Here is a 72089-nt window from a genome sequence, read left to right on the forward strand (position 1 = left end):
CCTGGCGCGTCACAGCCCGGGTGGCGGTGCTGGGTCTGGGAAGGCGTGGACGGTCTCCCGGTGACTTCACGCCCCGCCACCGGAGTCTTGGCGAAGTTTGTGCGCGCAGGGGGTGGGGCAGGGAAGGGGCGGCCCTGGAGGTGACGCTGGAGGGCGGGCGGGCAGGCTGGCTGGCTGGCTGGCGCGGTGGCCTCTCCTGTGCGCGTCCCGGTCCCCGCGTAGGCGCCCCCCGCGATGGGCTCCCCCGAGGGCGCGCAGCAGCAGCAGCAGCAGGCGGCCCCCGACGACGCGTCCTGGCTGCGCTCGCTCTTCCTGGCCTGCGACGTGAACGGCTCCGGCCGCCTGGAGCGCGACGACTTTGGCTCGCTGTGCGCCGAGCTGAGGCTCCGTCCGGCCGAGGCGGAGGCGATCTTCCAGCGCCTGGACGCCGACCGCGACGGCGCCATCACCTTCCAGGAGTTCGCCCGCGCCTTCCGCGGGGCCACGCGGAGGAGGCGGCGGCGGCGGCAGCAGCAGCAGCAGCGAGAGGAGCCGTCGGAGGAGATGGACGAGGACGAGCTACACTTGGACGATGCCCTCGACGCCTTGGCCGGGGCGGCGGCGGCCGGAGCCCCTGCCGCGAGGCCGAGCCAGGCTTGGCGGGAGTTCGAGCTCCGGCTCGGGCAGGAGGCAGGCTACATCCCCAGGTGAGCGCTCCTCCTGTTCAGTTTCACCCCAGTCATAGGAGGCGAGAGTGCCCCTGAGCATGCACAGAGAACATGTACAGAGTACGGTTGTCATCCTTTGTGGTCATGTAAATGCAGCGCCGTTTCCTTGCATGGCGACGCAGTGATGGGGGAAAGCTGCACCCGTTGAATTTCTACCTGCCAAGGGACAGGGGACCTATTAGGAGCAAGAGGGCAACCCTAGCCCCAGAGGGTGTTCACCTTGTCCCTGCCCAGTGCCTTGAAACAGGTGGCAGGGCTTCTAGGGCTTGGTTTCCAAGCAGGCTTGGGCTCTCAGGGGCCCAATGATCAGAAGACACTCCAGATGTGGGTTTTTGTCCCCCATAAATAAGGTCACCAGAGACAAATTGGGACAGAGCACCTTTACCTTTAACCGGTCTATAGAAGAGGGGATTTGGGCAGGTGCATTTCAACATGGAGGGGTCTAAAAACTGCACCTGCCAAAGTTCCCTCTGGTGCACAGTGGTTAAAAGTAGAGACACTCTGTCCCACTTTGTATCCAAAGTTTACCCTACCTAACACAGCACCCACCATGCTTCCAGAGGGGTTGCTGGCCTAGTCTGTTCTGGTACAAACAGCAAAGCATTGCATAGCACATTAAGGACTAACCAGTTTATTTTTAAAAAAAAGTTTTTGTGGGCTGCAGTCACCATCTGGTTAGTCTTTAACCAGACAAGACCAGAATGCTGTTTTCTATGCCACTTTTTCAGAGCACCAGCCTTTCCTCTGACCGTGTGTGTGGCATCTGTCACCCTTTCCAGGGCCTCGGGTCCATTCCTGTAGTGACATAGTGCTAGAGCTCTCCAGCTAGGCTGCAGTTGGGATTTCCAGGAAAGCAGCAATAACGGCAGTGGCATGGTAGAGATGCCATTGTTTTGGCCTTGTTGGTGTGGTTTTGAAATCTCGGATGCCCCACACTTGCAAGGTGCCACGTTGCTTCTTACCTTTTGGTTCTAGGAACAAACAGGGCCTCCCTTCTCAGATTTCAGATCTTCCTTTATTACTTTAAAAGAGTAGTACTTCAAAAGAGGGCAATGGATTTGTTTTGAAACATCCCAGCTCTGTCAAAATGTACGGCACAGATTCCAGCACTCCTGGGGTTGGAGCAGGATTAGTGCAGGCTTCCTGTGTGCCACATCTTTTGAGTTATTATCCAATCCTGTCCCATGACGCTGAAGCAATGGCCAAAACACAGCCAGATATCGTACCTGCATTTGTGACTTTATCACTTCAGAGAACAGTTTACTGTAAATGTAGCTGCTTGATTGATCTATGCACATGTGATACAATATAGGCTGGCAATAACTTTCAGTGGTAAGTGTCAAAAACACTGAAGGTTTCTGTTCAACCCATTCTTCTTTTCATCCATCAAGGGCTGCAATCCTATCCACACTTACCTAGGAGTAAACCCCATTGACTATAATGGGACTTATTTCTGAGTAGGCTTGCCTGGGCTTGGGCTCCAGGATAGGCAAGTCAGTTCCCATTCAATTTCATATGTTAGAGGCACAAAAACAGATCATCTTTCAGGATGTTGTCTTAGGATCAATACATGTGATCATATAAGGTGGTGAATTGTCAAGTGTCAAGCATATCACATTGGTCTGTTTGCTTTTGTGGGCATTGTCCAGGTGATGGTAAATGCTTGTGAGAGCTAAGAAGGCTCTCCCTGCCATTATCTGATCTGCGATAGCCATTTCATGCTGCCAAGCTATGATGTGGAAGATGCACTTATCAAATGGCAAACAGCTCAGCAAGCATGCACTCCTAAGGGGTTGGATGGGGAGGCATCATGTGAAGATGCTTGCCAAGTTGTTTTTGACTGCTGTAATTTGAAATTTGTACTGTTTGGTTTCACACATGTGGCTAATATTGTGGTTACTGAGCAATTTTGTTGTGGCTGGCATACAGAGGACATAATTATATGCATACTTCCCTCAGAGTATTCCCTGAGGTGCTTGTTTCCAGTGAGTGAAATAGGATTACAGTCAGTTCTGGTATCCATGGATCTAGCATCCACGGATTTGATTTGTCAGTGGATACTGGGGTCCATGTTTAAATGCCTTTTTTTTTTTTTTAAAAAGTGTGAAAATCAGGACTTCTACTGTTGCATGGTAAAACTGCACAATTTCCAAGCTTCCAGTGCTATTTTTAGGGATGATAGTCACCCTTCCAGGTTATGCAGAGGTTCCTTGCCCCTCCTAGGCTTGCCCCAGAATGCATTGCGATTCATCAGGAGACATATATAATTTAGATTCTTTTTCCTCTTCAACAGTTGGTTAGCAAATCAGAAACTCCTACTTAGTTCAGATTCTTAACGAAGTATCTTTTTCTTAACTATTTGATTCATTTAGTTTATGTAGAATAATTGAGATGATCAACAGGTGATTTTGGTGCCTAGTATTTTTTGGAGACTGTTCTTGGGTTTGCTCAGAATCTTCACAAAATTGGGACAATAAAATTGCTTGAATTTTCTCAATTTTTTTTTAAATTTAATGAAAATTTTAAAAGAACCCTACTGGAATGATGGTGGTAGATTCAGCCCAAAGCCAAGCTTAGCAGCATCATTTTATGTCCATAAATAGATGTAGCAGTCTCGACACTATGCAATTTATTGATTTTTTCAAATCTGAAGAAAGTTTTATAAGAATCTGATTAGTTTTATTCTTGTACACAGTGAAACTGTGTTTTGAGGATTATTTTTATACCTGTTGAACCAAAAAAGTTAATAAAATTAACTTGCCTTTTAAGTTTGGAAGTGAATTGCGCTTCTTATATCCTATTTTCTGATGCTGCCAATTTTTGGGAAACTGCTGCCCCTTTGCAATGTGTTATGACGGTACTCACAACTCTGAGGCCATTTAGGTGCTTGTGCTTTAGGACTGCTAGGAAGGTGGTGGATTGAAACATGTGCTGACTGAGTTCGCATTGATCTTTCAGTAACCAGAGGGCTTATCTCAGTGCCATGGATACCGTGTTTGTCTTAGTACTTTGGATGAAGTCCAGCTACTTTGTGTTAATAGGGTGGTAGAGGAAATTGCAATATCTCCATTTGCTGTGAGTGTAAAGACATGTAGCTTGATTCTATTGAATGTCAATTCTCATGCATTGCATCAGATTGGTCAAACTGACTCTTTTTAGTGCATAACTAGCTACTTGATACCAGCTGATTCAGATTGGCAAGTGTCTGCAGACTTCTAATTGTGGAACCTCCTCTGGTAAAAGCAAGTACAGGAATAAAGCACTACTTTATTCTGAAGTTATTCAGTAGTGCAACTGCTATTTTGTTTATCTTGAGCCCAGACGTTTGCACACCTGTTTATCAAGAACATCTATGTGCTAAAATGATTATTTAACATATTTATTTTAGAAATATCTAAGTTAGCCTTCAGATCAACAGGGAGGTGGGTGAACCCATTGATATTCCCTATCTGGATTTTCAGAAGGTGTTTGACACAGTCCCTCATCAAAAACTCCTGAGAACTCCATAGTCGGGGAATAAGAGGGCAGGTTCTCTTATGGATTAGGAGTGGTCCAAAGAGCAGGAAATAGAGAGTGGGTGTAATGGGCAATTTTTACATGAAAAGTGGTGTGCCCCAAGGATTGGTGTTGGGACTGATGCATTTCAATTTGTATTTTGTTCATAAATGATATGGAGTCGGGGATAAGCAGCAAGATGGTCAAGTTTGTAGATGACACTAAACTTTTCTGGGTAGTGAAGTCCAGAATGAGTTGTGAAGAGCTTCAGAGGGATCTCTCTAAACTGGGGGAAGAGGCAGCAAAATGGCAGATGTGCTTCAATATAAGTGTAAAGTGATGCACATTGAGGCAAGAAATCCAAATTTCACTTATATGCTAACGGGTTCTGAGCTGTCTGTGACAGATCAGGAAGGAGATCTTGGGGTAGTGAGTGTCAGCTTGATAAAAGTGTTGACCCAATGTGTGGCAGCTGTGAAGAAGGCCAGTTCCATGCTCAGGATATCCATGCTCAGGATAATTTAGAAAGGGATTGAAAATAAAATGGCCAATATTATAGAACCATTGTACAAATGGGTGGTTTTGGAGAATTGTGTCCAGTTCTGGTCACCACATCTCAAAAAGGATATAGTGGAGCTTGAAAAGGTGAAGAAGAAAAAATGATAGTGGGCTTTTCTTTCCTTACAAGGAAAGGCTGCAGTGTTTGAGTCTGTCAGTCTAGAAAGAAGGTGCCTGCGGTAGCCATGATTCAGACATATGATATTATGCATGGGATGGATAGAGTAGATAAAGGGAAGTTCTTTTCCCTCTTGTATAACACCAGAACCAGGGGACATCCACTAAAATTCACAGGCAGGAGAATTCGAATGGACAGAAAAGGAAATATTTCTTTACCCAGTGAGTAATCAAACTGTGGAACTCCTTGATGTTTTGATGGCACCTGGCTTGGATTCCTTTAAAAAGGGATAGATTTATGGAGGAAAAAGTCCATCAAAAGTTAGAAGCCATGATGACATTTTTAAAAAATATGTTTTAGAGGTAGCCTAACTCTGAATCATAGAAGCAAGGGAATGCAAGGGTTGTCTTGTGTGTTCCTAGAAGCATCTGGTGAGCCACTTGTGAGATGCCATGGGATACAGGAAGCTGAACTAGATGGGTACTCCTGCTTGGTCTGATCCAGCAAGTCTCTTATTGGATGCCACCCTGATAAGAACATGAGAAAACATTATATAAAACAACAATTAAAACAAGGCACAGAGCAAAACCAAGACAGCAGTCAAGATTCAGCAGAGTAGATGAAAACAGAGGTGAAACCAATTTACACTGTGTGCTGGAATGCCTGGGAAAATACACATCTTTGTTTGGTGTCTGGATGATAGTGCCATGACTGAGAAGCCCCTGCTCCTGGCTACCAGTCAACTAATTTTAGGCAGCGGGAGAACCAGAGGAAGGATCCAATGTTGACTATGGTGTCTGGGTAGACTCGTGTGGTGGGAGATAAACCTTTATGTATGTACTCAGGTCCCAAGCCATGTAGCATCAGCCCTTTGACTTGCACCTGGAAAGTGACAGGAAGCCAGTGTAGCTCTTTAAGAACGGACAAGATAACATTTCATATAACTGTTCCCATTTAGTACAAAAAAGCATTGGTAAGAATTTTGCAAAGACGGGGCCATGTACAAAACTTGGTTGTAGTCTAACATAGAGGTTGTGTGGATATCTGGAGTGATTAAATGGATATATTTTACCAACTTCTTCAATGTCTGCACATGCTGGGGCAGGGATTTACATTAAGACTGGTTAGTCTGCAAGCAAATGGCCTGTTGCAAATCTGAGTGGGGCAGGTCGGTTTTCCTCAGGCAAATGGTGTGTTTGAAGAGGAAGTGGTTAACTAGATAACACTTTAGATAACCTCCTTTGCAGATGCCTTTCTGATGTTGAAAAGAAAATGTTGTCATAGCATATTTCAGTTTGAACGAAAAAGCAAAACCTTGGTCAATGACATAAAGTTCACAGGAACAACTTATTCATGGTTAAAGCAAATGGCCACAATATTTGGTAGCAACATGACACAGCCAGCTTTCCCCTGAACATTGAAATATTTATTGTAATTCCCAGGGAAGTCATTTTAATAACTTGAGAGGTGGCATAGCAATAAAAACTTTGAATTGTTGCCAAACAATTTGAAAGTGAGCAGTGAGACACATAATAAAATGTATGAAGAGCAGAGTAAAAACCCATTGAAACTGGTGCCGAAACCAAGTACAACTCAGGAATTGTCCCACGTGACGTGAAATGCAGGGCGGAGGCACTGTTGCCAAACCCCCATTCCTTCATTGGCACCTCTGGTATCTTGTGAGACAGTATCCTGGTAGAGAATTTTGCTGTGTAGCTCTGCCTTTCTGTGCAGTTACGAACAGGTTCACTGCACTTAGGCCGTGGGATGCCCAGTCCTCCAATTTTGTGCAAATTGACGCAGATATCTCTAATTGATTGGTGTAGGCCTAGGGTTCCCAACCCATGGTCCGTGGACCACTGGTGGTCCACGATGTCTCTGGTGGGAAAAAAGAAAAAAAAACCCTTCCAGGCAGAAAAAAAGCCTCTGCAGCGTCAGCAACCAATCAGAGCAGCTCAGAGCCGATCAGAGCATAGCCTCTCCGTCTCCTGCTTCCCCCCTCCACCTCCCTTCCCTCCTTGTCTGTGAGTACACAGACAAGCAAAAAAGTGAAGCGCAGGTGCCTTGTAAGGTGTGAGCGCGTTTGTGCAGCCTCATGGCTCAGCTGCATGCAGAGATGTGCCCTGCCGCCCACTGCCTCCATTCCTTGACTCTGTGCCTTCAGGTGAGCCCTGGCAGCCTGGTTTCTCAGGAGTCAGAGCAGGACTCCAGCCAGCCTGGGAAGTCCCTTTTGCGGGCGGGCGGGCGGGCGGGTGGGCCTGAGGAGGAGGAGTGGGGTGGGAGGAGAAGGGGGGCCGGAGGAGGGGAAGGAATAGGAGTAATGAGGAGGAGGAGGAGCAGGCTCCCAAAGGCATCACTGGCTGGCTGGCTGGCTGGCTGGCTGGGGGGGGGGGTTCCCTGGGAGTGGGTTTCTCTGGATGTGATTTCCCTGGGAGTGCAGGGTTAGGGTTAGGGTTAGACTCCAGCTGGCCAGGGAACACAGAGGGAGGGAGTTGGAGGCAGTGTGGCAGCAGGAGAGGGGAGAAACAATATGCTCAACCCCCATCCCTGGTACCCCTTCCCCAGTTGGCAGGATTGGGCCCTCTTCTAACGCCCAGGGGTGGAGCAAGGGATCCAGGCAACCAGGTTTTGGCACCCCTTTTGGAGAGGGAAACAGGCAGCACCTCTGCTGTCTTACTGCAAGCTGCCCACCTGGGGAGAAGCAATTTCAGAAGTTGCAGAACAGGCACCACCGTAGCCACGTACAGCAGGTGTAACCCCTGACTTTTCCTCCTCAGAGAGCAGCAGCAGCTTTGTCCATGGGGAGTCCACCCCACACTTGGCCAGTTCCCCTATCTCCTCAGATTGCAATCCTATGCATGCTGACCTTGGAGTAAGCCCCATTGACTATAATGGGACTTACTTCTGAGTAGACATGCCTAGAATGGGGCTGTTGATCACACTGTGGCTAAGATGGACTTCTCCAGTAATTTCTCCAATCCCCTTTTAAAGGCATCTAGTCTAGACACCATCATCACATCTTGGGGCAAGGAGTTCAACACACTAACGGCAGAGTAGGCAGCTGTTGTTTTGTGGCTGCAGCCTACCTATAGGCTTGCTCACACTCTCTTAGCTCCAACCAAAGTAGTCCACAGCTAGAGCATGACAGCAGTTAGAACAGGAAGTGAAGAGAGGCTTTCCCCCCCTAAAGACCTTGCAGTGCACACCAAAAGGACTTTTCTTCCAGCTGTTCTGAGATGTTGCTCTGAGCTGGTGCTTCTCCTTCAGGACCGACCTGCCTAAATTGTGTTGAACACTTTCCTAAGGACTCTGGACTCACAAGTGGGGGGAGCAGGGCCAGGTTCTGTGTAACAAAAGGAACTGTGGAGGGATGTGTGCGCTTTCTGTTGGCTCATTTAACTACCTTGCATGACTTGTCTATAATCCCCTTGTGCTTCCCCTCTCCCTTTTTGAGGTGTTTTTCCACACTTAAAAGAGGCAAGGGCTGCGCGTAATGTGGTCTGGTGTGGGGGAAAAGAGACTGGATTGATTTGGGTGGGTATGAAAAGCTCTGAGTTGGGGGGGGGAATTATTTTGTGTTCCATGTATTCCATGTAAACCAAAGACTTTCACAGCTAGTGAAGCAAATGCAAGCACAACCATCATATTAATTATTAAATAATCTTCTTATGTATTACAAATTTAATTGTATTTTTTGTGTGCGAGGGTGAGGGGGTTGCATGTGGTCCCCACCTTCTCCGAATTTGCCTTAGTGGTCCCTGAGCTCCTAAAGGTTGGGAACCACTGGTGTAGGCACACTGCTGTTTGCTCCTGATTGAATGTGCCATTGGCTGTCCAAGGCACTGTCACTTTCAAACTCCTCTGTTTTCCCCATGTAGGCTGCTGACTTGTGTGTTTTTAATTTCAACCTCATGCAGCCTCCTCGCATAAGTATTCAGGTGAGCGCCCCTGCTGTCATCCTTAATTTAAACAGAATCCATCCCCTCCTTGCGACTCCTGGCACCCCTCTAGGGGATTGCGCTGCTCTGCTTGCCTGTAGTTTGATTTCTCGCGGCGTGCGCCTGACTAGCGCTGCATAAATGTAGGCCACCGGAGCCTGCTGAATCTCGCTCTTGACAGTTGTAATTGGGCCAGTGAGGAGCAATGAAACCATATTGCGGTTTTGGGATCAAATCAGCTGAGCAAACTCCCACAATTACTGCCATATGTTTATGACAGCAGCAGCTCTTCCAAGTGGAGCACAGCAGGCAGAGGCTAAAAAGCAAGGCGGAGGGAAGTGGCGCTCTCAGCTCCCTTTCTTTCAGGTGTCTTGTTTGTTTAATCTCTGAAGCTGAAAACTCTTAAAGAACAGCAACGGTGACGTACTTGAGAGTCGAACAAAAGGCAGCCCTGTCAGGCTGCAGTGCAAAGCCCTCTGCTAGGCTCCGAAGGATAATGTTACAGGAGAGAGATGTGATTATTACAGCCCATCCTATCCAACTTTCCAGCACTGATGGCAGCTCTGAGGTTAGGTGCAGGCTGGGAGTCACCTCAGGATAAGGGGATATTTTTACCCCTACTTTATGTGAAGCCGTAGCCTGCCCTGTGGGGCTACTCGGATCTGTGCCAGGTATTTAGCTGGTGCAAAGCCAAGCAACCCATGAAAGACTGCTCGGGCCAGGGACAGGGGTTAGGATGCAGTCTGCACTGCAGCCTTCCAGGCCTGATCATCCTCCCGCTCTGCCCTCCTCCATCCTCACCTCCAGAATGCCACCCTCTCCCATCCTCTGTGCCACCTGGCACCTCACACACCTATGGCTGCCCCCACAGGGCTCTAAGCCATAACTGGCAGACCAGCACATGCTGTTGTATCAGCATGGCCGGCTCATGAGTTGATGCAAACATGCCTTATGGTACGTTTGTGATACTCTGGAGGCAGTGCAGGGGGCCTCTACTGGCACAACGCACAGTTTGGATCAGACTGTAATCAGACTGTCATCTCTTACTCACCAGAAACAAACCCCTCTAATTTTGATGCAGTTCCATTCTATTTCACTGCAATAATGAGTTTACCAAAATCCTTCCTCCAAAGTAATTTAGTATTTGATATTAAGTATTTTGCAATATTGGAGATGTTGACAGTTTTGCTTTTTCTCTGGAGAATTCCTTAAGCTTAACTTAAAATTAGTTTTTTTTGGGGGGGGGGAGGCTTACTGTAAAAGCTGCATATGAGTGCTTTCCCCCTCCCATTTCAACTACCTCCTCGGCATAAAATGAACATCAATGAATAAAATCTGCAACGTATTTGCTATCTGTTTTTTTCCCCCCCAGGCAAGAACAGGTCAGCGTTCTGTATCAGAACATCAATATAGTGGAACCTCGACTAATTCAACCTTATGAACAGGTCATTAAGAACTTTATTCGAGAGATCAAGCTTCAGAGTACAGAGATGGAAAACCTAGCCATAGCCGTAAAGAGGTGAAGTTGATTGTTTTGTACTTTGCAGTTAAACAATTGCCAGTTTTGTCTGCAGTACATGGTGTTACTTGGAGTCACATGATGATATTAATGGGGAAATGAATTCCTGTGCATGCCTTCAAATCTGTCCCAGGTTGGATCAGAATTCTAGCTAACAAATGCCAACACCGACAGCCTATTGACTGGCAGTCTCGGTGCAGGTACAAGCCAGTCTTCTTAGCTTCCTTGTTCTGTCCTAAGTGAAATGAAGGAAATGCTTATAACTGGAGGGCAGATCAGTGCACAGATGTCATGTTTCCATGCTGTGGTAATTTTTCCTTGACTGTTGCCCTCATTTTCGGCATGTCATCATTGCTATTTTACTTCCCTTCAAAGGTGCCTGATTGCATCTAAAGTTGCAACTTAAGAAATTGCAGACCAGAATTAATTAGGTGACATGTATAGGCTGTTTAGTAAGGGTGGCTCAAAATGATCAGGGCAGTATGACATCTGGTCTCTTTTGATCAATGGAATGTACTGTACTTGGCAAGCTTAGTGCCAGTTTCAGTGCTTGGGTACATCCGGAATTCCCCTTTCTGAAGTCACCCCTTGTTCCCGGGCCTCTGTAGTCTTCTGTAGTCACATACCACAGAAAATGGGGGAGAGGTGAAATCTTGACTGGATGAAGGCACACGGTAATGGTGGTAGTAGCACTGTTTGTATATTGCTAGCGGAGTCGTTGCTGTGATAAAACCGGGAAGAGTCATGTGGCACCTTCAGGCAGACAAATATATTGCAGCATAAGATGTTTATGAAATTGTAATCATGGAGGTCTTTTCCTTTTCACTCCAGGGGGACAGCTCTGACTTAAAAGAGTTGCATAGCAATGTACCTGGGCCCAGGGAGGGGAGTATATAGCAGGCAGGTGTCCTTTATTCAGTTGAGGGACTAATACAACACAACACTCTTGAACCTCGATAGTTCGTTCACCCTTGCACTAATTCCCTCTGTGCTTTGCCTCTTTGGACCTGATCTAAGTAGATGCTCTGTGTCCCTGCTCGAGTAATGGTCCATGTAGATAGCAGAGGGACCAGTTTACTTGCTGCTGCAGGAACAGGCCAGGACCCCTTGCCACCAGGTTAAGCCAGTGGAGAGGGACTTAGGGGTCAGCTGGGTGATCTGCCCCTTACCCTGGAGTGGGTGGTGGCATCCTCCTGGGCCCCATAGGGAGAGCTGGCCTATGGAGTTCTCTTGGTAGTGGTAATCCTTATTCTCTGTTCTATCTGCTGCTGTCTATCCCCTCTCCCAGGCTCACCAGCTTAGTCCCTGATAACCTCCTTATCCCCTTCTTCCAGGTGTCTAGAACCAGCCCACCTTCCTCATGGTCGACCTGCCTGTCACCTCCACTCACCTCCCTAGCCACCTGTTTCTCTATCTTCTCCCCTTCTTGTTCTCCTCCACTCATTTTTGGTTTCACTCTCTCCCTCTCCGTCTTTTGTGTTCCTCCAATCTCTGTCTCTCTATCCCCTCACTGCATTTTCCTCTCCCTGCTTGCCCATTTCCTGCACAAAACAGGTGGTTGAACTAGATGGCCTATGAGACCCTCTCCCACTCCTTGATTCTACTGAGTTTGTTGACTTCAGCTGTCCATCCTGGAAAATCGTCTTTAGGGTGGAACACATGATGCACTTTTTCCCAGTTGTCTGAAGTTTAAGAGTGTTTAATGTGAGCATATTGACATCTACATTTCAGAGCTCAGGATAAAGCAGCCATCCAGCTCAGTGAACTGGACGAGGAGATGGAGCAGCGAATACAGGCCGCAGAGCAGAAAATCAAGAAGGAGGTGAGCAGTTAATGCTTACAGCAGTTAATATTTATGGTGGCATTTCTCCTTTTAACAGAATTAGTGACAGAGCTCTAACTTTCACATGTAAGGCCTGAGGTGTAGGATGTGTCTCTGCCTTCTTTCACCTCCTGTGTGTCACTGATGTGAAAGGTATGAAGGTCAAAGTTTTCTACATCTGTTTTTGGGTGGAGAGTGTTAATAAGGAAGCCAAACTCAAGGTGTGGATGGCCAAGAGGCCCATTAAGTAGCTTATTGCTCCCTGGTATTAAAATAGTGTGGCAGGAGGATAGCAGTTAGGTGCTAAAGCAAAGTGTTGCTTATTTTGGAGCATGAACCCTCCCTGGCATCCTGTAAGCAGGAACACAAACTTGTGTCTCATTGAGATCTTTCACCTGTTTTAGGGCTATGCCACTTCAGAGTGCATGTATAAAGTCCCAGGTTCAGGCCCTGGCACCTTCTGGTTGAGAGAATAAGGAAGGAGATGACTGGAATGAGTCCCCTGTCTGAAACTGTGGAGAGCTGCAACTGCTCAAAATAGCTCATACTGAGCTGGTTTGGGTCAATGGTCACAGAAACAGATGCAGACAGTAGGCCCTTCTGAACCACAGGCTCAGCATCCATAGATGCTGCCCACGGTTGTAGGGCCTCGGAGGACATCCCTGATGTGACCAGAAGTCCATGGATAATCGTCCATGGCATGAAGCAGAAATGACTTCCCGGTCACATCTGGAAGGCCTTCTGAAGAGAACAGGAGGCTGCTCGCAACCTCTGGAAGGCTGGGTGCAGCCCCTAGTTAAGTTGTTGTGGCACAGCACCACTCCTTGTAGCTTCAGTTATCCATGGATCTCTGTATCTGTGGGGGGTCCTGGAACTGATCCCCTGCAGATACCAAGGTCCCACTGTATGTTGCTATTGCAAACTATTTTTGAAATTTTATTTAGCTTTGAAAACATTCTGCTCTGTCAGGAGGCTGTGGGGGGGGGGGAGGGCTACACTTTCAAAAGAAAAAACTCAAAGCCATGTAGAACCTGACCTGCTTTCAATAAAAAGGCCCGAGTATTGGTTAAAGACTTTTTTCAGCACCATCCTGTGCATGCTTACAGGGCAGTAAGTTTCACTGAGCAAAATTGGGCTTATTTCTGTCGACATGTGCATAGGATTGCACTGTTTGAATGTCCTACCTATGAACGTATAGGTATTTAAAAAATGCCAGTTGAATATCTCATCAGATAAGCATCTGCTCAATATCATTCAATTCTTTGAATATCAAGGGTGGCCCGTAATGTCTTTCCCTTATCATTCTCTTAAATTAGGCTTATCTTGCTCCATTTTCCAGATACAGCTGCACATATTTTCAGAAAGCATAACACCCTAAATGTAAATGCAAGGCCACTGTGATGTTTACTTTGTGGGATAGTTCTGTGCTGTAAAACTTTAATGGCAACCAGGCGCACTGTTTTCACTGACACAAGCTTGACTTGTGACACAGTGAGTTTGTCCTTTCTGTGCACCTCAGTGCTGTGGGATCTTCCTGCTTTTGACTTTTTCCTAGGCTGCAACAATTGCATAACGTACACAGTAGCGATCCTATACAGCTGCCATGTGTGCACACCCACAAATGCTTCTTAAGATGAGCCAGAAAGATCTTTAAGGCTATATGGGAAGTGCTTCTGATACATAATGGCATCAGGTAGACTGGTTAAGGTGTTGGACGTGGACGCAGGTTCAAATTGCCACTTGGTCGTGATGCTTCCTTGATCACCTTGGCCCAGTTGCTATCTCTCAACCTCATCTACCTTACAGGGTGGTTGTAAGGATAAAACGAAGGGGCGGAGCCATGTATATTGCCTTGAGCTCTGTGGAGGAAAAGCAGTACGTAAAGGAGATGCAAACTATTTACTCGTTTAACAAAAACTGTGGAATGTTGTAGGAGAAGCGGAAAGCAGAAGAGGCCCTGAATGATCTCAAGCACCAGTACGAAGCTGAAGTTGGTGAGCTCCAGGTGACCATTAAAAAAATTAAAATGGTAGGTAGCACTTGCCATCCATCCAGGTATTAGTGAATAATATTTTAGTACCTAATCCTCTGATTCAGTCATGTCTCTCTGAAAGTAATTAACAGCACAATCCTATGGACGTCTACTGGGATGTAAGCCCTACTGAGTTAGTTCAGTGCGACTTACTCCCGTGACTTATAGAATTGCAGCCAAAGAGTATTTTGTACTTCAGAGTATGATGTTTAAGCTTCATCTTATTAGAAGACTATGGATCACAAGACTAATGTCTGTGAGATGATGGTGGGAAAAGGGAGTTCTGCAGCATTGCAAATTAAGTACTCCAGTTATGGTTACATTTTCAGAAAGGAGGGACCCATTGATCTCTTATTCATAAGTACAGCAGACATTGGGCTAGTATTTTAGATGTTAAGTCTCTTTTGGTTAATCCCTTCCTACAAAGCAACAACTGTGAAGCTAAGGAAAAAAGTCCTTCTGAGAGTTAAATAGAGAGCTGTTTTCTGCTTTGTATGATTCAAATCAATACATAAAAGTTATTAATTTTTAAATCTACTCAAGGAAGCTTGTAAATAGCTACATGCTTGACATCACTGTAATGAGTTAGAATCCCTTCTGCCTGATCTGTCAAGGAAACATTTTGTAAATTGAATAGTAGTTGGTTCCTTGTCTTCCAGGTTGTTGGCACACCACAAATGACAATGTATGAGCAGGCAGATGAGCTAGTTAAACAGTTTGTGGCCTACTGATTTTTATAGACTATTTTCTAGCCTTCATGGAGGGACTTTATTAAACAAACTGATCCACTGTACTTTCATGTGTGTCTTGCTTCTTTTCCACTGATCTCCATGCAAACAAATTGGTAAATCAAAGGTTCACTCTTGTAGCCATTTTTTTTAACTGTTTCAGCTTGAAGAGCAATCTCGACACATTCATCACAAAGAAGATTTGGCTGCATTAAAGAACAGGATACATGAACTGACCTTGGTATGAGCATTTTTTAACTTTCCAAAGGGCCCAACCCTATCCAACTTTCCAGCAGCAATTCAACTACAGTGCAGCCTTGAGATAATGGAACAAATGTTCCCTTACCTTAAGGAGGCTTCCATGATTGTCCCCCCACAGCAGAATGCAGCACACCCCATTGGTACAGCTGCATCGACACTGGAAAGTTGCATGGGAACGGTAATTCTTGTAACCCATAGTTGAAAATGGGTATATAAAGAGTCTTCACAATAATAATTCAGTAGGTCCATTTCAATAAAACTGGTATCCCTGTTGCCTCTCAGATTTAGGTGCTTTGCTGGGTGATGGCATTTTGTTTGAAAATTCTCAAGGTTGTGGTGCAAGAGTTACTAGAATTTGGGAGAAAGAATAAATTACACTAAGTTCTGGCTGAGTATATCATGTGTTTATATATGTTTAGGTCTTATTTGCACATATTAGCAATATGGACAGCCTGACATTAAATTGAATTTGCAGATCATAGGGTTGTCCCCAAAGTTAAGTTAGGTGAGCCTAAGAAAAGTATACATAGGTATACACTGTCCCTAATGTAAACAGAACATTTTCTATTATAGGAAGATTCAAAATATAACACAACAGATCTTGCAAAGCAAGGCAATATTGCTAATTTATCGTTAGCTGTTATAAAATAGCATTTTTAAAATTTTCTATGTCTTTTGAATGAACAGTGCTTAGCTTTTTGTGTTTTCAAAAGTGGTTCTGATGAATAATTTAAATCTTTTTGGTTTTATATCTAGGAAAACCAGAAACTCAAGAAAGATCTTATGGAAGCACAGACAAATATAGCTTTCCTTCAGAGTGAATTAGATGCTTTGAAGAGTGATATTGCGGATCATAGTTTGAATTCAGAGAGGTAAGAGTCTTCGATATCTGTGGAAAATGGGGTGTCTTTTTTGTTTTGCTGATTTGTGTGTATTGTTGTCTGAGATGAAAAAAAATTATGTTAATTTTGCTTTGTAGAGACCTGGAAATGATCAGGGAATACACTGAAGACAGAGACAATCTGGAAAGGCAGATAGAAATATTACAGTAAGCTGCTAATTCACTTTTTATGTACAGAATACTTTCATTACTGGAGTACCTTTGGTAAAGTGAGGGAGTGGATATTTTTGTCTCATTGGGTCCTAAAGCCAGCTGTAATGTGAGCATAATGGCCAGATGGTTACAGACAATATTACTGAAGACCATTTTCATCTGTCTAGATCTGATGATGGAGTAGTCTTTTCTGTCTACCCAGAAGAAGATAGGTCCTGATTGATTGCACTGTAGGATCGAGTGGTGGTCAAATAACCTTTGTTCGCATAATTCCCATGTATACTATTTGGTATGCAAGCTTGCATTTCTCAGCCAGGGAAATGACTGCACTGTTCAGAAGTCAGTAACAAAAGTGTCAACATCTTGAATAAATATCAAGAAAGCAAACAAAAGCCAAGCTTAATACCTGGCTCCACTACTCTTTTGAAAAGGTTTTAAATCTGACTTTGGCATAAAATGGACTCCAACCTTGTTGCAGTTTAAAGAAACTCAGAGAATGAGATGTGTTGGATAATGACTTCAATTAAATATAAAAATTGTTTATTGATTAGCCTGTATCCTGTAGGAGTACAGTTATGCAAGCTCTAGGGTCTGATGTAAATTCCTATTGAGTTGTCATAGACATCCAATACTTGACTTGAAGATATTATCCTTCAACTCAAAACTTGCTAGAGTTTTGAATAAAAAATATTGAATGGTTAACCAGTTGTCATAATAACTGCTGTGTCAGTGTGAAGTCGCTTTTGTGTAGTTTAAATGAGACTTCCTCATGTTGAGGTCATCTAGACTCCAACATCTTGAATGTGCTTCATTTCCTTTTCCTCTTTATTTACTTTAATTAGAATGTGACCTCATTGCCCTTTTTAATGAAACTTTCACCTTGAAAAAGAACAAAAGTGGAGGGCGACTTGGAAACCGTAGAACAATTAATTTCTCATTATAGAACAGGGGTGTACAAAGTTTTTGGCAGGAGGGCCTCATCGTCTCTCTGACACTGTGTTGGGGGCTGGGGAAAAATGAATTGATTTACATTTAAATTTGAATAAATTTACATAAGTTTACATAAATGAATATATTAAAGATGAACTTATATGAATGAATGAAGGTCTTGCAATAGCTCAAGGCCTATAAAAGGCCTTGTACAAAGCAAGGCTGGCCTTTCCTTTGCTGCTGCTACTGCATCATGGACATAAAACAACAAGCAGTGGAGGGAGCCCTCATCCCACAGCTCACGCAAGAGGTCAAACAGTCGCCCTCACACTGAGAGCAGTTGCATTGGGCCAGTGTGGGCTCCAACAAATATCCGGAGGGCCGGAGGCTCATTGGAGACTGGGGGCTCCCTGAGGGCCACATTGAGAGGCCTCAAGGGCCGCAAGTGGCCCCAGGGCCGGGGTTTGGGCACCCCTGTTACAGAAGGAATACATGAGGTATGAAGTGGCGCATGTTGGTAATGGGTGCAAACATGTCCATTTTTTAATACCACCATTGGCATAAATGTGAAAGATTAAATGGGATGGGGCATTGCCAAACTTGTTCCTGATAGATACAGATGATCTATCTGGAGTTTATTAAAGGTGCAGAAACCTGTTACATTCCTTTCTTTCCACTGCAATTCATAATGCTGGTTTATTAAAACTGCAGTTCCTGACCCAGTATGCATAGGAATAATTTGATTTTCCTGACTTGTTTTGTAGGTCAGCAAACAGGAAACTTCATGACAGCAACGATGGCTTAAGAAGCGCGTTAGAGAATAGCTGGAGCATATACAACAGAGCGCTGGTAGGCACTCACATTGCCTAAGCGATAGGTTGAAATAATTACTTAGTATCTAAATATTTGCTCTCAGTTGTGGTAATGTAAGCCAGAAAAACTGACATTGAAATATTTAATCCTTCTAGCCTTATAACAGAGAAACTAAGAGCAGGTTTTGGTCATTGTATATCATGAAAATACTGGCACTTTTTTCTGTGTATAGGTTCTTCTTCCTTATTCTTATTCATTATTCTTCATTTACATAAGTTACAAATGGAAAACATTTGTCTGGAAATCATGTGTCTGACAGGACAATAAACTGTGGTACATCAACATTTCTGAAAAGTGGTATCTGACCACCACAGCAGATTTCATGATGATCACAGGTAGTGCAGCCCTAACTCTTGTTTTATGTACAGTATTTAAACTTGATGAAGGAATATTTGGAATCAGACCTATGGTTTGTATCCTACGTTTGGTTAGTCATAAGTAAATCCCATTGAAATCAATGGGTCCTACAGTGCAATCCTATGCATGCTTTGTTAGAAATAAGTTCCATTAAATTCAGTGGGGCTTTCTCCCAGGGACTGGTGTATAGGGTTGCAGCCTGAATCACGACTGACTCAATTTAGGATGAAACACACTGGTGTTTAATTTTAAAAAATATATTGTAAATCAGCTTGTTCTCTAGGAGACTAAAAAACTTTCTTATCTATATTTTAGCGTCCTATGAACTCTTCACCAGGGAACACACTCTCCAGGTGCAGCCCCAAATGCAGTGGTGGCCTGTCTCCCCAAAATCCACGCTACGACAGGTAGGCCTGATCTTGCTGTCCCTTAAATTGTAAGCTTTGAAAAATCAGAGTTTTAACTTAGACCAGCCATTTTCAACCACTGTGCTGTGGCACACTGGTGTGCCGCAAGTGGTCCACAGGTGTGCCACAGGAATTAGGGGGAAGGTCATTTATTAATAGGGCCAACGGGAGATGAGCCCCAACTGGCAGCATGGTGTACCTTGTCAATTGTCAGAAATCCGGTGGTGTGCCTTGACCATTTTAGTGCCTTGTCAGTGTGCCGTGAGATGAAAAAGGTTGAAAATCACTGGCTTAGACTGTGATTAGATGTTGTTTTACTCAGAGGTAAGCTCATTGTGTTCAGTAAGTAAGACTTAGGCTGTAATCCAGAGGTTCCCAAACTGGGATGTCACAATGCCCCAGCCAGGGAAGCCCTGTCTCTGCCCCCTCAAGGGGCGGGGCTATGGCAAAGGCAGTGCTGTGATCACAAGGATTGCACCACTGCCAGGGACAAAAGGGGGGTTTGTACTTACCAGGAGTAGTGTTGGCCTGGGGGGTGCAGGGAGCCTGCAGACTCCGCCACACGGCTGTCCACGCCTCAGAATGTCTAAAAATAGTGATTGCTCACTTCTGATTTCATGATCGCAAACCGGAAGTGGGTTGTATTCACTATTTTTAGACATCCTGAGGCTTGGGGAGCCCTGCGGAGGTGTCCACAGGCTCCCCTCACCCCCCCACCTAGAGGCTGCTGCTGTCTGTAGTAAGTACAGGCTTGCCCCTTTTGTCCCTGACAAGCGCACGATCCTAGCGATCATGTTACTTCCTTTGCCCCTCTTCCCCTCCCCCCAAAGACTTACAGTGGTTTCTAAACTCCTGGGGAGTTTGGGAACCATTGCTGTAATACTGTTTTACTCACTAGAAATAAACACCTCTAGCTATGATCTGAGCACACAAACATTTAAATTGGGTAAGCTAAAATTAGTGGGATTTATGCCAAATGATTGTACAGGTGTGTGCCACTTCACGACGGGGCTACGTTCTCCAATCCCTGTTGTTATGCGATTAGGTTGTTAAGTGAACATATATCCCTATCTAATGCCTTTGTTGTGTAAACAGGCATTTCCTGCCAGAAACTGGCTGCACAGGCTACTGGAGATAGACTGCCTCTTCTTTGCATTAAGAGCCTCTTTGTTGTGTAAACAGACACTCTGCTGCAGATTATGAGAGACCTGACTGCCTCATTAAGAGCCTCTTTGTTGTGCTTTGACCACCATTGTATATATGGTCCATCATTAAGCAGAAGGTTGTTCATTAAGCAGAAGCGGCGGACGCCTGTACTTGGATACTTTCTTTCTTTCTTTCTTTCTTTCTTTCTTTCTTTCTTTCTTTCTTTCTTTCTTTCTTTCTTTCTTTCTTTCTTTCTTTCTTTCTTTCTTTCTTTCTTTCTTTCTTTCTTTCTTTCTTTCTTTCTTTCTTTCTTTCTTTCTTTCTTTCTTTCTTTCTTTCTTTCTTTCTGTTATGTACAGGGTATAAATTTGCATCACTAATTTTTTATTAAGGGATTAATATTCCATGAAGGTCCAGATACATTGATTGCCTTGCTATCCCCTGCTGCTTCCTGCTAGAGGAGTTTATGATCCTCTGTCAAAGAGACATTCTTTTGGTTGTTCCAAACAACTATTTTTTATTTTGTCCCAGGGACGAACAGGTAGCATTAAACAAACACTTCTGTTGTGCTAACTGTTCTTAAATGGGAGACTTAAGTTGCTATCTTCCTGAAATTTCTGGAAGCTTGGATTAGCCATAGCCTGAATTTGCAATACTGCTAAAATGTACCTAATTTTAGAAGGAAAGCTTCAAAGAATATTAGTTTTTCATGAACCTTGGAAGAAGATTCTTATGATGTTTCTGTTCTTGAATGTTTCTTTGGCCACAACACCTCTGTGTCATTCTATTAGGGGCAGAATTCATGTTGTTTTTTTTTGGTTATATCAGTGGAAAACTGAGAATTAATTAAATCTCTAATGGTTTACTTTTTTATGCTCTGTTTTAATGTTTCAATAGCTGAGGACCTTGGGGAATGTGGAAATAATCACTTAAATTAGGTGATTATTAACTCTGTGCATTAGGCCTTGAATCCATGTGGCCTGTTTATCATAATAAATTAGGATCAGCAGACTTATATGTGCTTAATACATTCCCTTGAATTTTAGGTAACAAAACTCATTTCATCCATTTCGTTTTCTTAATGGTGAAGAAAAATAATCTCAAGTATATTGGAACTCTTTTTATATATTTCCCAATGCCACTGTTTCTCAACCAGTGTATGGGTACCACCAGTGCTACTTGAGGTGGCTTCTGGTAGTACTTGTGGGACCTCTGCCGCCCAGCAGCTTGGCTCAGTGCCCAGAGCTCCAAAGCATGCTTTTATGTGCTCTAAACAGCCCTCCTGTCCACACTGAGCCTCTTACTGGTGTTTGTCACATCTCTTCTGGCCTCTTAATCCAGAAGTAACTGGTGATGATGTCACTTCTGGTGGTACTTCCGGTAGGAGGACCTTGTGAAGTGGTACAGCTGTGGATAAACATTGAGAAATTCTGCCCTATGTAAGAAAGAAGTAGCCACTCTTTTTAGAACTGCTTCTGGTACAATTCTGAGTAGTGCTTCTGAATGGCAATTGACAGAGAATTACCAAGAATTCCCCCACTGTGTCTGTGGGTCATAGAGACTTGTCCTTCCTATGCCTCTCTGTCCTTTCTGCTGTCTGCAGGTTGGGGCAAATGGAAGAGAGCTTTTAAGCAGGAATGCAATCTGAGAGACTTTAGGATGGTAGAGGGAAAATAAACATGTCTTGAGAAATGTTAAGTGTATGACTTTTAAGAAGAAGAGAGAGTATTAGGAGTTAAGGAAAAAGCTACAGGTGGAGCTGATCTGGGGAGTCCTGGTGGCAGCCAAGGTTGGACAGACTAGGCACTTCAGTGTTCTGATCAGCCATTGCAGATTCTCCCCTCCCCCAGGGACTTGCCAGTGGAGAGTGGGAAGAGCTGCTAGCCACTGTTGGCAAGCTTGGGAGGGGTCCCGGTGCGAAACTGTGTCCTGGTACCTCCAGCCACCTGGCACTTCTGGGAAGGAAGGAAGAGTGGTAGACAATGTGCCTTTTGACTGTCAGGCAGTGATGTGGATTAGAAAAGTTCCACAACCTTCTATAGAATTGTATTTCTCTGTTTGTTCCTATCAGATCATTGCATTCTTCCTATGTGGATGAAGACTATGATTCTTTGGCACTTTGTGATCCTATGCAGAGGATAAGCTGTGACGCTGACAGCCTGCCTGAAAGCTGCTTTGACAGTGGTTTGTCTACCTTGAGAGACTCAAACGAGTATGATTCAGAAGTGGAATCCAAGCATCAAAGGATTTCTCAAAGGCCACAGGGGCCTCAGGAAATCTTTCTGGGCGATGCTTCTGATACAGATGTAAGCTCCTAACTTATTGCATTTTTAAGAAGTGTTCCAAGGCAAAATTACTTCTTGCTGCTTGCAGACTGAAATGGAGCTTTTCATGTAAATCAAAGACGGTCAAGTGCTTGTATCTGACCTAGACCTCAAAAATCAGGGAAGCAAATGTAGTGCGTGTAGGAAATGGCATGGTTTAAAGGGATTGTGTGTGACTGGTACTATTTTTAAAACACATTTAATGCATGCACCCACAGGCTAAAACAATTGTGTGCAGGGATCCTGTGTAGTGGCCAGTGTCACAACTATATAGTTCAGTGAGGAAAGAACAAGAGAGGTGAGTGTGAGAGGTGCATCAAAAGAATTTGTTGTAGTGATTTAAAGCAGGAAGAATTCAAAGTTTGGAGCCTAGCTGAACTTGCTGACTCACAGCTGTATCTAGACTGTATCTAGACAATTGTATCTATCTCTACCATACACACATGACTCAGTCTTGCATGCAAGCTGTTTTTAGGAAGAGAAAGGAAGAGTAGGGTTCATAGAGGAAGAGAAGGAAAGTTGGAGAGGTTTGTGGAGTACATGGTACTCCATTAACAGTACAAAATCTGTGTTCTAGCAGGATTCAGAGATAGCAAGCTCCATTTAAATTTTGGAGCTGTGAAAACTGTATGTAATTTGGAAGAATAAACAATTAAAACAAGGCACGGAGCAAAACCAAGACAGCAGTCTTGATTTTGAAGAGTAAACAAGTTGATGAGCATTTCATTAAATGGGGGAGGGAGTGATTACCTACTTTTATCAGAAGTGTAGCCTTCCTGGTCTGTGGATCTGAGACCTGTTTCCATCAGTCCAGAAAATAACCACATTACTGGTCTGGCTCATGCTCTCTGACAGGCGCTCAGTACCAAGTACACATGTATAGATGGGTGTGTCTTGCGTGCCTTGAAATAAAGGAAAGCAAAATACTGACCATGTAACATGCGTGAGCATGCTTCTGCTTCCACTATTCATGGGTTTTTGGAAGAAAAAAACAACACCTTAATCTGAAATGAATCTCCTCTTCCCTCCCCCCGCAAGAACAAAACTGACTTGAACTCATTTTGGAAAGTGGTAACACTTGGTGGTTTGTGCAGGTCCCAGACATTGGAGATGAAGAGGTGTATAGTCCTGATGAGGACAGTACAGTGTCAGACTGGAAACTTTCCCAGCCAGTCAGTCGAAGCAGTTCTGGAGCTTCAACAAGGAAATGTATCCCTGTCATCTCTCAACAGGTAATCAGTGTCGAATAGCAGTTCTCAATCTGTGGGTCACAATCTACCAGTGGGTTGCAACCCAATTTTTGGTGGATTGTGCAATAGTGCTAACCTGAAGCTGTGAGGTGTCCTTGGGGCACCTCATGGCCAACATAGTGGGTTGCTTGTTGTCTCTATCTGGGAGCAAGGCATTCTGGGGCAAGACATGGCTGCATTGTCCAATGAAGTGGATTGTGGCGGTAAAAGACTGAGAAGCACTGGTGTAGAATATTTCAGTACTGAAGGCCATATTGGTAGGCTCCAAAGAGCTACTTTAGATATGCTCCCGAAGGCCTTGGGTGTGCTTAGTGGCATTGTTGACTTTTTCTATGGTCGGCTCCCCTCTGTTTCAAAAAAAGAGTTTGCCATGTGGCATGAGGGACAGCTCTTTGGAAAAATGCTAGTCAGAAGCCCTTTAGTCATGTGGAAATTACCCTGTGGTATTTGGATCCAGACTAGAGTCTGCTACAGAGCTGAGCAGTCCTAAGCCCATTGAAATCATTCGGAAGGCAGTGCTAACACAAGATGTCATACCTTGTGCGCCATTCTCACAAAAGTTGGTGGCTATCTAATTATAATAGTTGGATGTCTTGCACCTGCTTTGCTCTGTAATGTATAGACCCAGAGATACCAGCAACGTATGCATAAAGTTGCATCCTTTTGCAGCTAGAAACATGCTTAGTAATGATATTGCTGAGTCACCAGCAAAACATAGTATGCTTTGCTAATAATGTCTTTGGTGTTTATTTCATTATGTCTAGTCAGACTCCATGGACTGCAACTCCAGATACCCAAGCTCAGACAAGGCTTACAAGATAGTTCTTGCTGGGGATGCAGCTGTTGGAAAATCTAGTTTCCTTATGAGGCTTTGCAAAAATGAATTTCGAGGAAACACTAGTGCAACTCTAGGTATGTTTGTTTTTTTAACCCCTTTCTGGGGCATTGGCAGATTACAAAATATTTCATAAAGAACTTTTCTACTCTAGTACAAACTCTGGAGTGTACTATGTACAGATTGTATCAGTTACAGTATAATGAACTGTGTGAACTGCATCTACACACTTTAAAACATAAGCAGCAAAAGGCCCGATTATATCTATACGTCCAATTGCATAGGGCAGTGCTAATCAAAGGGTCAGCTGTTGCAGTACATAGGCTTACCTGGTCTTTCCTAACATAAGAACAGTCCCAGTCGATCAGGCCATAGGCCCATCTAGTCCAGCTTCTTGTATCTCACAGCAGCCCACCAAATGCCCCAGGAGCACACCAGATAACAAGAGACCTGTATCCTGGTGTCCTCCCTGGCATCTGGCATTCTGACATAGCCCGTTTCTAAAATCTTGCTTCCTCTTTTCAGCTTTTCAGAGCCTTTCCAAGGCTTGGCGTGTGTCCATTTTGCATGCCAGCCTCTGGAGACTCTGAGAAGCCGGAAGAAGGAAGCACTAGGAAACATGCCACAGACTAGCAGCTGATGACTTGTGGACAGGCAATTGGTTCGTGGACCACACTTTGAGAAGCACTGGCTAAGGGCATACAGTTCCCTGAAAGTCAAGTGTGAAACAGCACTATAGGATGCATTGTTGCTCTAACAGGCAAGAAAAAAGTGCTGATTGGCCTAGAATGCACTGCTCCCATTGGCTAGAATGGTTGTCAATCACACCAGGATAAAGAGTTCTATAACAAATCAGCACAAAAGGAAACTGCTGTGGTAGGAATGACTATAGCTATCTGCTGTTTCATGGATCAGCTCAAAGCGAGCATGTGAGACTATCCAGTTATAACTTTGCAACAATCTGGTAAAATAAGTTAGGCCGAGAAATATTGACTTGCCCCCAGGGCTACCCACTGAGCAAGGTCTTCAAGCTAGCCCTTCCATGTCCAGGTTGGAAGGGGAAGTCACAACTTACCTAGTCTGATGTCATGGGTGTGTGTTTTTATGGAGAAATCTGTATTCTATGCATGTGATTAAAAAAAAAATTATCTGTGCAAAGATAAAATGCTTTTACAATCTATTAATGGAGTGTCTTGTTTGAGCCGCCATTGGGATATTAAATTCCAGCTAACCCAGAAATGTATGTATGGATGGGGCAGTTAATTTTAACTTTGCTGAAAGCCCTGTTGAATTATTCACTTGTAAGTGTATTTCATGCCACCTGAAAATGTGAGTGCCTTTGGTACAGTTGTTTCTCTTTCAAGGGGTTGACTTTCAAATGAAGAGGCTTATTGTTGATGGGGAACCTACAGTGCTGCAGCTGTGGGACACTGCTGGACAAGAAAGGTTAGCATGATCCTACTGCTTTTATCTTGAAACTTTTATCACCTGCAAGTTACTGTAGTGCAAATAACTATTTTCTTTTTTAAAACAATCCCAGCTGACCTAAATATGAATTGGATCCTTGCTGAAGCAATAGAAACCATCTTTGGATAACAAGCACTTTGCATGGTTGTGTTGGATTGCAAAGCACTTTGTGCAATGCAAGTACCTTGTTTGAATGTACTCCTTCTTGGAGCAGACTGTTTAAAGCTGCATAGCCTATTCCAGTGGTACCCAATCTGTGCACCATGACAGTCGAGGGCATCACAGTGAATTCGGAGCCGTGCTGCGGGATGTTCCTGGCGGCCTCTTCTTCCTAGCTCTCCTGGGTGCTGCCATCTTGGATCATGTGAGATCTCAGACGATCCAAGATGGCAACACCCAGGGGAGCTAGGAAGAAGAGGCTACTATGAAAGATGGGCACCGTGACCAGAGTAAATTTGGGTACCACTGGCCTATTCCATTTGCAGAATTCTGAATTCTTACCACAAAATGCCAGAACCCCTCTGATTCCACTCCTTCGTCTGCTCAAAGAAGAACAGATTCTGCTAGAGAAGCAAGGCATTCAACCTATGCAACAAGATACTACTTCCCAGTGAAGCTAGTTGCTGTGGCAAAAGGTGGAGGTCTGACAGTAAGGATATTCTCTTAGCAGGGTACGTGGAGCTGGGCAAGATCAAATGCTAGAAGGAAGGATCTCCAACTGCCACTTGCATTGGCTGCCAGTGGAAGGGAGACTATTCACTTAGTCTGGGAGCTACTAGGACCTGATTGCTGAGACAGAACTTTTAAATGTTATATGAATGAAATGGACCTCTAGAGATGACTCCTTGCAACATAATTTAGCACATGTCACAGATGCTGCTGTGCCATGAAATCTCCTGCAGTGTTCTTATGGAGTCTTCTGCAGGTGTGAGAGGACTTGATTAAATGTGCTGTTTCAACTAGGGTGAATCAACCCCTGGGTCTATTCCAGAGTGAATATTTTAAATCTATTAGGAAGAATATGACTTGAATCTGGCTAAATCTTCTTGAGGTCTGCTAGTGCTAAAATATATTGAATGTGATTTTGTCCTGGGTAAGATGACTCACCGTACCAGAATTTTTAGACAAAGGGAAGCAATAAATAAGCTCCGATTTACACAGATGAAAACCTCAATTTTGACAGGCAGATGGTTAAAATTGCCCCAGCAGGATTGAGTTGGCAGCGGTGCAGTGAATCTTGTGAAAGATGAGCATAGTTATCTATGAAAATCTGACTTTTAATATCATGAATTATTTAACAGTATGGTTGGGCAGGTTTGACATTTTTATTATGTAAGCATTTTTCTGTTAGTGTGGAATTTGGGTAGGATAAAAAAGTAAAGCTGTAAGATCAATACATTCCATTATCCTCAAGTGCTTCTCCCATTTTCACAAGGGGGGGTAGTTTTTCTGATCTCCCCTTCCCTTTGCAGTCCCTTGCACCCCCAAATATCTGATCCTAAGGTTTGAGGGACCCTTGGGAACTGATTGGGGTGGGGGTGCAGAGAGAAGTGGAGATCACATTTTCCCCTTTGTGGAAAAAGGGGGGAAGGGTATACAATCTATATATTTATTGGATTGTATCCATAAAGGATATAATATATGTATTGTATTGTAAAGGATACAATGCATATATTTTTAAAAGTCTAAGAAGATAACTTGGTATATTACAGGGAAGATTGTTCTTTTGCATAGAATATACTGTATATTGAACATCGCTGGTGGCATGTCATGGAAAAGGGAAAGAAGTCCTTCAGGTATTCCCACATATAAATTTGTGAAGATGTATTTGTAACCGATCTTCTGTTTGCTCAACAAAATTTTATACTAATCTGGGAGTTGCTGTAAGTGGGCTATGTGCAAATACCTCTCTCCACTGCAAACTCTCTATATGATTCTAGGATAATTCTGGCTTGTGACATGGGTGATTTAAATCACTTGTAATATGGGTGGTTTAAATCCAGAATTAGTCCTGGTGTACATACTTACACACGCACACATACCACTTTGCCATTTCTAATTGAAATGAAGTCACAGAGATTTGTTTTTGCACTAGGACAGTGGCAACATGGTGGTTGTTCCATTTGTATTTGAAGAGTGGATTTTAACAGACTTTTATTTTTTCTTAAAAGATTCCGCAGCATTGCCAAGTCATATTTCAGAAGAGCAGATGGGGTGCTGTTACTGTATGATGTCACCTGTGAGAAAAGTTTTCTTAATGTACGGGAATGGGTGGATATGATTGAGGTAAGAATTTTAACTATATAAACCTTATAAAACGAGCAATGTATTTTTGTACATGGTGTGCACCCCAGTGTACACAAAGTTGTCTTCCTATGTCGGAGAGCTCTGTCCTTCATTTGTGCCTTCCTAGCTTTGTGTGCTGAAGCAGCAGCAGTGGAGGTACTGCCCCATTGTAGAAGGGGACAGAAGGGATTTGGTACCTGGATCACGGAAGGGAGTGGAGAGAGTGAGATAATCCATCACCCTGAGCTACCATTAATCATGGGAGAAGGAAGTTCTTTGGAGTAAATGGAACTATACTTTGACTTGACCAGTGCCATACTAGCACTAATTTTCATTAACACAGGAAAAACACAATTTTGGCTTTGAATAGGATTTACAAAGTCCTTTTGGGGGGTTGGGTAAACACCCTTTCTTTTTAGATCCTTACAGATGGGCAACATGATGCAGTTTTACTGTGTTCTATAACTTGATAAACTATAACTTCGAATTGATCTTTCTTTAACTTTGTCATAAGTTAGGGCAGTCCCAGGAAAATTTGCAAGTGAAATTTTTTGATAATGAAAATCAGCAAATTTTTAACGTTCACCTCTCGTTTTAACATCCAATAACATCGTTTTAACATCTGTTGTGGTGGTGATCCAAAAGCAGTGTGTCTGTGTATCCAATGCAGGATGCAACACATGAAAATATTCCAATCATGATGGTGGGAAACAAAGCAGATCTTCGTCAGGTGGTTTCCAAGCAAGGGCAGAAATGTGTGCCAATAAGCTATGGAGAAAAGCTGGCCATGGTAAGAGCAGCAGTGCCTATTGTTCACAAATGAAAAAAGACTTGATAACATGGAGAAGATTCGCAGGATTGCATTAAAATTGTAGTGTCCTATAGGGACTGAATTTCAATGATTTGAGCTGGGAGGAACTGTAGCTTAGTTGGTAGAGCACTTGCTTTTCATGTAGAAGGTCCTAAGTGCAATCCTTGGTATCTACAAGGATGGCTGGGATAGATCCCTGCCTGGAGATCCACTGCCACTTGTTGTAGACAAGATTGAGCTAGATGAACCAATGGACTGCCTGTGTATAGGGCAGCTTTATCTGACATGAAAGATCCAGATTATAATTCAAATTCATTTTAAAATCATTGTGTGGAATTGCCACTGGATGGCACTTAATGGTAATAGGTTTAAAAATTTGCTGCATACTGTAATTCCTTGTCGGCAGCCATTAAGACACAGGTTTAGTGACACATGGGAAAAATATGTAGCTTAGCATGTTCCCTGTAAATTAGATGAGACTGTTGCGAGGGAGCAGTCAATGAGATCACAGCTTGCTAGGCCTTCACCTGCTACTTTGTCTGCTGGTCCATGTCACAATCTAAAAGCGCTGGTGCTTTCCTAGCCGACTTGAACCCCATACACCTGAAGGATCACCCTCTCCCACATGAACCTGCCCTTACAACTAAGATCACTTTTTCCAGGTGTGCCTACCTTTTGGCCTCAGGTGGTTAGCAGCCTGTGGGGATACTTTTGGGGCTGTGACGTGTCCCACCTTTGGAATGCTGCTTACTTGGTGCCAACTCTTGGGAGCAGATGAAGACACCATCCTTATTTTCCCACGCTTTTAAAATGCTGCCTGAATTGGTTCTTACCCTGCTACTGTGATTTTTGTTTTATACCATCCTTCTGTCCCTACTGTGCTGTTGTCACATGTCTTTCACTTTGCATGGTTCCTTTATTCTGCTACCTGCCCTGAAAGCAGTGGTGCCAACAGAGTAGGGTATCAGTCTCAGATAAATTATCAATTGTGTTGCATCTTCAGTTTTGATATCTTCCACAAATGCACCTATAAGCCTTGCTTGTTTTTCCTCCTAGACTTACAGTGCGCTCTTCTGTGAAACAAGTGCTAAAGATGGGTCGAATATTGTGGAGGCAGTTCTTCATCTTGCTCGGTATGTATCTTTTCTTAACCCCTTGTAAACTGCTTCACTAAAGTTGGGGTTGGCACTTTAAGTCTTGGAAGGATTTCTACCCATAAGGCACTTCTGTGTGCCTTATGGATTTCTACCCATAAGGCACTTAACATGAAACCCACATGTAGATTGCTATTGATTGCAAGCCCTGTGCCATTTGTGGTACCTATGGACAGTGAGTGTGTGGCAGGGGTAGTAATACTGTATTCACTGGCCAGTACAGATGTGCATTCAGTGCTATTCTGCAGAGGACAGCATGGAACACATGGATACTTCTGCCATGTGGTGAAACCTTGGGGGTTCAGGATTCCACACAGCACGTGAAAAACTCTCCCTGCATTTGGTGCTGTCCTCTGCTGACAAGCCCTGAATGCATGGAGGCCCAAGGGGTATGGCCAATAAAGGCAGGGACGTGGCTGCCTGACCTGCTGTTGTTTGCCTCCCCACCTGTTAACTGTATACTGTATAGGGTTTCAGACTTTTCGTTTTCTGAGTTTTTGCTCCATGTATGCACACCAGTGACATGTAGTGAAGTGAATAGATGGTGAGGCACTTACTGTGGCATGCTGTAGCAGGTGTAGTCTCCCCCTCTATAGTAACATGCACATGCCTATTACTATATACAGGAAGAGACTAGAGCTGTGGCAGAGGAGAGCTCGACCTCCCCTGTGATCATGTGATTCAGAAACAGGCTTGGAATGCATGCACAATGTGATTCCCTGTGATTGTGCACATGCTGCACCCAGTTTCTTAGTGGTTGCATGATCACAGAGGAGGCTGAACCCTTGTCTGCCACAGGTCCAGTCTCTCCCTTTATGGAGGCTAGAGCTGCGGTGGCGAGAGCTCAGCCTCCCTTATGACTGTGCATCCCCTCAGAAAGTGCATGGAGCATACACGTAATCACAGAAGAGGCTATTTTCCTTGAAGTATGACAGGTGGGGCTCTTCCTTCCCTGATTGCACATCCCTGATGCAAGTAATGTGTCAAGAATGACATGTGCTCCAGCTACTACTCTGGCAATATACTGTATGACTCTTAAGTATTCAGTAACCCAGTGGTTTTCCACTGGTTTAGCGCCTCGACCTAGTTTTTAGAATGACAGTCTATTGGGGCCCACTGGAAGTAATGTCATTAACCTGGAAGTAACATCATCAAGCAGGAAAATTTTTTTACACTCCCCATACAATAAAATCAAATCTAATTAAGTAAGTTTACAATAAGTAGTAAGTTTACCCTCCTAACCCTCCCAAGCAGTTGCTGATAAATTTTTTAAAAATTTCCCCAACACCCTAAAGGATGCAATCCTAGCTACACTTACCCGGGAGTAAGCCCCATTGACTATCATTGTTAAAAACATATACATATTAGCCTGTAAGAAGAACAGAACTGCAACATTTCCCAAAATGCAATCACATAACATATTACAATCAAGTCTAATATAGTTACAATAAAATAATTGAATGAATGGAGACCCACCTGAAATAGGCTCATGACCCACCTAGTGGGTCCCAATCCACAGTTTGAGAAACACTGCAGTGATCCTTTAATAATTTTGAAACTGTAACAAATGCTGCCGCTGGGTGTTCAGTACTCAAACCTGCATGAATTATTAGTCTCTGTGTTGCTTTAAATAGATGGAACTTCAGATGTAACCTATACAATGTCTGGAATGATGGCGGTATTTATGGTAAAAGTCCCAGTAGTGCTGTGTTGCTCTTTTGTATTCAGATGCACTAGATGAAATAATAACAAATAAATGTCAGATTCCTGAAAAGAGCCAAAATTGTTTGTTCACTCAGAGCATTGGGGTCTCTCCTTCCAGTGGCAACAGGTGCAGCAGAGGTGTAAACCAACCATTTGTTGGAAATATCAATTCAAAGCTAATTGTTGCCTTGTGATATGATTTCATTTCCAGGAATTTTTGAGAGCTCTGTGCATTGGAGATTTCTACGTAACAGTACAGTACAATTAGATAACCTGAATAGTGGGTGGAAAAATAGGCTTTTTAGTTTTAACTGTAGGGTGCCAAAATAATTTATTTGAGAGAGAAACCATTTTCTCTGTATTACATTCAGATTCTAATAGTTTTGTTCATCTCTGGAAGGGTAACCTGTTTTCTGGGGGACATATCCTTAATATATTTCAGAGCAACGGTGGACCATGCATGAACATAGCCACAAAGCTCTGGAGATGAAATTGCTTTAGCCGGGCAGATTTCCTGACAATTTCCAAAGGAAGAGAATGATTTCTTTGCTAAATTAACATTTCAATAGGCCTCATCCTTTTGAACCTTTGAATGATGACACTCCACACTTTCAGTCTGCTACCATTGCTCTTGACAGATCACACCTCATTCTGTGACCGGTGCAATTAGTTCTGGGACTCAGTGCAGTGAGCCATTCATAGAGGAAGTGGAATTTGAATACTCTGGTTGCTACTCATAGGCAGGCATTTGGAAAATAAATCTGAAATTGAAAATGCCATGCACCTGCTATAAAGTTACAACTGTCATTTTAACACTGTGATAAATGTAAAATGTAATATCTTCATAACTGTTTGATACTTGGATGAACATTTCTAGATACAGTATAATAAATAGCTTTGGAGTACAATTTATATCCATTAAGATCAATTGGAGTTTTGGTACAGAGTTCAACAGAAGCTGGATTATACTTTTGTCCACAACATACCACATGTTTTCACATATGACCCCTCCTTTTTCTGGACATTATCTAGAGATGCACATGACACAGAAAAGGCATCTCCACAAATATTCTATATCATCATTGGTATTTCCAAGTATCTGGGCACACATCTGATTCCCATTACCATCTGTCCACAATAACACATATTGTTATTGTTATTAACAGTATTTATATACCGCTTTTCAACTAAAAGTTCACAAAGCGGTTTACAGAGAAAAATCAAATAACTAAATGGCTCCCTGTCCCAAAAGGGCTCACAATCTAAAAATAGATGCAAAAGAACACCAGCAGACAGCCACTAGAACAGACACTGCTGGGGTGAGGTGGGCCAGTTACTCTCTCCCCCTGCTAAAAAAGGAGCACCACTTGAAAAAGGGCCTCTTACCCAATTAGCAGGGGTTTTTGTTATATTGTTCCTAGTCCTTGATTGGGAAACATCCTTATGTGATTTTCAAGCTTAGCTGCCTATTATATCAACAACACTAGCCTATCAAGTTCACCCCTTCACAGAAATTGGCTTGTGTGCACAAATCTTCCTTGCTGGAATATGGTGTTGTGATTAATTTGGACTAACCCTTTGTAAAGTCTCTTTTTGATCAGGATCCTTCCCTTCCCTTTGACTGTTGGAAGTTGTTTAAAAAAAATCTATTTGCCTTTTATCATCTCACTTAATTGCATCTGTGAACTTTTTTTCTGTTTGGGGATGGACTTGTTTCCAACCTTTATACAATCTCTGAAACATCATGGTTTCAACTTAGGGTTTACCCACCTTTCTCACTGTCCTGCAATACATGGAATGTATGGGAAATGTGCAAAAACATGTACTGGGACAGCAGGGGAAAAACTCCAATTTAAATGCAGCAAGAAGCATTTATGCTGATCATCTTGAAACAGGCATGTTACTGTTTGTATTCATTGAGCGTGCAGGATGTAATCCACTAAGAACTTATTTTGTATACTACCCACTCATTTTAATATAGTTTATGCAGAAAAAATGTTTCCAACAGGTTGCAACCAGAACAAAAAAACAAGTGGTGCAGAGATACGAACAAATGCAGGAGCTTACTATGCAAAATTCTGGAGTGATAACTTATACTCATCTATGATGCTGCTGCTGCTATTTTGTGGTTTGTTTGCCATGTGGCTAGTGATGGTAGACAATGCATAACTAAGACAGGAAGTCAGTCCAGGATTCATAACATAAAAAAGCTTAACCGATAGCTATGGTAGGCTGTGTGACTCTCCCTTGAAAGTGATATGTTTAATCATGGCTCGTTCTCGTTTTGCAGAGAAGTGCGAAAAAGAAGCAATAATCGAGATGATGATGGGTCAGTAACTAACCTGGCCGGGACAACAGTAAAGAAGTCAACGCCCATGAAAAGTTGTTGCAATGGTTAGCAATTGAGACCTTTAGGCCCCTAAAGAAACAGACTTCTGTTGCACTTTTTAAAAACAAGGGAACATGAAGCATTCAGGCATCAGTTGTGCAGGAGGCCTAGAGGCAGGGAGCCATTACTGCTCATCCACCAGGTTCAGGAGGGTATTCAGTAGCTGCAAACTCCTTGGAACAACATTGAGCCAAACCAAGTGAGAAAATATAAGATCCTCCACCCAGTGGCAGAATCAGCCACTCCTGCACGTTTGTTCTTGAAGGAAGGACCTCTCCACCTCAAACCAGCTGTGCCTTTTTAAGCCAACCTGCCTGATAGTGCATACTTTTGACTTAATATGTAAATAGTAAGCTATCTAACATGGAAAAGTCCACTTCCCACTCTCAGGCTTGTGTTCTCTTTGTGGAATTTCATCACCAACTGGAGATCCACACAATTTTCATTGAAAGAGTTGTGAAATTCTGAACTATTCCATTCTGAACGTGTCCTCCGTTGACATCTTGAGAAACAATTGACTTGTGAGGAACTGAATCAGAATTGGAAAGGATAACCAGGCCATTTGCATCTATCTGGAAATGTTCACTCTTGTGCTGGGCCTGAGTGTAAACCAAAGGACTAGAAAGAGTGCAAGATCTCAGCAGAAGAACTAACGGGAAACAAAATTTTTAAAAAGAAGGTTGATCCTGACCCTCAGTACTAACAATTCACACAAGGAAACTTTATTAGCCTTTTGTTTTGTTCTGATGGTGCAAGGGCAACCTGCCATATGATCCCTCAAGACCTGCTTAGAGAGAGGGATCCCAAGATCCCCTTCCTCCCCTGCTGCCTCTGTGACCCTCTTATAGGGTGTCTGCCTTTCACTTTGAAAACCCTTGGTATTGTAGCATTAGTTTATCACAAATGTGGGTCCTGTCCAACAGCATTTTATGACAGAGACTTGCAGTCATATATATTACAAGATTAAAGTTCCGGTGGTATGTAGGTACTCTGATCTGTGCAGTGTGCACTTTAGTGTTGTGTTGCAGTCTTTTGTACTACTTGATACTGAAGGAAGAAATTCAAGGTGTTAATTTCCCAAGAAGCTGTTGGAGATCAGTAGGTACAAAAGTCTGTCAGTCATATTGAGCTCTTGGGCTCTTTTTAAGATAGGTTTTAAATGTTTTATTGCATTTATAGATATTTTCCCCATTAAAATGAATTTATAAAACTACACTATTTTTATAGATTTTATTTTGTTTTTCTATGGTCAGCTCAGTTTTGAAATGGGAGGGCAGTGTTCTTGTTGAAAAACATTTGGTAGTTGTCCATCTTTGTGCATATTGTCTATTCAACTTAGAGCAGCCTAAAGAAATACAGTAGTATAAAATTCTGCAGGACTCTGAAAGACCTTCTGCATTATAGGACTGTCCAGGCTGTGAGTGGAGGTGCACTGTTCCAGAGTGAGGGATTCTCTTTTGAGCCTCCTCTTAGGCTTTCTTGAAATTGTTAACTGTTTGTTGATGATGGCCTTGGGACCAAAATGTGTACTGATGTTACAATCCATGTAAGGCTGTAAAACAGTATACTTCAATGGGATAATGGCTGGGTAATAAACGTGTCAGCTAATATAAAGCAGGGGACACTACTCTCATGACACTGTCAACTTAATTCTAAAGGTGTTGTAAAGCAAATACACCAGCAACAAATCTTTGAAGTTGGGGTGAATGGAAAATGCAAACATTTGCAGTTGAGATGACACAATTGCAAATTTAAGACAGCACCACGGTATTTTCTCTATTTTTATATATGCAATGCAAACTTCAGTGCCAGACTTGTCATTTCATGACTTTGTTTCCTTATTTTTGAGATGTTTTCTTAAAGCACCAATAGCTGAAATCTTAAGGTGTTCATGACTCTAGGATGTAGATCTTGGATGCAAACATTAAAATGTTAGTTTTTTTTTAAGGTACATTGAAGTAAAAAACGTAGACTTTTATGAACCACATAACTAAGTTTTTGAATATTGGATGCTGGCAGCATTGTTGATATATATGGACAGGCTTTGTTTTTAAACTGCCATGCATCAACTTGAATCAGGCCTAATTTAAGTCTGGAGTTCTTCAGATACTGATTTGCAATGTTTTCATAGTACCAAAGCACCTCCCTTCATTTCAGTGGAAGAAGCAGCTCTGTGCATGCCATGAGATCTGATGCATATAGCTATTCCTGTCTACTAAAGTGAATGGGGAAGCCTGTTTACAACTGAGCTCCATTTCCACCCTAGAGCACATATAGAGCTCTAGATCAGGACAGTGATCTGCGTAGGCCCTTGAATGTGTTTATGCCAGTTGCGTGATTTTTGGAGCTTAGTCAATTTGTTAAAAAAAAAAAATGAAGAAAACATTGTTGCTTTGCTAAGTACTTAATTTGTAGTCTTAACTGCAAAAAGTAGTTTTTATTTATCTAGTGACCATGTTGGCTTACATAGGTATATTTATTTTCAAAGAAATATCTTGATATGTGTTTATTTCTGGTAAATTCTGTACATAAGATTATTTTTATGCATTCAACACAGAACTGTTATTTTTGTCCTTGTCTGTCCTTTTCCTTTTAAGAATGTTAGCACATACCTGGTTTTGTCTTGAGGCAAAAGATCTTTGTGCTTTTTCGTTTTACAGATTTGATCCATTAAGTGCTTCGGTAGCCAGCTGTTTAACACATGCTGCTTATTTGTGTGCCAGATATATTGCACTAATATTACTGAGAATTAAAATGGTGTATAATATATGAATTAGCATTGTATTTATTAAAAAAAATCATTTCGGATAACTTTCTATTGTGGATTGTTATATAGATCAAACAATATGCAACAGTGATAATATGTCTTCTAGTTTTACACTTATTTATATAATGTGATCAATATACATGGTGCTCTAATAGAGTGAAAAGACATATCTCTTCCCCCATCACTTCATCTAGATATTGACCCAAGCAAGACAGAGGAGAGGAAGGGGCATAGAGGCAGAGATAAATAGGGGAATCCTCAGTCCTTGCTTCAGTAACCTTAGTTACAGTAGACATGGGAACTACAGTGTGGTGCCAAAGGGAGGAAGGAAGTGAGTGAAGAAATGTCCTGCAGATGTTCTGGGAGATGGTCCAGAGTGCTGCGCGGATGCAGTGCTTGGGCTTTTTGCCCCACTGCCGCCCCTCCTGGCTTGTCACTGACAGGAAGCCAGTGATAGGATTTAAGGAAGGATGTCTCTAAGGGGAGCGAGGCAGGGTGCTTTTACTTACTGTGGGAAGAAGCAAGGAGCAGGAGGTGCAGGGAGCCCCTTGCAGCCCTCCATAGGGCTTCCTGAGTGTTAGAATATTGAGAAACAGTGCGCGCAAACCACTTCTGGTTTGCAGAAATTGCATCACTGCCCTCACCCCAGTGACAGATCCTCGTTTCACTGCCTCTGGAGATCATGTCGCTGCCCTCACCCCTGCCCTGCAAAGACTTACTTAGGGAGTAATGCTCCCTAAAAGTTTGAGAACCACTGCCTTAGTGGCAAAGTGCTTGAATAATGAACTAATGAAAGACCAGTGAGAAAAGAGGTTGTGATAATTAAGGTAAGAGAGAACCAGAATGAAAGGTTTTGATAAGGGGCAAAAAGGAATGGTCAGATACTTAGTTTGAACAAGGAATAGGATTGGGTCTGGATCCTGGGACCATACTAGTAGAGAAAAAATATAGATGAAACAAGTGCACACAGATACAAATCAAGGAAATTGAAGGTGAGGAACTGATAACAGCCTGCAAAATTGATGGTCAGAAAAAACTTTTTAAAATTTATGGTGGTAAAATTTATTTTTTCAAAAAATGATTCCAAAAACACAATTTTGTGAGGCAGGCTTACACTTCTTCAAGAGGAAGCTGCTTGAACCATTCACTAATGAGGCTATGCTGTAGCTCTAAAGCTTGACATGATAGGACAAAATGGATGTCTTTTTTGGAATCAGCACCCCAAATATACCTAGGCATAGGGCTATCTTTTAAGATGTGTGTTGGCCTGTGTAATTTTAGAAGAAATGGAATGGGAAGAAATGTATTGATTGAAACACATCACAAGCTGCGGATACTGGCTTCGTTCTAAGAGAGAACTTGCACAGGGCAGAGAAACTAGTTAGCGCAAGGTCAGTATGTTTTCACATTTTCATCATTCTTTACAAATAATTACACTCATTGGAAGAGGAAGCAAAGGAGGCATTAATTAGCAACTTTCAATCTGCTGCTAGGTGCCTCACTGACAGCTCAGAGCTGTCAATCACATTGTCCCTCCTCTTACCACTTGGAAGCTGCTTTTCATATATGGAAGAAAAGGCTCCAGGCACATAAGGACAAAAAGGGGTGGGGTGTGTGTGTATCAAAAAGCAAATGAATTAGCTATGTACGAATTCATGCTGTGCACTAGTGCTTTGGGAAACCATGATTAGTTGCAGCTTCTAAATAGGATGCGTTCTAGGTTCTAGAGGGCCCTTTGGCAAACTGCCCTCCATGGTCCTTTCTACTGGTGTTGGCCCCCAAACAGTTGCCTTACGTAAAGGCCTTGGGCTTTTGGGCCACTTGCCCAGTTATGTGACCATCATTGCAAGTATCCCTACAGAAAAGTTAATGCATATGCAGTCCTCACATATGACCTTCATATCTCTCCTTATACAGGTATCCACATCATGTAGGAAATTAACAGGGATTTGCAAATCCACCATGGCTAGACTTGAGTTGAGTCCCAAGTCCCCATCCCCCTGATTGGACTCATGCACAGATCTTAATGGGCAGCCATGGGACTCGTCCAGAGCATTTTTTGAACTCTATTTGACTTGAGTCAGGACTGTTTTTGATACATGTGTCAGGTTTGGCTTCATAAAAAAAATGGAGCTGCTGGCAGAGGGTGTGTGTGTGTGTGTGTGTCTCAGACTTCTCATTTAATAATCTGATGTCCCCATCCCATCTGTAAATAATGTGCAGAAAGAGCCTATCAGTTTCTCACAAGCCCTAGCTGCGAACCACCACATCACACCTTCCAAAGGAGTGTCAGGCATGCCAGGGCATAGAGCAACAGGGACTGGGAGGCAATGGCGGGTGAAAGGGAGAGAAGTGGTAAGTGGAAGGAGGGGCATGTGCAGCAGCTGGGAGGCTTACAAGTACCACCCAATCCTTTGCAGTTCTACCCAGAAGTAATCCCATTGCAGCTGGTCATTCAAAGAGCCTGCTGGAGCCAGAGTTTCTCTTTGATGGCTACCTCCTCCCCTCACTCATTCAGGGAAAAAACCTTTGTCCAATGATCATCTGTTCCTTCAGAGATGGACAAGAGAGCCCGCTCCTGCCTCTCACCTCCTGCTCAATGCAAAACCAAAACATTTAGCCTTCCCTGCCTCCTGGCTGGAAATTTATGGCCCCATAAGGTATTTCATGCGGGGGGAAAAAAGAAAGTAAGCACACCCAAACACAGACAGACTCCAGTCTGCACAAGTGGAGACTAATTTCCAAGTTAGTGGTCTCAGACTTGAGTCACACATGACTCAATTGTACATGAGTCAGCAAGAACACGTGTTTTTGTGACTCGGACTTGAGTCACCTGACTCGTTCCTATCCCCGGAAATTAAGCAATTTCTGCCCAATGTTGCATGTACCCAGCAGAGACCAAATGTGTACACCTGTGGCTGGTTAATAGTATTTGAAATGGCTCTTAAGATGCTGTTTTTTTTTCTTATGGAATCATGCAGCCATCTTTTGAATGAATGCTCTTGACAGGAAATATTTAAATGAATTTCTGAATAAACTTAGAGTCCTGTTGTTCAGTGGCAATTATTCCCAGATAAGTATGTGTGAATTCACAGCCTGGGGAGCTACAGCCAACCTGGCTGTTGTTCACAATCTATTGATTTGGGGCCATAGTGTTAGAGATATCGCCTAGACAGTGTTTTTCTTAGGGTTGCAAGCAAATTTCAGATGGGTCCCCATTCATTTCAATATTTTATTTTTAATATATTAGACTTGATGCTACCATGGTATGTGTCTGCATATGGGGAAAAGTTACAGACCTGTACTTTTAACAAGCTACTATGTATATGCTTTTAACAATGATAGTAAATGGGACTTAATCCTCGGTAGGATTGCAGCCTAGGATAGATAAAAATTTTCCTGCTTGATGATGTCACTTCCGGTCATGACATCACTTCTGGTGGGTCCCGACAGATTCTCATTCTAAAAAGCGGGTCCTGATGCTAAATGTGTGAGAATCACTGGTCTGGAAAGAGCAAAAGCAATATAAAGATGGCAGACTACCTACAACCTATATGGTCTGTGTTTGTGTCCTGGACTATCAAAGAAAGTGGTAATAAAAAGAATTTAGTCTATCTCTTATTAAAACGTTGATTCCCTTTGATTGAAAAAAGGGACCTCAAAGGTGCTGTTTAGAAGGTTGCATGGATAATTTGTTAAGGGGGCCAAAAGAAATGGTGTGTTCTTTAAAGCTTTTATGGATCATTTGAGCAGTATGGTTTTTTTCTCCCCCCGAACAACTGTGCCCCTTCCAGGGGAACATGAATAATTTGAAGACTGAAGTGCTTTGATGGGCATGAAATCAAGCTCCTTAAAAGGGGGCCATGGATCATTTGATATATGCACACAGTGCATATGTTCGAAACAGTTGCTGTCTTCCTGTTAAAAAGAGAATAAGACTTGCATCGTCAGTGTTTTTAAGAAGCATCTTTATAAGTAATGGACTACTGGGGTGGACAGTTTCTTGTTCAGCCTTGTATAAACTGGCGCTCCCAGGCAGCATGATGGCAAATCGAGCTTTTGAAATAGTGCAGTATATAGGGTGACACTGGCAGTGTGGAGAACAAAGAGGTGATTGTAGCCTGCGGAAGATTTTCATTGTGATAACTCATGGAAATGCTCCAATAAAAAGGAACCTGGTAACACTGTTTTAGGTTTAGCTCCTAGAATTTGAAGTGGGTAAAAGTAGGTGTAGGAATAAATCATCAGCACAGGGTCTGCAATCCAGCTGAGTTGGCTATGATTCAGGGCCAATGGTTTTGATGTTCTCATGTATTTTTATTGCTGTTTGGTTGCAATTGCGTATGGATATTTTCACCAACAGATTTGTCCATGCAGCTGACAAGATTCCTTTCCTTCCACCCAAAATGATGATTTCAGGCTTTTCCACTTGGTTCTGTTGATGGTTTATAGTGAATTCGTGTGGTAGGCTTGTGTGTTCAAAAGTAGACCCAAGATGACTGACATAAATCTTGACTAAGAGTTCCTACTACTGAAAAGTACCATTCTCTTGGGTACATTTTTAAGGGAACAATGATCACAGAACAAATCCCAGGTGAATAAATGGTCTACTTGGTGACTGAACTTTGATCTGGATTTGTCCCCTTGAAAGAATTTGGACTTCATTGCAACTCAAATATTCCATTTGATTTCATTGGGATCCAGTCACTACTAGGTGTCAACCAAAGGGTGGAGGGCCGTTTTCAGCAATATTCACACATACGCACACACCCCTTGGCAATTTTCTTTTTTGGTGAATGCACTGAAAGGGGGCAAATGTGTGTTGCCAATTGAGTGAGCACAATGTTTCCTCAATTGGCTGAGTTTGCCTTCAGCAACATCAATCTACAGACAAATCTGAGGTTGGCCGATAAGTTACTTGATTCTCGACTGGCCTAAGGGCTGAAAACAGTGGTAAAGAGGGAAGCAATGGCAAAGACTGAGAGAGAAAAGAAACTTTTGCAGTTTAGGTGTTTTTTTATTTTTTTTAGGTAGTACTTTAGATATTGTCCAAAAGCATTGCTTTAACCTGAAAATCAATTCTTTTTGCAAAGCCCTACTCAGAAGTAGATTTAGTTCAGTGATTCCCAGCCTTAAGGAGCCTGTGGACCACTGAGGCAAAAATTGGAATCATGGACCGCATACAGCTGTGGGTGGTCTGGCCTCCGCCTTCTCTGTCTCCCAAGTGCTCCCTTACAGACTATTGGAGAGGACAGAGAATGGACTGCCCACAGTCACAGCTGGCACTTAAGTGGTGGCGGCTGCAGGTGGTCTCCACCCTGTTTGGTGGTCTGTGTGAGAGTGCTTGCTCAGAAGACATTGGAGGTGATCAAAGACTATTCCCCCCCCCCCGAGACCTCATGGACCATTTCTCAGGGTCTTGCAGACCATCTGCGGTCCAAAGACTCCAGGTTGGGAACCAGTGCTTTAACTGGATCAGCACCTTCGAATATACAGTATTCAGCAATGTTTATTCATTTTAATTGAATAGGCTTAAAATGATCCAAGGGAGCACTTGCAATGGGGACAGGGCATTGAAATTATCCTAGGTAACCACGGGTGATGACAATTGAACTCCCTGCTTCTCTTTCAGCTCATGTACGTAGTTTCGGAATTACTTTTAATGGGCTTTAGAAAAAAAATGTTTTCCTATGGCAAACCCAGTTATCTATCCTATAACATGAGCCCTAACATAGTTCTCAGAAAGGTGGCGGGGAGGGGTAGAATAAGCTTAACATAAGAACAGCCCTGCTAGATCAGGCCATAGGCCCATCTAGTTCAGCTTCCTGTATATCACAGTGGCCTCAGGGAGCACACAAGACAACAAGAGACTGCATCCTGGTGCCATCCCTCTCATCTGGCATTCTGAGGTAACCCACTTTTAAATCAGGAGGTTGCACATACACATCATGGCTTGTAACCCGTGATGAACTTTTCCACCAGAAATTTCTACAATCCCCTTTTAAAGGCATCTAGGCCAGATGCCGTCACCACATTTTGTGGCAAGGAGTTTCACAGATTAACTACACGACGAGTAAAGAAATATTTTCTTTTGTCTGTCCTAACGCTCTCAACACTCAATTTTAGCGGACGTCCCCTGGTTCTGGTGTTACGTGAGAGGGAAAAGAGCATCTCTCTATCCACTCTATCCATCCCCTGCATAATTTTGTATGTCTCAATCATATCCCCCCTCAGGCGCCTTTTTCCCAGACTAAAGAGCCCCAAATGCTGTAGCCTTTCTTCATAAGGGAGGTACCCCAGCCTGACAATCATTTTAGGGCACAATCCTAACCAACTTTCCAACACTGGCATAGCTGTGCCAGAGAGGCATGTGCTGCAACCTGCAGTTGGGGGGAAGTCACAGAGGCTTCCTCAAAGAAAGGAAATGTTTGCTCCCTTACCTCAGAGTTGCATTGCCCTTACCTTGGTGCTGGAAAGTTGGTTAGGATTGCACTCTAAGGGCCCAATCCAATTTTCCAGCACTGGTGCAGCCACAATGCAGCCCTGAGGTAAGGGAACAAATGTTCCTATACCTTGAGGAGGCCTCTGTGACCTCACCCCCAACACAGGAAGCAGTGCGTACCCCATTGGCACAGCAGCACAGGCACTGGAAAATTGGATAAGATTGGGCCCTAAGTCACTCTTTTTTGCACCTATTCCATTTTCACAATATCCTTTTTGAGATGTGGTGACCAGAACCTTTTTGAGATGTGGTGACCACTCCAGGTGTGGCCTTACCATCAATTTGTACAATGGCATTATAATATTAGCTATTTATCATCAATACCTTTCCTAATGATCCCAAGCATAGAATTAGCCTTCTTCACAGTTGCCACACATTGGGTTGACACTTTCATTGAGCTGCCCACCAGCACCCCAAGATCTCTCTTCTGATCCGTCACAGACAGCTCAGAAACCATTAGCCTATATGTGAAGTTTTGGTTTTTTGCCCCAATGTGCATCACTTCACACTTACTTACATTGAAACGCATCTGCCATTTTGCTGCCCATTCTCCCAGTTTGTAGAGATTCTTCTGGAGCTCCTCAAAATCTCTTCCAGTGTTCGCCACTCAAAAAAGTTTGCAAACAGCCCTGTCTCCAGGTTATTAATGAAAGAAAAGCTTCTTCTCTGTTGCAAGCTTGCCATTTTACGAATGTGTTTGCATGTGTTTTTGTTTTTAAACAATTACTTTAAGCATTAAAAACAACAGCAAAACTAGTGCTTCATGGTAGACAACAAACAATGCAAAAATACCCACTAGCATGGGCTCATTTTAGCTGAGATGGCTAAGAAACCAATGCCATTGATATTGCAAACACAGACAATCTCCACCCAAATGAACAGTAATCCAGAACCTTGTCTCCTTGCATTTCAAACTCTGTGTAAAAGGCTTCATTTTCCCTGAGGCTGCAATCCTAATACACACTTACCTCTGAGTAAGTCTCACTGAATGTATGTACTTTTGAGTAAGCACGTACAGGCTTCCACTGCGTTTGTGATACAGATTTGCATGCAGAAGCTCCCAGGTTTGCTTCTTAGTACTTCTAGGGAGGCCTGAAGGAGGCTCATTGGAGACCTTAGAAAGCTGCAGTCACTCACTGTAAACAGTACTGAACTGGATAACCTAATGGCCTCAGTCAATACAGGACAACTGCACATGTTCAATTCCAAAGAGACTGACACTTAAAAAATATGCTAGGACAGGTGCAATGTACAGCATAGTTGGAGGGAAAAGGGAACATACTTTTTTCCCCTTTTCCTTCAGCCACTCTTCTCTTCTTGCCCGTCCCCATTGCATATACACAGTTCTCAAGCTACTGATGCACAATAAGAGCTAGCACCAGCATAGATAGTCTATTGCAAGGTAGTCAGGCCTGTCAAATACAGGGACACCAGCTCGGTGATCAACTCAGCTATTGAATAAATTGTGGCACACAGCTGGTGATATTCATGAACTTCTTATGTCTGTGAGGAAGCATCCTTGTGTGTTTGCTCTTTTTCATCCATAATTTCCAAAATACTGTCAGGATGTACAGTAGCCTTTTAGAGATTTCTTCCCCCCCCTCTTTTAAATACTATTTTGTTAAATAGTTTCTTTTGACAGAGATGCTTAGTGTCTTCTGTGCATTGTAGTTTGTGTTTTATTCCCCCTCCTCCCCTTTCTGCCTTACAATCAAATCAAAGATCAGACCATATGGAGTAATTCAGCCTTTCAGAGCAATCCATTCCAAATGATTTTCTGTCATTGCAATTCAGGCAGCACATCAAACCTTTCAAATCTCACCTTGCGGTGCTTGTAATGAAAATAACCATGCAGAGAGCGAATGCTGCTTACAGCTACTACGAGGAACCCCGGAATCACTTTGTGTAATGCTGAACAGCTCGTGGCTTAGCTCTCTTTAACTGCTGAGTGCTGTTGTCACAGGGTGCATAATTGCTGTGGTCAGATTTGCATATTCTCCTTTTTAAAATATTTATACCAACCAAAGCGCCCATCAACTTTTAGACAGGGGGGATTTGTACTGCAGTCAAAAAGTGTCAATCTGGCAATGAAGGCAGGGGAAATCCCACCAAATAAATGCTCGTTTTTAAATGCTACCACGAGGGGTCAGCATTGCCCAGCTCAATCCCCTTCTCTTCCAACAACTATACTACCTGAGGATGGAGAAACATAAAAGAAAAATAATCATTAAAAATATAATAGAAGTAGGTTATTTTCAGAGGCATGTCTGACACTAATCTAGTTAAAAGTCTGTCAGGCTTTCCCTCTATTTTTTTTTTTTAACCACTTGGCTGCTTTTTAAAAAAAATGCTTTAGGTAACACCTAACAGATGAGATCTTAACCTTGAAGTAGTTTTCATCACACTTGATCCAGCTGGGTGATGAGCCCCAGCTAAAAACTTTTTTAAAAATCCAAAAACATATTCGATGTTGTAAATGCTGAATGAGAAGGAGCTCATTAATGGGGGGGGGGGATACTGTCACCCTTCACTGTCCACATACAAGCACACTGCACGTTAACAGAAGCATGTTTGTTATTCTACAATGGCTTCTTAGTCCAGTTGCTCCAGTTCCTGTCAAGGTCCTTCGTCTGGCAGTGTTGAGAAGTTAACTTTAATTAAATCAGGTCACTTGGAGTTCAGCTGACCAATCAGCCTTTTATTTGAATTGCATGTGGAGAAACGCAAACTGGATGGAGTCCAATCACCCTCAAGGAGATTTTCATGAATTATGGGCAAGTCACCGTTTCTCTGTTCTGATGATGTCACCACCACACCAGACAATGTGTATTAAGTCTGCATGCTCTTTGGAAAGATGACCTGTTGCCCCTCCCCCCATCCTCACTACTCTCCAAGGCAGTGATTTGCAACCTTTTTGGTCTCGTGGCACACTGAAAAGGTATTAAAATGGTCAAGGCACACCATCGGTTTTTTGACAATTGACAAGGCACACCATGCAGTTGTTGGGGGGCTCACACCCCCCAATGGCCCTACTAATAAATGACCCTCCTCCAAACTTCTGTTGCACGCCTGCAGACTGTTCGCGGCACACCTGTGTGCCATGGCACAGGGGTTGAAAATGGCTGTTCCAGGGTCTTAAGTCTAACTCATCGCCCATGATCTGATCAATTTTGTTTTAACAGGAGATGTCAGGGCTTGAACCTGGGGGCTTCTGTAGGCAAAGCATCTGCTGTTCCACAGAGCTGTGGCTCCTCCCTGGTGTATGTGTCAACTAAAATTTATTAAGCCATAAATTATTTAATCCACTTTTTATTTAAAAATACCCTAAGGGCACAATCCTAACCAACTTTCCAGCACTGACAAAGCTCTGCAAATGTGGCATGCACTGCGTCCTGCAGTGGGGAGGCAGTCAAGGCGGCCTCCTCAAGGTAAGGGCATGTTTGTTACCTTACCTTGGGGCTGCGCTGCCGCTAGGTCAGTGCTGGAAAGTTGGTTAGGATTGCACCCTAAGTGCTACACAACCTGAAAATAAGAGAGATTACCCCCTCTCCCAATTTAAAGCAAGTAGGTAAGCAGGCAAAAATCAAACTGCAATACAATAATCACAACAGACTTGCCAATACTTTGAAAAGTGAACAAGGAAGTTTTAACTAATTTCCTAAGATTTTCTGATCCATGGTGCTAGCAGAGGCTGCACTCCTATTCAGAATTTCCTGGGAGTAAGTACCATTGAACACAATGGGATTTACTTCTAAGTAGACAAGCATAGGCTTGCACTATGATGTGATCAATCATAGGTGCAAATGATAGGGGGAGTGTCATCTCACAGTGAACATAAGAACATGAGAACAGCCCCACTGGATCAGGCCATAGGCCCATCTAGTCCAGCTTCCTGTATCTCACAGCGGCCCACCAAATACCCCAGAGAGCACACCAGATAACAAGAGACCTGCATCCTGGTGCCCTCCCTTGCATCTGGCATTCTGACATAGCCCATTTCTAAAATCAGGAGGTTGCACATACACATCATGGCTTGTAACCCATAATGGGTTTTTCCTCCAGAAACTTGTCCAATCCCCTTTTAAAGGCACCTAGGCCAGATGCCATCACTACATCATGTGGCAAGGACTTCCACAGACCAACCACATGCTGAGTAAAGAAATATTTTCTTTTGTCTGTCCTAACTCTCCCAACACTCATAGTGTTAGTGATAGTGCCAATCTCCTTCTGCCTCCATTGCTCCTCCCCACCCTCTGGATCTGAAAAGAATCAGGAAATGTAGCAGAAAAGGAACTATGGAGAATACTCTAAGGCTAAGCCACCACTTTCATGTTATCCACACTGCCTTGCCTGGTGTGTTGCCCCTTTACCCTTTGAAAACAGGGACCAGGAAGGAGGAGAAGGGTTGAACACAACTGGTGGGCTGCAACCTGCTGGGTAAGAGGGTGTGGCATTTGTTACACTGTTTTAGATGTCAAGCTGTCTTGAGCTAGCCCTAGAGATTAAGCCTCTTCTGGGTGGGGTATCTTCACTAGGACCTTCTGAGCAGATCTTAAGAATTCAGGAGATTGATACTGAAAGAATTCCCTGCCTTCCCACAGAATCCTCAACAGACCTTAAAACGAGTCCCTGGTACATGGCATACTACATTGTAGCGGAGAGGCTAAAAACCTTCTGTCATTTGTGAGAATGTCCTAACGTGCTGGCAAGGAAAACACAGCTGAAAATACGTAGTGATGCCTTTTTCAGCCTTATTTGCATGCCCTTGGGTATTTAACTTGCTTTATTCAACCCAGTGCCTTAGTTTGGTTTAGAAATATATGCCAAGAACAATTGGCCTGGACCGAAGCAAATCCCTGTGCCCTTTGATTTGTAATTGTCTTCATACTCCTTGATTTTTAAATGGAAAATTGGTTTTCATCGTAGCAACGAGGGGGCCGTGGAAGGCCTCTGGGTAGTGAATGACTTTTTCCTGTTTCTCTGTTTTTGAAAATGAGTTGCATTGGAGACCTCAGAAAGCCATGTTCTGTGATTGTTTTTGTATTGCTTCAGTAACTCTGGAGCATTTATCCATGTAATAGCATGGTCTTCTGCTTCACTGCTTGCAGAGGTCTCATGCTTCAGTAACTTTGCTTGATAGGATTCAGATGGAACACTGCTTAGTGTATTTCATGTATCTGAATGACTGTTATAGCAAACAAGACATAATCAGTTTGACTTGAAAAGCTAATTAGGCTTTAGCTTTAATATATAAAATTATATGAGTCTGAACAATCTTGTTTACATGTAAATGTAGAGCTATCTGTTGTACTGCATTGCAATGTGAATTATTGGCAAGTATAGAGAAAATACAACAATGTGGCTCTTATTTTTTTTTTTCAAGCATTCACAAAGGCATTCCATTTAGTTCATTTTCAAGACTTTATCCTGTCGGCTGTTCCGTGCATAACTTTGATAGCACTTTGAATAAATAGAACTTGATGGAACCAGATGCTTCTGATCAAAAGGTTTGGGGGCTCCAGCATTGGTAGTGTAGTTGAAGGGGTCATAGGACCTTGGGTGATACTCTTCCGGGGGTGTGTGTGTGTGGCAATGCTGCCCCTGCTGCGGCTGACAGGGTCCTACCCCTCTTGCTTGCCTCTGCCACCTCCAGACGCAACCGGAGCTATGGTCTGGTCATTTCTGGAGAGCGATCTGAGGCCCAGGGAGGTTGTGTGTGGGTGTGCCTCAGGGCGGCACACCTTCCAGCTATGTCACTGTCCATTATAATTCAGTTGTTGCCAGTGATGTGCAGTAATGTTCTGGACCAGTGAGGCACGTTATGAGAGTCCAGTCATTCACCACTTCAGGTCAAGGTCTCTGTGCCAGCTAGGCAATACCCACAACCAGAGATGTGCACAGTCTCTTTGCCAACTGCAATGCCCAGTAAAACAAGCACCTTTAATGCTCTCTCCCCCCTTGGTCTGTATTCTGCACAGTGGTGTCACTAGGGTTTGCGTCACCCGCTGCAGGAGGCCAGTGTGTCACCCCCATGCAGTGGGCGGGGCAACACTCCAGGTGGTGGGCATGGTGATCTACCATTGCCCCGCCCCCACTGGTTTTTTGGCTGTACTTTTTGATAAAATAAAGATATTTCAACGCAGTTTGTTTCATTGCATTCTGCATGAAATTACACACAGATTGAAATATAACATGATGGTATTATTTTTACAAACTGTGTTTTTAGTGATTTTGGTCACTAGTGGAGTCACCTCCTCCCAGGGTGTCAACTTACTAACACCTTATTGGAGCAGTTCTCAAACTTTTAGCACTGGGACCCACTTTTTAGAATGACAGTCTGTCCAGGATCCATCATAAAGCAAATTAAAATAATTATAAATAATTAAAGTAAAATAAATAAATAAGGGAAAGCCAGCCCTGTTCCACCAAGTGAATTTTCTCTGTAACCTGCCTGCAATAACACCCCTCCCCAAAAAGAATCAGTAAGTTTTTCACCCCTACCCAGTATCCAGTTCAATTTAAGTTTTTATATTTCAAGCATATCATTATCAGGACCCACCTGGCTTTACAAGTCTGAGAGCCCAGTCCTATGCCTATCTACTCAGAAGTAAGTTCCATTATAGTCAGTGGGGCTTACTCTCAGGAAAGTGCGGATAGGATTGCAGCCTAAAACAGAAAAAAAATCCACCTTATCCTGTTAAGTCTCTGTTTCATTCTTTTTATTGGGGTTCTTTGGTGGGGTTCTTTATTGGGGGTTGCCTTCTGGAGCATTTGTTGAGCTCCAGTTGCATCAAATCAGGACCATTCTGGTGGCCTCACATTTCCCTTTGCCTGACCTGCCCAGGAGCCAAGGCACGTTTGCTTACTCATGAGTAAACGCGACCATGTGGCTTAGTTTTGCTTTCCATAGGGCTCAATACATTCGCCAGCTTGGAGGGAGGGACCTCCTTTTTTGGGGGGGACGACTACATTCTCCTGTTTTTTTGGGACTCCTGTATTTTTGGGACTACATTCATTGTATCAGGACCATTCTGGTGTTGTTGGATTCCTCTCAGCCTGCCCTTTCTGATGGAGTAAGGCAAGGTTGCCTACTCACGAGTAAATGCACGATATGCCTCGGTTTCACTTTCCATTGGGCTCCATGCACTTTTTGTTTTCCTGTTTTTTTGCCAATAACTTTTGATAGAAAGGAGATTATTCACTTCCACTTTTTGCATTGCATTCTGCTGGGAATTCCACATCCAACAGTATATAACATGATGGTATTACTGCTAACCACCGCAATTTTAGCGTGTCACCCTCCCAGTGCGCATCACCCCCCTTGCGCGTCACCTGGTGCGGACTGCACCCCCCGCACCTTCCTAGCGACGCCACTTCTGCACATGTTCTGTCTTACTCTTTTGTACTACTGATCTTACCTCTCTTTTCAATTTCTCTCTCTCTCCCCTACCCACCACCTCAGGTGAGGCTCTCTGTGCTAGTCAGGCAATGCCCACCAAAGAAGTAGCCAGCAGCAGGTCAGTAGGGAAGGGGTTAGGAAACAAAATCAAAGCATAACTCACCTGTTTCAACCAATCACAGCTCTTCCTGCAAGATCACATGTCTCCCTCCCTTTGTTTGTATCAAGCACATGGCAATAGGGAGTCTAGCTCTGATGCAGGCTCAGTGCTATAGAAGCAAAGAGGCATGCCTTGTGACTGGCTTTACTGGGAACTGGGTGCTTCTGCACATGTGTGCTGCCTTTCTTCATTTCTATCAATCAGGGGCTGAGATGCAGCTCTCCCTGTTGCCTCTGATGGCAACATCAGTAGCTCTCCCTGCTGGCTGTACTTGCACTGAAGTCCCTGCCTATTTTGATCTTTAGCAGTCATCATCCACTGAGGAGTTTGATCCGCAGCTCCCCTCCCTGTTTTGTGTGTGTTCCTTTAAATGGACTGAGCTGCAAAACAGCAGCTTTGGAAGGGAGGAAACTGTATGTTTTTAAAAACTTGGTGGGTCCTTAACTTTCTTTTTTCTTTTGCTGGGCTAGGTGAGGCTCTGCCTCCCCTGCCAGCACATCCCTGGTTGTTACATGCTTTGCATTTACATGGGCTATATAAGTGAAGTCTGAATATCCAATCAAACCTTCCAGTGCTACCTCTTTGGGACATCTTCTACCACTGTGAGAACTAATAGAGCTTCTGAATACTTCTGAAAGATTTCTCCCATATACCTTTTTAAACAAGGATATTTCACTTTCACTTTTAAATAAATAGTGTCACTTCTCTACTGGCTGGACTGTTTGAAGTTTCACTGTGAATTAAATTGCTCTCTCCTTTGCTTTGCTCCCATGATGAGAATAAACTGCTGGTTCTCAAATTGTTTAGTTCTTTAGACATTTTTAAGACTGTGGGAACCATTTATTTTGCTACATAAACTGCTTTGTGTATGGTTTTTGTTGTTGTTGAAAAGCAGCATATAAGTATTGTCAGGCCTTTGGCACCCCAGGCCCTGAATTCTTATAAGCCAGGATGTGGCAGGAGGGGCCTTGATATCCAGGCTGGTGTAAAATGTAATTAAAGGAACAGCAGCAGCACTGTATATGTATGCTGATGCAATCAGCTGCACCTGTTACAGGTGGGCGTCATGTGACTTGGGGAGAGATGTGTGCAGTAGGCTGTGGAGGAATGGTGCAATGCACCACTGGACAGCCAATCAGAGTGGGTCACAAGACTGTCTTGTGACTATGAGGTCGCCCTACTCTGATTGGCTGACCCCAGTATATAAGGGGCAAGCACAGACACCAAGGTGTGGGTTGTGGTGGTGAAATTTCTGTGTGCTGTTGGTTTGTATACTGATTTTGGACTGCCTTCTCGTGACTGTGACCTGCTATATCCCTGACTTCTGAACCGTTTGACTGACTACTCTTCTGCCTGCTCCTTTTACCAATAAAGGCAGCTAGCGTGCCTGCATGGGCACGCTAGCGCTGATTGACACGCTAAACCCCCTATCAGCCGGCAGCAGGGCTTTGCTGCCAGCTGATTGGCTGGCTGGCCTTGGGGGGCGGGACAACTGAGCCTGATCTAGCGCGCAGGCGCTAGACCCGGCTCAGTTCCGTTCCTGGAAGCGACCGAGCAGGTCGCTTATCCAGGAGCGGAGAGAGGCTGCCCCACGACGGGGCTTGAGGCGCAGAGATCCGCGCTTGCAGGCTCCCGTCACTTCGGGCAGTGGGTAGCCTCTCTTGAGCTGCGCGCTCTGCGACGTTGGCTCTGGGGCGCAGCGTCGGAGCGGCCCCTTGAGAGCTTGAGGGGGCATCCCGCTGCGCGCTCTGCAGACGGCGTCAGGGGGGGTGACCCGCTGTGCGCTCTGCAGGGTGCTAACGAAGGGGGCGGCCCGCTGTGCGCTCTGTCCGAGCGGCAGCGGTAGGGGGCGGCCCACTGCGTGCTCTGCCGACCGCGGGGCTGCAGCGCTTCGCTGATCTGCGCACCCCGCGGCTGTGGGTGCAATTTGGGGGGTCCGGTGGGGCGGCGGGCGCCTGTGGTGGGCGGCCGCCCCGCGTTCCTCCTGGGGCGGGCCTGCCTGTTGGGGCGCAATTTGGCGGCCATTGGGGGGGTGCCTCGTGTCTGGGCGCCATTTTGGGCCCTGCCTCATGGTGCTCCGCCATTTTGATTATTTAAATACAGCCTGTCGGCCATTTTGTGGGCCCCAACTGCCAAAAGGGGCTCTTATTTTCAGAGTTGGGCAACTTCCAGTCACAGCGGTCTGCTGACACAGCGCGGAAGGCCAAGATTCCGGACTGCTGAGGCGTATCGTATCCAGTTAAAACTTAGAGCACAGGGGGCGGGGGGCCCCACTAGGGATATTCCTTCACTTGGGGGGTGGACATGGGGAAGAAAGCCCAGAAGTCGGGTGGCAAGGCCACCAAAAAGGCAGCTCCAGCTTGGCCTATTCACTCCCCTCCCTCATCATCAGATGAGGAAGATCAAATGGCTGAGCTGCGTGCCTTAATGGCTCGATATGATGCACGCAGAAAGGAGAAGGCCCTTCGCAAGGCGGGGCGGGGTGATGGGGGCTCCAGCTCAAAGGCGGACCCCGTGCCTCGTAGATCAGGTCGGATGCATAAAGGGGCCTCTCTCCCTCCCCGACAGGCTCATGTTCTGGAGGACAAGCACGTTACTGTCGAGGAGGGCGAGGAGCAGGACGGAAACACCCTAGAAGCGCAGGAGGAGGTCGTCTGTCCTGTTAAAAGGCCCCGGCCACAGGCTTATAGTGGCTGCGGTGGGCAAGGTGAGCCGTGGGCGGGCTTTGTCCATGATACGGAGTCTGCGTGGGAGGATAAGGAGGGCATTCCTTGGGCATCCAGCAGGCCTGCACCAGACCAGCCCTGGTCTCCGTGGGGGCCTCCTTCCTTCTGGCAGGGTCCCAATTACCCACAATACCCCTGGGCCCTGGGTTGGACATATCCATGTCACAAATCTCGGCCCAGGGCCAATAGGGCAGCCCCCCAGTGTGGTCATTGTCCTGCTACGGCCGACACTGAGTTGGGCCAACAGGATGGGGACTGGGAGGATGATTCCTTTGGGTTGGTGATGAAGAGGGAGAAGCCTACGGTTTCGTATGGCATCATCGCCATCCCTCTGGGCTCTCACCTCGCTATGTCTGTCAAGGAGCAGATATGGCGGGGGGACTTTGTGGACATGTTCAGTCTCCTTCACATCGAGCCTGAGCCTACCCCCAAAGTGGGAGACCCTGTGCGTGACGAGGAAACCGTCAGGCAGAGAAAAATAGACAAGAACTGGACCAATTGGCTGAATGGGTTCATTGTCTATGCTGGGGTCACTGTCCAGTTGCACCCCAAAAAGGCGGGGAAGCTATTCAAATATCTGGACATCATCCATCGCGCCTTGCGCGATCATGCGGGTGCGGCTTGGATGGCTTATGACCGGCAATTCCGCATCAGAGCCGCGCAGGATCCATCTTTGGACTGGACTATACCCCAGTGGGAACTCTGGGTACAGTTAGTCCTGCCGGCTCGGGCAACGTTGGGGGATAGGGCGGATAGCGGGCATTTGATTGCTCGTTCCAGACCCGAGCAGCCTTTGGCACCTGAGGGTGCGCAGTGGGTTCAATCCCCCCGCGCATGCTTTCAATTTAATGCCACGGGAAAATGCAACAGGCCAGGATGTTCCTTTTCCCATGGCTGCCCCATGTGTGGGGCTGGACATCCCGTGGCAAAATGTCCACGAATCAGTGGTCCCAGGCAAGGTTTTCGCCCCTTCCGTGGAAAAAAGCCTGGTGGTGGACCCTCAGCTGGTGTTGGCAAGGGGCCCAACACCAATTAAGATTCCCTCCTTGGTTTACTGGCTGCAATTTTATTCGGATCGTTCTGCAGCCAGATTGTTGTTTGAGGGTTTCCAGTTTGGTTTCAGGATCCAAGCCCCGCCTCCAGTTAGGCCCACGTTCGCACACAACCTCCGGTCAGTGACTGGCATGGAGGAGGTGGTGCGAGTAAAAATAGCCAAGGAGGTACAAGCGGGTAGAGTAGTTGGACCGTTTGCTGTTCCTCCGTTGAGGAACTTGCAGGTTTCCCCCCTGGGTGTGGTGCCTAAGAAAGCCCAGGGCCAATTTAGACTGATTCACCACCTGTCCTTTCCAGAGGGTTCCTCTGTAAACGACGGGATACCGTCCCACTTGTGTTCAGTCAGATATACTTCTTTGGATGAGGCGGTTGCCCGCCTCAAGAAGTGTGGCCCTGGGGCCTTGATGGCCAAGGCGGATATTCAGTCCGCCTTTAGATTGCTTCCTGTGCACCCCCAGGATTTCTGTCAGTTGGGTTTCCAGTTTGAGGGCGGTTATTATGTCGATAGAGCATTGCCTATGGGGTGTTCTATTTCCTGTTCGGTTTTTGAGGCGTTCAGCACATTTTTGGAATGGACTGTGCGTTTCAGAACTGGGTTGCAATCCACTGCCCACTACTTGGATGATTTCCTGTTTATGGGACCATCTGGGTCAGGTGTCTGTGCTCGGCTCCTGGGTGACTTTACAGCGCTGTGCGAGCAGCTGGGGGTCCCCCTGGCACACGAGAAGACTGAGGGCCCCCTTAGCAAGCTCACCTTTTTAGGTATCGAGTTGGACTCGGTTACGCAGACCAGCCGCCTGCCAAGGGACAAATTAGATAATCTTATCGCAATGCTGACTAGCGCCCTAGGGTCTAGCAAGTTGACATTGAGGGAATTACAAAGTCTAGTGGGGCATCTTAACTTTGCATGTAAGGTCATTGCCCCCGGCAGGGCCTTTGTGCGCAGGTTATGTGATGCCATGGCGGGGCTACAGCGCCCGACTCACAGACTACGTGTGACACTTGGTATGAGGGAGGACCTGGAGCTGTGGCTGGAGTTTTTGAAAGATTTCAACGGGATCTCCTTTTGGAGATCTGTACAGTTGATTGAAGCCGAGCTCCAGGTTCATTCTGATGCCGCGGGAGGTTTGGGATTTGGTGTGTTTTTTCGAGGACGCTGGTGTGCTGCCCCCTGGCCAAGGGCATGGGCCCAGGAGGGGATCACCAGGGACTTGACATTTCTGGAGCTCTTCCCGATTGTCGTGGCTGTCCATTTGTGGGCTGGGGAGTTTGCCAACTCTTCAGTTCGCTTTTGGTGCGATAATCTGGCCGTGGTCCACATAGTAAACATGCAGACCTCCAAATCCCCCCGGGTCATGAATCTGGTTAGAGTCTTTGTCAAACAGTGCCTTGCTATCAACACTGTTTTCTCAGCCAGACATGTGCCTGGGATTGAGAATAGCATTGCCGACGCTCTCTCTCGTTTTCAGGAGGAGCGCTTTCGGATGCTAGCCCCCGAGGCAAGGCTGGATCCGGATCCCATGCCCCCATGGCTCTGGGGACTTGGTATGATGAGGCCCAGGAGGCCATATGGGCATCGTTGGCTCCATCCACCCGCGCCAGTTATTTGAGTAAGTCCCTTGAATTTGGTGCCTTTTGCAGGTCGGCTGGGGCTCTAGAGCAGGGAACATTTCCGGCCCACACTCTTATGCAGTTCATTTTGGGTCTGCATAATAGGGGGTTATCCAGCAAATCTATGTCAGTTTATTTGGCAGCCATTTCCTTCCAGTCCCAGGCCTGTGGTATCCAGGATCCTACCAAGGATTTTAGGGTGCGTAAGATGGTGGCTGGTTTTGGCAGGCAATTCCCCACAGGTGCAGACAAGCGCCTGCCCATCACGCCCACCATTTTACAGGGGTTACACATACAGTTTATGGCCATGTGTTCCCCAACCTACGAGTCGCTGTTGTTTAGGGCAGTGACTCTGGTACTGTTTTATGGGGCGTTTCGCCCTGGTGAGGTTTTGGTACGGTCTCGGTTTGCCCCCACTGACAGAGTCCTTCAGTGGGGGGACTGTGTGTTAAGGCCTGGGAGTTTATCCCTCCATTTGCGAGTGTCCAAAACGGACCAGTTAGGGCGTGGGCAGTGGATTCATTTGAAACAGGCTACGAGCCGGTGTCTTTGTCCAGTATCTGTCATGGAACAGTACTGTTCAACGGCGCCTGCGGGAGTGGGCCCGCTTTTTCGCCATGAGGACCATTCCCCCCTTACCCTTTACCAGCTTCGGGTCATTTTTAAAAGAGCGCTGGGTCAATTAGGCCTGAGGCCTGAATTGTTCGGCCTGCATTCATTTAGGATTGGGGCAGCATCCACGGCAGCCAGCATGGGTTTCTCCCCCCAGGGCATCAGGCGCATCGGTAGATGGCGCTCTGGTGCCTTTAAATACTACGTCCGTTAAGGTGCCGCAAGGGCTCCGTGTGCAACGCCAGTGGGCGTGTGCAGCGCCAGGAGGGCGCAACGTGTGTAGTGCCATGTGGCACGATGTGTCAGAGCCGCATAGGCTCTGCTGGCAGCGCTTGGAGGGCGTGTGCCGCGCCAGTGTTGGCGAGATGTGTCAGAGCCGCGTAGGCTCTGTTGGCAGCGCTTGGAGGGCGTCTGCCGCGCCAGTGTCGGCGCTAGGGGTAGGTGGGGTCCTGTAAGTTAAGGCGGACCAGGTCACTGTCCGTGACTGGCCACGGGAGTGAGTATTAGAGCGGGGGAAGGATTCCTCCTTTTTCTTGGCCTGTCCAGTGAGCTTATCTCACAATGTGCTTCCTTTTCCCACAGGTCCGCGAAGGAGCTGCCCAGCCAGGGTCTTGATCTGCGGACACTCCATAGTTTTTTGGGCCCGGAAGCATGCCATGTCATCCAGTTTCGGCTCTCAGCTGGCGCTGGGTGATGTTGCGCACACTGATTGGTTGGCCAAGAGGGGTATGTGTTGGGGCCAATTTTTCCCAGCCATTTTGGAGTACATTGCTGTTAACTCCCTGCCGCAGGTAATCGTGGTGCACTTGGGCGAAAATGACTTGGGTCAGAGGACGTCCATGTCCTTGAGGCTCCAGGCCCGCAAGGATTTTGACTCATTAGTTCGTCAGTTTCCCGGGATCACTATCCTGTGGTCTGACATGCTGCCTAGGAGAATTTGGCGCTGGGCGAGTTGTGTAAAAAGAATTGAGGTAGCACGAAAGAGGGTCAACGCTTACCTGGGCAGGGTCGTCACGGAGCTTGGTGGAGCGGCTATCCATCATCCCAGCATTGCTTTTGAGGAGCCTGCTCTTTACCGTGGCGATGGGGTTCACCTTTCTCCTATGGGTTATGGGCGCTTTCTTTCTGAGTTGCAACAAGGCTTGGCCCTCTTTTTGGGTGTAGGGAAGGCCAAGCGCGAGGCTGACCTTCCCTTGTGGCGGTAGAAGTGCGGGGTGGGTAGACAGAAGACCTTCTCCGGCGTCCAATCTAAGCCAGCAAGGGCAGGGGTGAGCCAGAACCGCTCTTTGGATGCTTGTCCGGCTCGAGGAGGCAGGCTGGCTAGCCCCTGGTCTGAACTTTGGGGCCTTGCAGGGGTGACCTGAAGGCAGAGTAGTTCGGCTGGCTTACCCTCTTTGGGCGACAGTGAAAGGCGGGCTTAAGAACAATTGAGCTACGCCTGGAGTTGGGTGGACGCCCCATGAGACTGGGGGACGTAGACGGCTAGGCCGTTTCCCCCATTTAGAACCCCGCACTTAGTTTGGGTATTGTTGCCTATTTTGCCTTGTTGCGCTTGTTGTAAGTTAATAAAGTGGCCCATTTAATCCCATACCTGCTGTCGGCTGTATTTATTGGGGAATGCGTGGTAACTGCTTCTGCAACAAACAAGCCTGTTTCTGCTTCTTTGGCTCTGTTTGGGATTGCCTGCTTCTTGTGCTGTCTTCCTATGCTCCCGTGCCACTTTGCTATTGGGAAAGCAAGGGCTATCCTCCCCTGCTGACCTGACACGTATTATTATGAATTAATCATTTTCTTGCATTGACTCAGAGTATGAAGGTTGTTGCCTTTGAAACAAGGTTTCAGCCCAACTTGTTCTTCTCAGGAAGATTCTCTACTCTCTATTGATGCTGGCCATTCCAGGAATCCAAAGGAAAAAAGTCAGTAAGCCACTACTGGAACTTCCTATAGATGTTCAGTAGCCATCTAACCAATACAGGTTGCATGTACTTGTGGAAAGTAGCAGCATCCTCTACAGTAATATAGTTGCATGCAGCAGTGATATCCTGGTCTGTTTATGACTGAAAGCAAAGGCATCAGAAAACTGGAGATTATTGCTTTAGGATGGCTCACTGGAGATTATTGCTTTAGGATGGCTCACTGACAGGCAAATAAATAAATAAAGTGGAAAGAATAAGAAGATGACACAATAATACTGGTATAATGAGTCAAGTAATTAGGTCAGATACAATAAGGTTTGACTGCAGACAGATAAAACTAAAGGTTAAGGCTGAGGTGACCCAGAATCTAGTGCCAACTGATGCCTTAGTACTATGATGCCTAGGACTGGAACTTCCATATACAGTAGAACCTCTTTAAGTTGACCACTCAAGGGACTGGAGGAAATTGGTCAACATAGGGAGGTGGTCAACATACGGGGGAAAAAGGCATTTAAATATTATCATGTTTAGCTCCCAGGGCAAACAAATGCAAAGCCAAGTTATTATTTAGATTGGATTTTTTAAAAGTTTTATTGCAAATATAAATGAGAATTGATCCTCTTGTGATGCTTACTATTTATATTATCTATATCTATATCAAGAGACAGAGAATAAACAGCCCACAGTGTTTGAAAAAAACCCTGAAAATTCATAAGCTTAAAAAAAATTGTAAGTTAAAAAAAAATACTCGGTTTCATAGCAGACAGGCAGACCAATGCTATCCCTTGTCAGCCCATAGCATGTAGCATGTTACATAGCCCCAACAGCTATTTAAAAAAAACAAAAAACTTTTTTACTTCGGCTGCCTGGCCTCCACTGGGTCTCCTCAGATTCACTAAATGCCAGAAGGTGTTTGATACGGTCCCTCACTAAAAGCTGTTGATAAAACTCCACAGTCAGGGAATAAGAGGACAGGTCCTCTCATGGATTGGGAACTGGTTGAGGACCAGGAAACAGAGAGTGGGTGTCAATTGGCAATTGACAAAAAAGGTGGAGAGAGTGGAAAGTGGAGTGCCTCAAGGATCTGTCCTGGGACTGGTGCTTTTCAACATCTTCATAAATGACCTGGAAACAGGGATAAGCAGGGAGGTGGACAAGTTTGTGGATGACACTAAGCTTTTCTGAGTGGTGAAGACCAGAAGGGATTGTGAAGTGCTTCAGAAGGATCTCTCCAAACTGGGAGAATAGGCAGCAAAATAGCAGTTGTGTTTCAATATAAGTGTAAAGTAATGCACTGGTGATGGGAACCAAAGTGGCTTCACTATGCACAAGCAACCTCATGTCCCTCACAACTTGGTACATGTCCAGGTACAATTGGCAGCCGGCGCAGGTTTGTCGGCTATGGGCAGTGTGCCCACCTATAAAAACCCTTTTGCACATGCGCTAGCAGGCATAGGGGAGAGATTGTTGAGTAGCTTCTTGCTTTTTCAAGATGGGACAAACCAGACAAACACAGGCCCACAGTATCGCGTTCAGTGGGCAACTTATGGAGGGTAAATTAATACTCTGTGCAATGGTTGACGTGGTCAAGGCACAACTTACGGAGGTGGTCAGTATAGAGAGGTTGGTCTCCCATAGTGTATATGCAGTGTCTGTCCATACTGTGAAAATTAGGTCAAGGAGGTGGTCAATAGAGAGAGGTGGTCAACTTTGGAGGTTCTACTTTACTTCCATTTATCCAATGCTGAGAACAAAGAACTTACCTGTCTGCAACCAGCTTGGTTGCCAAAAGCACCTCACCCTTCTTGTGAACTTCTCAGGGTCATCTGGCCAGCCAAGGGGGGAGATAGCGCTGAGCTGAATCTACTTTTGGTCTGATGACCCAGTATCAAAGTTCTTATGTAAATAAATACACAGGCCTGATTGAATCACTGCTTTTGCAGCTTTCTAAAGCCAGCTATAGAATCAGTGAATGAAATAATGAGAGCTTCAAAAGTCTCAGAAATGTACTTGATCTTGCAACTTCACAGCCTGCTTTACAGAAGTCAAGAAGGTGAAGAGATCTTGAATACTGAATGAGCTTGAAAATACTGTTGATACTGCAGGGAAATCATGACACAGATTAATAATAACACAGCATTTATATAACACTTTTCATGTTCAAAGCACTTCAAACTAATTAACTAATTAATCCTCAATACACCACCATCTCTTCCCTTTAACTTAACAATGTATTCCTGCCATCAGCCCCACTGGCCTTCATTTAATTTTAATCCTTATGATTTCCTCCCTGTTTGTTCCACCCTCTCCATCCCCTGATTATTTATAGACATCACATGGCTTGTATTTCCTCCTCCCAAATATCTCTCTTCTAAAATGCATTTATCACAGAGTGTAAGTCATAAACCTAGTTTAGAATGTAACATTTAATTTACTGTGTTTGACTGTGCATCAGATTCTAGCAAATTAATCATAAATTTATATGAAACAATTTACAGTGGTACTGGTGTTAGCACTGCCGATTTATCGAGAGTTTACTGTGTATAAATATTCATGGTAAATAAACAAATACATTAAATAGATAATGCTAACTTCAGCACTGTTAAAAACAACTCTAAAATTTATAATTGGGGAGTATGCAGTCAAGTATTAATAAACCGTTATCGTAAAGTTTACTGCTTGCATTGGAAATGGAATTTTTAATTATTGAGTACACCAAATAAGAATGAAATTAACCTAATTTTCAGAAAGCATCAAAGGGAAACTGCAGAAAAGCACACACAAAGGCCAGTTTTGGTGCTGGGTCTGGATGCCTATGGCTGTTGGAGTCTCCAGGGGGAACCCTCAAATGGTTCTGGCACAAAATGGTTCTGGCTCTTGTTTGGGCCTCTTCAGTCTAGAAAAGAGGCACCTGAGGGGGGAACATGATTGAGACGTACAAAATCATGCAGGGGGTGGACAAAGTGGATAGAGAGATGCTCTTTTCCCTCTCACATAACACCAGAAGCAGGGGACATCCATGAAAGTTGAGTGTTGGGAGAGTTAGGACAGACAAATATTTCTTTATCCAGCATGTAATTAGTTTGTGGAACTCCTTGCCACAGGATGTGGCATCTTGCCTGGATGCCTTTAAGAGGGGATTGGACAAATTTCTGGAGGAGAAGTTCGTTACGGGTTATGTCATTGTAGATATGTACAAGCTCTTGGTTTTAGAGGCAAGCTGCCTCTGATTGCCAGTTGCAGGGGAGGGCGCCAGGATGAAGGTTGTGTCTGTTGTCTTGTGTGCTTCCTCGGGCATTTGGTGGGCCACTGTGAGATACAGGAAGCTGGACTGGATGGGCCTTTGGCCTGAGCCAGTGGGACTGATCTTATGTTCTTAAAAGGAGCCAGATTATTATTGGACTTGTGGTACATAAATGTCATATGCCAGTGTTTCTCAAACTGTGGATCGGGACTCACTAGGTGGGCCATGAGCCAATTCCAGGTGGGTTCCCATTCATTTCAATATTTTATTTTTAATATGTGTGATGTGATGGTATGTGACTGTGTTTGGGAAATGTCACAGATTTGTACTTTTAACAGGCTACCGTGAAGATGCTTTTAACAATGACAGTAAATGGGACTTACTTCTGAGAAATGAGGGTGGGATTTCAGCCTAGGGTTGTTAAAAATTTTCCTACTTAATGATATCACTTCCAGTCACGACATCACTTCTGGTGGATCCTGACAGATTCTCATTCTAAAAAGTGGATCCCAGTGCTAAAGGAGTGAGAACCACTGTATATGCCATTGAACAGAGTTAGGAAGGCCTAAGGGGGGCCATTTAGGAAACCCCATGGTGTCAGGTGGCTTCTAAAACTTGCTTTCTGAACAGCTTTTTCTAAATCAACCTAAGTGTACGATTCCCTTGTTGGGAATAACTTCCACCGCAAAGAGTTGTGGATGAGTGTGTAATATGGTTGTCAGGTTAGATGCATCCCCAAATTGAGATTTCTGAAACAGAGCTGGCTGATGCCACAAACCTACCACCTCTAGAAAATGAAAATGGTGCCAGGGTGATTATGAGGTGTAGCTTAGCATTGGCCTCCAGTGGCTTGAAATCAAATTTGCTGCCTGTCCACCTGATGAAGAATAGAAACAGTCAGGAAAAACAGGGTCACTTTTAGCCAACAAGCAACCTTAGTAGATGTGTAAGTGTCTAGCCCAAAGAGATTCCTCCACAAAGATACTGTAATTTATCTTGTGATGTTTTCTCACAGATGGGGTATTATAGCCTTGAAGGGGTACCAGCCCTCTTAATACTCCATCTATCATATTCTATCCGCATTTTAATGGTGATGTAATGGAAGCTATTATAAAGTGAAGAATGTAGTGTTGTCTGTTACATTGCTTCCTTTTGTCAGGGGTTGTGAAAGCCACTGCCAACCTTTGCAGCTGTCCCCCAGAGTCACCAGTGCGTATTCATAGTTTATGCTGTGAAAAAGGCAATAAATAGGCAATAGACTTAAATTTATAGCTTTGGGAAATTGGGTAATCAGCTGGCTCCCTCCTTGGTAGAGGTGTTTGTTTCTGGTAAGATAGGATTACAGCCCAAGTCTTACTGTACACAGTGGGCTTACTTCCAAGTAAAGTAACCATTTGCAAACACCTCTGCTTCTTGGCTGACTTCTCTTTTTGCAATTATTGATGACCAGAGGCACATGTAGGAAATTGGGAACTTTACCAGGACACTAAAAATGCAGTACAATGTTGTGGGTGATAAGTCTCATCCCTTTCCTCTATATATCCTATTCATGTATATTCCCTGCACTGACAATGCAGTCCTATGCATGTTTCCTCAGGAGTAAATCCCCATAAAGTCAGTGGGTCTGACTCTCAAGGAAGTGTGTAAAGGATTGCAGCCTCCTATGCCTTCTACAGAATGTTTGCTCTTTGTTGCTCTCTTAACATCATGGATTCTGTTTGTGTCAATAAGTCTCAATCAATATGGAAGATTTACAAATATTTGCTGTTCTGGTTTTCTTTCCGTTTAACTTGTCATGCAGTTTAAGGCAGGTGTCTTCTGTCCTCCTGTGGCCTGACCCTATTGGTCAATTGAAAACTAGGTATGCAAGGAGTGGCTTAATCTGATGCAATGGAAGTTCTATCTGCCTGCAATCTGAGTAAAAAGGGACATTGTCACCTGCTTTTTTCTTGGAGCACAAGTTCACTAAGGTAGCAATGCTGAATTGAAACAGGGTGCACTCCTACATAACTACAAATTAGGTCTCCCTTAATCCTGCTCTGAAGCACTCAAAGACAGGAACTGCAGGTGAAGGGATGATAGATTCTCAAGGTGTGTGATTTTCCAGCTCTGATTGTGCCTTACTTTGGTATAGATGACTTCCACTTGAGCTGCAACTAACCTTTTAGGAGGCTTCCCTCCGAGACAATAAAAAAAGAAGAAGCCAATGACTGGTACTTTTCATTTTGCCTGTTGGCGGGTCAATTAAAACCTTGCAGAACATCTGATTTATGTTTCTAGTTTATGATTAGAATAAACAGTGTGTAAAGTGGTGGCTGCATAGAGAGGCAACTGAACTCAGTGTAACACTTCAGAAACAAATTATGTAGGATCATTGCAAATAATTAAGCAGTGTCATTCTTGATTATCTTGGTAATGAAGAGGAAAGCCAAGTGCTACTTATTACACCTCCAGGGCCTGGCAATGCTGTCTTGTGTTTAAGTCCTAATTGATTTTTGATTGTCCTACCTGAAGAAAATATCTCATTTTCTTAAGGCGGATCCTTCTAGCTATTTGTAATTATGATCTGGATTCCAGCGAGAGCCTTCCTTTCTCTGATAACAGTAAAATAATTATTGGAGTGAATAATGCAAGTTTTAGACTTTAATTCCGGCATGTAGGAGAAGAATGTTTAGACAATTTTTGATATGTGGGTACCTTCACCCCATTGAAATAGCTTGGTGAATGATCCAGTACTTTCTCAATTGGTAACTGCCTACTTAAGAACGCTCTTGGCTAATCCCCCCCCCCCCCAAAAAAAGCAACACAAGTGCTGTACTTACTGGACTACAAGCCTCGAAGGCCATTGCAAATTTCCCTTTAGTCCTGGAAAAAGGAAAATATAAATGTGCCGGCCCCAGAGGTAGATTTTTCTGTTGCATTGCTTGCTCCAGCATGCTGGGGAAGTAAATGAAGGGGGAAGAAAGAGGATAGCATTTCCCTGCCCCACATCCTTACTCCGTTTCATCCCCCCATGGCCCCAGATGGGTAATTAAAGAGAAATGGAGAGATCTAGAGAACATCTCCAGACAGAGAATTTCAGAGGGTCAAAGAGCTTCCCTCTGCTTTGCAGTGGACTTTTTGAATTGCTGGAACTCTTCCCTGAACCTGAATTTAGCAGACTTTTCTGACATCCCTGCCCACAACTTCTTCCAAATAGTAGACAAAGAGTATTTGTTGACTTCAGTATCTGCAGAACTTTCAGTTTATCTGCCTGCTTGAAACCTGGCTCTATGTGCAATCTAAGCCTGTGGCCAGGCCACCACTACATTGTGTGGCATTCCACACATTAATTGGGCAGTGTGTACAGAAATACTTTCTCTTGTCTGTCTAGGATCTGCTGCCTCTCCGTTTCATTGGGTGACCCCAAATTCTGCCACAATGGCAGAAAGAGAAAAAAGTTCTCAAACAAGATGAAAAAGGGGTTGAAGATCCAGCCGAGAGTGACTAGTCTATTGAATACATTCTAAAATTTTGCAGATCTTGCAGTCAAGCCACACAACTTTCTTATTCTTTGACATCTTATTTCTTTCTGATATTATGAGTAGATAGACATTTTTTAAAAATAAGAAAAAAATTTAAAGGCAATACAAATACAAACAAAACAGTTACAAAGTGAAACTGAGATATATCTGTGTTGTTTTTTTTTTAAAGGAGTGGGTAGATTGACAAGATTCATCCGTAACTCATCATGTGGGACCTTCCTCTCCATTGATGGCTGTGCTATTCTTAAGGCTTTCTATATCATGAAAATATCATAGCTATTGAACACTTATGACTTGCAGACTTTGTTGGTTTTCTCTATTCTGCTCCAAGTAGCTGGAATAGATGGCTTTGTTGGGCTTGTATGTGGGCATTGTATGAGCTAATTAGTTTGGGAAGGTCAGGACCTGTGTGAGAGAGAGATTATATCTGACCGTTTTGAATACACATTGCAGGAAGATAAAAATATAGCTCTGCGGTGGAGTTCTTAACTTCTGTGTGGGGCAGAGTTCCAAAGGGGAGAGTGCTATATTGGAGTCACCACTGGTAGCAAGCTCCCAAATGACCTCTTTTGTCCTAATGCCATCTTGTGTCTATTGAACACCATTGGAGGTTTAATAAAGCATTTATAAATGAATATCTAAGAGCATGACTGGATGTTGCTCTGTCTTTTGGAAAGAAAAGTGCTTGCCCCCTTGAATCTCTCTTGGCTAGTAAAAATGACTGTCTCTGAGGCTACAGTGTCAGTGATGTAAAGCTGTAATCAGTAGAAACTTGGTACATTTTGAGCAATATATATTGCACTGCAGGGTTCATGGGTAATAATCTCTAAATGCTCTCCAGCAAAAGATAGTTTCCTGAATAAATGAGGCACAACTGGGCATTGTTCCAATGAAAACGTTGGCGAGATGCTGCTCTGGCTAAAGATGCTGTGAATGGAATAGCTTCAGGCAATGGTTGCAAAAACAGAACTGTATGCTCTCATCCAAAGGCACAAGGAAATGGTTAAAGTGGAGTTGCTCATAAATTTGGACATGAAAAATCCTAACTAAAGAGAGAGGTGCATCTTGTGAATCAAGCTGGAATGCTGGGTGCTGTTGTGCATGTTTTGGACTTCTGACCAGGGCCTGCTTTTTGTTTTTAAATTTAATACACGCAATGTAATGTGTGCAAAAGAAGCTTTTCGGTTCTAAGCTGGCAGTACAACAGAAGAGGTATCTGTAGAAAAGATTAAAGAGGCGTGACTGAGAACCAGGATAAATAAAAATGCTACAGACTGTGTAAAGCTGAGGTGACCTAACTTTCAACTTTAGGGCTTCTGGACCTTTAACAATTGTATAGTGGAGGGAATTTCAGCAGGTGCAGCTTGTCACCAGCCTCTGCTTCCTTGGCTCCCTGAATTCAACCAGGGAGGCTGGTAGGCTGGACAGCAAGAGTGTCATTTCCTCCACACTTCCTCCTCTGGCTCTGTTCCTGTCATCTTTTTTTGGAATCCCAAGAGTGAGAGGAGGAGCTTAGAGGTAGGTGGTTGGAGATAAGAGGCCCTACAAATGTGTCATCTGATGCAAATGCCTCATTTGACCTCATTTTTGGGGGTGGGTGGGTGGGAGGGGAGCAAATATGCCAAAAATATGCTCAATCCCTGAATTACAGGCACAAATGGTATTTTTAAAGGACAGCCTTCTTCACCCTCTAGGCCAGTGGTTCCCAAACGTTTTCAACTGGGAGCTCCATGGACCTACTGGGCCATTGGCCACGGCTCCCCGTTAGACTACAACCCTATACATTGTATAGGGTGGAGGGTTTTTTGTGATAATTGTGTGGCTCCCCTGGCTGGTATCTGTGGTCCCTGGGGAGCCACGGCTCATAGTTGGGGAACCACTGACCTTGGCAGAGCTTACAGCAGGATTCAAACTATACAACAATGGAGAGTTCACAAACATGGTCCTTGTTTCATGAAGAAGCACACACAATCCCTCAGTGATACAAACATGCCTTCATGTTAACGTTGTGGGTAGGAAGAACACACAAAAATGTAACAAGCATACAACAAAGTGACTTTTTTTTTTTGCAAATGGGGTCAGCGGGTTAATAACTCTCAGCGTCACACTGGCCTTCTCTTAATGTAGAAGAGAAAGAAACAGGGAAGTGATAAAAAATGCTTTGCTGAAAATGTCCAGAAATTATGTCTAGCAACATATGTAATAGCAGAAGGTGGTCATAGGTTTACGGCAGTGGTTCTCAAACGCTCTGGGAGAGTTTGAGAGCCAGTAAGTCTTTACAGGGGTGGGGGGAGGAGGCAGCGGGGGCGGGGGGAAGGCAGCGGCGCGATCCCCAGGATTGCGCCGCTCGGGTCTGCAGGGGCTTGGGTGCACTTGCCCAGGCCTCCTGCAGCCTCCCTGGGGTGCGGGGAGCCCAGTGCAACTTCTGGCAGGGCTTCCCGCAGCAGGGAAAGTGGATGCAGAGCAATTACGTCCCGCCCCGGAAGTGGAGCGCGATTGCTCCGCATCCACTTTCCCTGCTGCAGGGAGCCCTGCCAGAAGTTGCGCTGGGCTCCCCGCACCCCAGGGAGGCTGCAGGAGGCTTGGGTAAGTGCACCCAAGACCCTGCAGACCCCTGAGCGGCGCAATCCTGCGGATTGTGCCGCTACCTTCCCCCCGGGGACAGAGACCAGGGCCCTCAGGCTGGGGTGTTGCGACGCCCCAGTTTGAATAGCACTGGTTTATGGGCAGTGTCATTTAGGTAATGGCAACCAAAGGCAAAGATCATAATGTAGCAGACAGCATTGGGTACTTGAGATAGGTAGGCTATAATCCATAGCTGATTTGCAAGATGCCGAGAAAGAGCAGATTGTGGACCAAAGTCTACAAGAAGATGAGAACACTCATATGCTGACACTAATTTAATCACTGGCTCTCTCTAGCAAAGAAAAAAAAGTACTTAAGACCTTTTTAGTTGGCAAAAATATTGATTTTATTCTGAGCGCTAAAAGAGTAGTAGTCCATATCAAGCACCAGTAGTCCCAACCTACTGTTCCCCTTCTCCCCACCACTGCTTCCTACATGCAGACTGATTTCCAGGATCCTTGGTATATCCAACTTGTGAGAAGATTGGAATATTAGGTTCTTCAATGTGATTTTTGCCACAGGAGTGATTTATGTGTGCACTTTCACGTATGAAAATGTTGACCTAAGGAGTACCCTGCTGGAGCTTCCCTGAAGGAATTGGAATTGCCTGGGAAGGCACAAGGAAAAGTATTAAAGGAGACTTCTTGGAAAAAAAAGGAACCTTCTTTCCCTTTCCACAAACCAACTGGCACCCAAAACACCAAACACTGAGCATGGCAAGATTTGTGGAAGCCATAGCTGTCATGCGGCCTGCATATTTTTGCCTGGCTTCATTTTACAATTGGCTGAGTACATGCTTTCCTAGGAAACCTTGTTCAAATGTTGCCTTGCCCGAGAATCTTTTAATCCTCCTTAATATGTCAGCTGTGCCGGTTGAAAAGTAGACCACCCATGTTTGTATACTTGACAAGTAAACCAATCCTGCCTTCATTATTCAAACCATCAGCCCATAGACAAAGGGAGAAACAAGAAACAAATCACTACAGTGACACCCAGATCTTTCCTTTTTTTATCTTGACAGGGTTTTGTTTCTGCTGTGCTACTTTTCTCTCCCCCCCCCCACACCCTGCCAGCTACAGCCTCCTGTTTCTCTTTATGGTAATTGGATGGGCCCAAAAGACCTTAGAGGCTTGTATCTTCTCTTCACATGAGTGACACTTCAGTGATAAACTTGAACTTAAACTTACTGAGGCGTAACTGAGGGTTCATTTGATAGCTAGTGGTTTTCAGCAGCACTGCAGGGCTTTGGGGGCTCAACGTGAGTGAGATTGTTAATGTCCTGTGAGGAAAAACAATAACACATTTCATTAATGCGTTCATGTGTGAAGCATCCATTAGTGCACTGGAGGTATTAATGACGTTATGCTTTAAAATGACATGTGGGGCATGACAGGAATTGCAAGGTCTGATGAGAACAGATGACAAGATAAGCAAATATTTGAATGGCTTCATTTGCCTGCCGGTCAAACGATGGGTGTAGGGGAAGTGAACAAGCAAAAACGTGGAAAAGATTCATTCTGTCTGTGCATGGATTGAAGCTGAGGGAGAACAGAATGCCCCGACTAAATGGAAGATGTGTGCAAAGTGGCCAAATGGCAAACAGGACTGGAGCAATGTTTCTGCTGACTGTCCAAATCATGTTCAGAGAAATATGAAGGACACGTAGCATGGCATTCACAAGCTGTCGCTGCATTGTGAAGGATTAATTAGTTTGAGATAAGTGTTATCCCTTCGCTATATGTTGAGTCGCTTAGGATGTTTTTCCAACAAACAAAGCTACAACACTCCTTGAGTCACTGTGGTTTGTTTTTAATGTGATATAGAAGGTAGAAGATGGATACGTTTTTATAGCAGATGTTCTTTTGGCGCATACGTTGTACAAATACAGGAAAATTCAAACCCTGTCATTTGTGAAAAACACAGAAAAGTAGAAACATGCCAGTTGTTAAGCATTTTGCTTGTGTGTAAGGAAACAGAAAAGTAGCAGAAGTATGTCAAGGGGCAGCTAACTGTCTTAGGGCCCAAACCTAAGCCAGCTCACCGCCAGCGTACACTGTTGAAACATGCCATAAGGCATGTTTGTGGGCCCTAGTGTTGGTGCTCTGCCAGTGCTAGCCCAGTGATGGCTGGCGCAGGGCTAGCACTGGATGAGCACTGGAGCTTCGCTGCTTGGCGGTCATGTGGACCGCTGAGCAGCAGAGAGGTAGGTGGGGGCATGGGAGAGGCAGGGAGGAGGCATTCAAGGGCAGGGGGAAGTGGAGGGAGAGTGGGGAGAGGGTGGGGAGGAGGTGTGCTTGGGGAGGGAGAGGGGCAGAAGGGAGGCAGGACCGATGGAACTTTGCTGCACTGAATCTGAGCCTCCATGTTGGGCTGGCCACCTGACACGGAGGCTCTTCATTCTATGCCAAACTTTGGGTCATCATAGAATTGAGTTGCCCCATTGTGGTGCTGCTCGGTTTACCCGGCGCAAGGGGACAAAAACTCCTTCTCCAGAGGAGGAAGCAGCTCCTGTTTGGAGTGCTTAGGATACAGCAGCAGCCATTTTCAGCACTGCTGGAGCCCTGCGTGCTGGTCAGCTCAGGATTGGGCTGTTAGTCAGATGGAAAGTGGTGGTGGTGGTGGTGGTAGTAACTTTATTGTCATTGTACTACAGCACAACAAAATTTATGCACTTAGAGATACAAGCAAAAATCTATACTACAATTCCAACAATCACACTCTACACACTCACCCACTCATTCTATACAACATGCATCATAATATAATAACAGTATAACAGACCATAATGCCCAGGAGCATGGTAACAACTATATTGCCGTATTCAACGTAATTATGGCTGTGGGATAAAAACTGTTCAGGAATTGTGTGGTGCATGCTCTAATAGTTCTGTGTCGTCTACCCGAAGGCAACAGTTCAAAGAACTAATGAGCCGGATGGAAGGGGTCTCTCAGAATACTATGTGACTTCTGCAAACAGCGAGATGTATAGATGTCCTCCAAAGCTGGTAGATGAAGGTTGATGATGTGCAGCGTGATCTTAATAATTCTCTGCAGAGCTTTTTTGTCCCCTGCAGAGCAATTTCCATCCCACACCAAGATATCACAGGTTAGGACACTCTCAATGGTGCAACGATAGTAAGACACAAACAGCTGCTGTGACAAATTTAACCTCCCAAGCTTCCTCAGAAAATATAACCGCTTTTGTGCCTTTTTTATCAACATGCTGGTGTTAACAGTCCATGAGAGGTCCTCTGTGATGTAAATACCTAGGAATTTGAAACTAGCAACCCTCTCCACCTCCTCACCATTTATGTATAATGGTGTGTGTACATCCCTCTTTTTCCGGAAGTCAATTATAAGTTCTTTAGTTTTTTTGATGTTAAGTGAGAGATTATTTTCTTTGCACCACAATAACAACTCCTGTACCTCCTTCCTATAAGCAGATTCATCATTCCCACTAACAAGCCCCACCACTGTAGTATTGTCTGCAAATTTTATGATTTCATTGATATTATATGATGGGGTACAATCACGTGTATACAGGGAATAGAGGAAGGGGCTCAGCACACAGCCTTGGGGAGCTCCTGTATTTAATATAAGAGTGGAAGAATGATAAGAGCCCATCCTAACTGAATGTGGCCTATTTGTCAAAAAGTCCTTTATCCACAGACAAATGCCTTGCTGTATGCCCAAACTAGTCATTTTAAAAAAACAGCCTGCTAGGTAGAATGGTGTTAAAAGCTGAACTATAATACACAAATAACAGCCGTACATATGTACCCCATT

General features: G+C 44.4%; 1 protein-coding gene across 1 annotated transcript; it reads left to right on the forward strand.

The window, feature by feature from the left end:
* Positions 1-226: 226 nt before the first annotated feature.
* On the forward strand, positions 227-36936 carry RASEF (RAS and EF-hand domain containing). The gene is made up of 17 exons (XM_066615995.1): positions 227-686; positions 10189-10335; positions 12067-12157; positions 14091-14186; positions 15081-15158; positions 15935-16050; positions 16158-16226; positions 17927-18011; positions 18708-18799; positions 22017-22251; positions 23364-23501; positions 24284-24431; positions 25719-25800; positions 27993-28107; positions 28778-28897; positions 29975-30051; positions 34067-36936. The coding sequence occupies exons 1-17, from the start codon at positions 235-237 to the stop codon at positions 34173-34175; spliced, it is 2250 nt and encodes a 749-aa protein (XP_066472092.1). The 5' UTR covers positions 227-234; the 3' UTR covers positions 34176-36936.
* Positions 36937-72089: the final 35153 nt, after the last annotated feature.

The sequence above is a fragment of the Tiliqua scincoides genome, chromosome 2 (genome assembly GCF_035046505.1).
Source record: "Tiliqua scincoides isolate rTilSci1 chromosome 2, rTilSci1.hap2, whole genome shotgun sequence".
In the NCBI taxonomy this organism is placed as follows: domain Eukaryota; kingdom Metazoa; phylum Chordata; class Lepidosauria; order Squamata; family Scincidae; genus Tiliqua; species Tiliqua scincoides.

What these genes read in the sequence shown, in the direction of transcription:
- RASEF (XM_066615995.1), top strand. Translation starts at nt 235, where the DNA reads ATGGGCTCCCCCGAGGGCGCGCAGCAGCAGCAGCAGCAGGCGGCCCCC. An exon ending in CCATTAAAAAAATTAAAATG is followed by an intron (nt 14,187 to 15,080) that starts GTAGGTAGCACT and finishes TAACTGTTTCAG; the next exon opens with CTTGAAGAGCAATCTCGACA. An exon ending in GACACTGCTGGACAAGAAAG is followed by an intron (nt 25,801 to 27,992) that starts GTTAGCATGATC and finishes TTTTCTTAAAAG; the next exon opens with ATTCCGCAGCATTGCCAAGT.